Raw genomic sequence first — 72,089 nt, 5'->3', positions numbered from 1 at the left:
CTCTTGAATTGATTACATTAAGTTGTAAGGAACTAGAGTGATCAGTTGATCAGTATACTCTAGGAAGTCTTAGCAGTTAGCTGAGCAGGAAGTCTTGGCAGTTAGCTGAGCAGGAAGTCTTGGCAGTTGGCTGAGCAGAAAGTCTTAGGAGTGAACTAAGCCTAGAGTGATCGTGTTGATCAGTAGACTCTAGAAAAGTCTTAGGAGTGAACTAAGCAGTTGTTCCTGGAGTGATCAGGTTGTGATCAGAAGACTCTGGAAGACTTAGTTGCGGCTAAGTGGAAAACCATTGTAATCCGTGCGATTAGTGGATTAAATCCTCAGTTGAGGTAAATCATCTCTGCGGGGGTGGACTGGAGTAGCTTCGTTAACAGCGAACCAGGATAAAAATAATTGTGCATTTTATTTTTATCGCTCAAGATTTTAAGTCACACTTATTCAATCCCCCCCTTTCTAAGTGTTTTTCTATCCTTCAGTTGGATGGCTTATTTAAACTTTTGGTGGATTGTGGTCGTTGACTCTAGGTGTCACATTACATATAAAGTGTGAACTTGCATCTCATTCATACTTTTTGCATTCACTTCATTAATAGGTCTTCTTCAAAGAAAAATTATGTTTGATTCGCCTTTGTTGGTGGAGGCTTCCAAATCTAAGCTCTTTTGTTATTATATATTTCTTTCTACTTATCCCATAAGGGAAAATGACTTAAAGCTATTCACTAAACAAAACTTCAGCCTTTAATGGAGAAAAGTATAGTTTGTGGAAAGAAAAAATGAAGTTTTTTATAAAAGAGATGGATTGTGGTATTTGGATGACTTTGGAGGAAGGTTCATTTGTTCCTACACACGATGTCGATGGTGTTGTAGTAAACATGCGTGAAAAGGATTAGACCAAATATAATAATGAATATGTACAGCGTGATTTGAAAGCAAACACTTTCATCACTACCGCTATTTGTCTTGATGAATTTCTGCAACTTTCTCACTACGATAGTGCAAAGGGGCAAGTTTGGGGACATTAACCCGCAAGTATGAACTTTTCAAAATGAAACATGAAGAGAACATAACTTGAATGCAAACACGGTTTACCCATATTGTCAGTCATATGAGAACTCTGAGGAAAAAATCAATTGAGGAATTGGTTGTAAAAATATTGACATGTCTAAACCAAATTTGGAAACATAACGTCACTGGGATTTGTGAATCAAGGATTTAGCAACCATGGACACACACACTCTTTTTGGTAAATTACAGGAATATGAGATGGAGCTGAAGAGTCTTCGTGATGATGAAGAATGTGATAAGAACAAGAAGAAAAGTATTGCACTAAAAGCTAATAATGTCAAATATATATATATATATATATATATATATATATATATATTAAGAAGATGAAGAATGTCAAAGCAAGATTGATAAATACATGAAATTCATGTTTCATGCATTCAAGGAGTTCCTAAGCCAATAAAAACAAAGACTGTACTGCTCTCAAAACCAGAGAGGAAACTAGAATTAGAGAAAATCCAAGAAATAGAAGAAAAAAATTAGAGAGCCTACATATATTGGGATAATGATGATAAGGAATAAGCAAACATGTGTGTCATGGAAAATCATGAAGATAATATAACCTCTTACTTTTCTTATTAATATGTGTTTTGCATTTGTAAAAATCTAACCAAAGGAACAAGTAAATTTGAAAAAATTGTCTCTACCTCCAAAGACACTATTTCTTCCCTCAAATTAAAAAATAAAAACATATTGGAAGAAATAGAAAGTCTTAGAGAGAGACAAGCTGATATAATTCAATACTCTTCCTCATCTCACAAAATCTTAGATTAATCTATCAAGTGTGATCACTGTGACATTTTAAAAAATAAAATTGTTGATCTTCAAATCACATTTGAATCTTATTTTAAGTAACCAAAGGGTATCTTACAATAAGGTTGGTCTTGGTTATAAACCTAAGAACAATAGTAAAAGTTTTTGCGATATTTGAAATTCTCAATCAACATCTAAATGCATAACCCTAAAATGCAATTATTGAAATAAAGACGATCATATTTCCATGTACTGTTTAATCAAAAAGAGTCATGAAATCAAACAAGGATATCCTCCCTCGCATATGTATAAAGAGTATTGTGAATGTAAAATGAGAAAGATATATGCTCATAATATGTATTCCACTAACATTAAAGGACCCAAAAAGATTTTGGTATCAAAGGTCGAAAAGTCAAATTGTGATGTAGATGATGATTTCGAGACTTGCTCTTCAAGTCATATGATTGAAAAAATAAATATGTTCTCCTATTTCACACTTACTAGGAAAGAAATTTCTTCACATAATAACAATACAAAATCATTGAATCTTTGATTTTTGGTAAGATCCCTAATATTACCCTTTAGTTTTTCTAATTGATTAAACTTTTATTGCACAAGTTATTTAGTATTAAGTAAGTTGTGTAACTAATATAATAAAGTATATTTAATTCCTCCCAAAATGCTACAATTTAGTTGCAAAAGTACAATGTAGAACCAAAAGTACAATTTAGTTGCAAAAGTATAATTTAGAACCAAAAGTACAATTTAGTTGCAAAAAGTAAATTTTGGACACAAAATATCCCTAAAATGATAAGGTGGCGGACAAAGAGAAAATGTTAAAATGATATTTTCCAGAACATCTAATTTTTTGATATTATAGATAGCATTCATGAGCATTGTTACAGTACATTAACACAAATAGGCTCATGACCAAGATTCAATACAATGAGACTTTAGATTTTTACAGATTTGCATTCATAAAAGCTACAGAGATATCCAATTTGATTCAAGATGAATTCAAGTGACATTAAGTCCTTAAGCTACAAAGGAATCCAAATGGACATAGGTTGAATTCAAATGAGACATGAGTGCTCAAGCTACAAAAGATAAAGTGTACCACAAGCTTGTTGGTACAAGAATAATTTCCTAAGGTTGCTCATGAGAAAAAATTATAAAATACAAAGTTACATCCAAACTGAATTCGACTACAGCACAATATGATCTGCAGCAGCTCATGCACCATAAACCAAAGTATTGTACCGTACCAAGCTTGGCTCGATTCTCCGCCACCGGCTACAATTGAGACCTTAACAAGTAACTAATGTATTGCATTCAATTATCCACCATGTGGTTTCCCTTGTAAGCAACACAAATCTACTAAACCAGCAAGGCATTAAAGAAGCCAATTAAGCATTAATAGAGGACTTAAAACCATAGTCGTTCAAGTTGACAAATGTCAATATATAATTTGTTTTGTCATCTAACAACCATGCTTTAGTTTCTTGTTTGAATCAGGTGCTTTTTACGCCAGGTCTGTGTCTGCTATATAGGTCTTATTGTTGGAACAAGATTGGTTCTACATCTACAAACCATAAGTTTTGATGATAACAAAGTACAAAGAACAATTTTATACACTAACAGTGTGTGAGGTGTGCAAAATCTAAAAAGTCAGAAGTTGGATATAGCAAAGTCTCAGCAAAGTCAAATTTGAACAAAGATGACTCTAAAGATCAGGACTCTAGAGAAGTGAAGTATAGACAAACCAGACTCTGAACAAAGTGCATCTGAAGTTTGATCTATGCAAAATATAAAGCAAGCAGACTCTAAACTGTAAACGCACTGTGAACCATAGAAAGAAAAAAAGGCGTGTTTAAATAAAAGTTAAGCATCTAGATTACCAAGTCAATGCTTCTGAAGATATCCATTCAGATAAACTCTGATAATTACTCTATTAATCAATTATGAATTCTCAAGACTCTGAAGTCTCCAGCCTCTGAACTCAATAGACTCTGAAGTCTTATTTTCACTAGGATCTGAAGGCATGGAAGACAGACTCTGAACTCTACTCAAGCATCAACCAACTTATATGTGAAGCCTCTGACTAGAAGTGTATCTCTGAAGAAGAATATGTGGCAAGAGTACAACCATTACAAGATCAAATATTTCTTCCACTACTCTGAAAAATCTGGAAAAAGGACATTACTATTGTAGCAACGTGTTTTCTCTCGTTTCATTCCCTCATCCACTGCATGCTACAAGCATTATTCCTATGGTACTATCAAGCATCTCCAACAACTATATTTTTTTGGATTTTCCAACTTCACCCTACAACACATCTATTTCACTGTCTATATAAAGAGGATTTGGAAGCTTGGAAAAGTAGACGAATTGAAAGAGAAATCACAGCAAGTTGACACTTTATAAAAAGAAAAACAAAAAGAATATTAGAGCAAGAAGAAAATAGCAAAGTGTTGAGAAAATATTAAGAACAAAAAAAAAGAGAAACACTTAGAGCATTATATTTCAAATCATTTAAGTGTAATCTTTTTATCTTCATTTTGTGTAATTTGCTTATTGTAGAAGCAAATATGTAAAGACACAATCCTTGTATTTAACCTTTTGGTTAATTTCCTTGAGTGATTAAGTGTTAGTCATATTACTCGAGAAGTCATTGACAAGTAGTTTTTTAGTTGTAATTCCTTGAGAGTCTAGGGTATAAGGATTCTTAAGAAGATATTGATTGTTAGTCTTTGTGGTTGTAATCAAATCATTGATTAGTGGATTAAGTCCTTATTAAGAAGGCAAAATCACATTGGCGGTTGGACTGAACTAACCTAGTTAAAGGGAAACTATGATAAAAATATTTGTGCTCTCTTATCATTGTTACATCTCTATTGTTTGTGTCTTTGGATGACGAAAAAAGTTTCAATCTAGAAACTCAATTCAACTCCTACTTTCTTGTGTTTCTTCGCACCTTCACTTATAACCTTCTTCTTTAGCAACACATATTCAAATATGTATTTTACTTTCTGCTCCTCCTTATCTTGATGTTACTCGTGTAGTAAATATCTATGCCTTTTGGGTTTAAATAGCTAAATTGGACCCATCTTCAATGAATCGAGTTTGAAGTTAAGACCAATTTTATACATTTGTGATTTTGGCCTGTGACTCATTACACTAATGTGTCGGCTTCATTCCTACCTCGATCCTGATAGTAACATGAATAATCCCAAGTCTATAAATGCAAAAGGGGCGAAAGCACAAAATTTATTTATTTATTTTTGGGCTAGACGTAGTGTGTTGAATTCGATTCCTCTTTGTATTGAACATGTTTTATTGAATGAAATTCATTGAGTTTGTTGTGATAAAAAAAATTTATTTATTTTTTTGTAAATATGATATCTATGGAATCAAACTCAAAAAATTAAGATGAAATAAATCTTTACCATTTCATTTAAAGTATTGGATTTCTATGTAAAAATTCATTAATGTTTAAGAGCAACTTAGATAATTAAGTAGTTCTTTTACTAAAATTAAACATATTAGTTCAATTAACTTTTTTTTTATTATATGCATAATTCTAGAAAATTTCTTTACCCACCTCCTAACCTTCTTACCCACCTCTGGCGAAATTACCAAAATACCCCTTATTTCGAAAATACATTTCCGAAAACGTACTTTTATTGGAAAAAAAAGGTGTTTTCGGAAATTTCCTTCCGAAAACCCGAAAAAAATGTGTTTTCGGAGATGCATTTCCGAAAACACCCCTTTTTTGAGTTTTCGGAGATGCATTTCCGAAAACACCCCCTTTTGGGAGAGGGAGGTGTTTTCGGAGATGTATATCCGAAATATTCCAAGACTAAATTGGTCTTGGAATGTTTCGGATATACACTTCCGAAATAATTTAATAATTATTAAAAAATTAAAATCAAGGTGAATCAATACAATTAATAGGTATAAAATGAAAGTGAATCAATAAAATGAAGATAAATCAATAAAATTAAGGTGAATCAAAATTTCCTAAACAATTTTAAAGTTAAAAATTATTTTATTAAAATTATTTTAGTTATGAATCAGAATAGAAATATATAAATATATAATCATAATTATTAATTTTGTAAGTGAAATATATAAATATATAATATATAATTGTATTTTATTGTGAAAAAAATATATAATTTAACATTTATGTGCTTATTATTCATTATTTATGCACATTTTGAGCATTAGTTTTTATTCTATTTAAAATTGAAACAATTTTATTATTTACTTTAAGTAATTGTTCATTATTTATGCACGTATTTTTTATAAAAATAAAATTTATTTATGTGTTAGAAAAAGTTGGAGAGATTTATTTAATTTTATAAGAATTAATTATGATTTGATAAGATAAAAATTATATATTACCAAAAGTAGAAAAAACTATTTTAAGTAAGAATCATGAATCACTAACTTGTTGTTTCTAACCAGTGAATTAAAATAATATCAAAGGTTATAAATGAGTGTAATTATAAGTGTAATATATTTGGTGTAATTTGAGCCCTCCTCTATATAAATATATAAATATATAAATATATAATAATTATTATAAATTAAAACACTCATTTCTTTAATTTTTATAATTATTATATAAATATATAATGTATAATAAATTTTATAAATATATAATAATTATTATAATTATTATATAAATATATAAATTAAAACACTCATTTTTTTTAATTTTTTTATAAATATATAACAATTATTATAAATATATAAATAAAAAACTATAACTTATTTTGTAAGTGAAATTATTTTAATTTTTTTAATTAAAATTATTTTAAATTTTAAAATATAAATTAGGATAGAAATATATAATAACTATTATTCATAACTCATAAATTATATCAAAATATATAATTATTATTATTTATTATTCATAAATTATATCAAATTTATGATATGTGAATTAATTAATATCCTAAAATTAATTTTTGAGATTTTTTTAGATTTTTTTTTTGTTGTTTCGGAGATGCATCTCCGAATTAGTCAAAATCCCAATTTTTGAGATTTTTTCGGAAATGCACTTCCGAAGTCTGGAAAAATTTTGAAAAAAAAAAATTTCAGAAATGCATTTCCGAAGCGAGGTAAAATGGGTTTTTCGCTGGGAGTGGCCCCATAGGGGAGGTGGATAAAGAAAAATCTAATTCTATTTAATTTTGTTCCAAATACCGGAGTTACTTCTAGATGATATTAACGCCTTAACCAAACTTTGACATTTGCATCCACGACGTCTTCAAATTTAATAATATGTGTATCATCACATTTTACATTATTGGAATTGTTTTTCACCACATAAAAGAAATGTATGGAATTGGTTTTAAATTTACCGTTTCTCGTTTCGTTTCTTTTTAAAATTTAATCCATCTATTTAAGTTAATTTATAGGATAAGCTCATTCAAAGCAAGTATTTCCTTATGGCTGCTAATGACTTCACTAAGTAACAACTTCTTTTGTCATCTAGTTTAACAAAACCATACTTGTGACGACTTGATTCCTTAAATATTTAGTAATTTGGAGAAGATATATGTGGGGGTGAGGTGTTGTAAATCCATAGGATATGTTTGTTGCAACTTGCAAGGATTAAAATTATAATTTTAATTTTAGGAATTTTATTCTCGAAAATATTATTGTTGAGATTTTATTTTTGTTAGGTGAATAAATTAATTTTTTAAGAACATTTTTAAAATATATTTAATTTAAATTTTAAAATAAAAAATAAGAATTAAAATGTTTGAGAGTAAGAAATGTGGCTGGTTATTTCTTTTTTAAAATTCCCATGAAAATTTGTATGCACTTAAAAATGAAACGTAAACATACAAAGAGTTATTTGTATTATTTTTAAAAATTATAATAATTATCATTTTATCTTCTTTTATATTTCGTACATGATTGGAGATATGGTGAAAGGCTGATGACAACCACCGCAAAAAAGTTTTCAGCATAGTGGTGATAGTTCACTGATCAGAGAAGTACCTAAAAAATATTAAGACCCAAACGCTCATGTTAGTACGTGAGTGGGGTGAAATCCATCAAGTATGAGTATAAATGTATTTGGGTGTGACTCAAAGTCAATTGAAAACCAAAATTTAGTCAAAATCATAACTTTTTCAAAAAGTTGTATTTATGTCCAGTTTATTTGACATGGATTGTGGAGCTACCGATGGATGCATATCAACGTTCTTAGTAGAAAGAGGTGCATGCTTGTGTTTCGTGTTCGTAGATGAAAGTATTTGTATTTTAGTGATTAGCGTGCATGTACCTAGAATGGGCCTATGGATTTGCCAGTCTTTATGAGTCAATGGTTGATGTGCATGTACCTAGAATGGGCCTATGGATTTGGCCCGTCTTTATGGGTTATTGGTCAGCTCACAATTGTTGCCCCTTAAGTCCTTGTTATCATATTTGAAGCAACGATTGTTGAAGTAAGCACTACTGAGGCCGGCCAAGAATATGAACCATTGAAAAACATTCTCGTGAGGATGTGTGTAACACCCTTCTAAACCCCCGCGGCAATTAAAATAAAAATCAGAGTAAACATAAAGCAAGGGTGCCACAATTAATAAAATAATGAAAACCATAAGTCGTTCGTCATGCTTTATTAGGAACGATTCACAAAATTATCAAAATACATCATCGACACAGCAGAATTTCATTCAACGGTATCGTAAGACATCACCAAAACATAAACCAAACGATACATAATCCAAAACAATAAAATAGAGTATCATAAGTAACTCTTAAGTCTATCGTTCCCCAGTGTTACAAATCAGAGCATGACTCGACACGGACTACGGGCTAGCCTATGAGCTATCCTCACCTAAACAAGATGCCGCTACTCCTTAATCTGAAAATATCAACATGTAAGGGTGAGTCTCATTCGAAATTAATAAGTACTATATAGTCATAAGTAATAAAACATCATAGCATTATCATTCACCCAATCTCAACATGTATTCAGATTTTATAACAACGGACCACACACCAAAATCAAACACATCACCAAGTATAATACACAGCCATTTGATCATACTATATTATCATGCACATGAACGACTGACACTATGCATGTGGTACCATACATGGGCTAAACCCATCCAACTGATCTTTCATCATCTAGATACAGTCCAACCGACACAAATTCCACACAATGGGAATTATGCCCACCATTTGATCCACAAAATCACCGGGATCCATCGCCAAAATGCATATGAATGAATGTACACATATGTCATACTTATAACATCATTGATCCGATGCTTCGCATCGTCTCATTACAACTCACCATTTCATCACCAAATAAGCATGCACATGTATTAACAATCATTCAGTCATATCACATATAATCTTGTCAAAAAAACACCCAAATCAAAATGAAATCCAAGTGGCTACACCACCTCAACAACACATTGTTACATTCACATATATGTACACAATGCATTAGTCCATTCATTAAATTAAATCAACATTTAAAATAAAATAGGGCCACTGCCCATTTCATCAATTCATCAAAAAAAGCTTTAAAATAGCTTCGCAACGCTCAAAACGGCGCTCAAAACGGATCTACGGTTTGAAAGTTATGCCCCTCAGAAAATTTGTCAAAAATTGGATGTTATGCGTCGATGCAAACCCCCTTCAGGTCGACACATTGGATTTTCTGTCCCCCTCGGGTATGCGCACGTTGACCCTATAGGTCGACGCATGCTGTCACTCAGGTCGACGCAAACTGATACTTAGGTCGACACATCTGACGCTTAGGTCGACGCATTCTTCGCAGATGCAGAATTTTTCTACGATTTTAACATATTTCTTCTCCCAATCTCATCCAAATCGCACCAAAACATTCTCATACCAAAAACTCATCAATTAACATAACATAATATAAATATAACACGTTTTAGAAGTCATCTAACACCAAACCATTCATCAAATTCATCAATTGCATCAATCAACATTAACAACCTAAATCCCCAAAAACCAAAACGTGCAATCGAACCAAACAACAATCCTAATCAGTTCACTACCCCTGATTATATAATAATCACTAACCCGAAGAGTCCCCCCTTACCTCTTGAGTCGAAACTTCGAAGGTCTTCTTCTTCCTCTTCTTCTCCTTTTTACGTATCTTCTCTATTTCTCAGACTTGCTCTTTTGCTTCTAACTTCCTTCTTTTCCAATTTCCCTTATTTTATGAAAATAGAAAATGTCTCAATAAGGCTTACATAGTTAACACCTCCCTTTTGCTAACCACTACACTAAGCCCAATTGTTTATTTCTACCATATTTCTCAATAATTTACCAAAATACCAAATAATCCAATTAAATAATTTAAAATCTAATTAAATTAAATAATGGAAAATATGGGGTGTTACAACTCTCCCCCACTAAAAGAGTTTTCGTCCTCGAAAACATACCTCAAACGAAGAGTTCGGGATAGGAGTCTTTCATCTGACTCTCCAGCTCCTAAGTAACATTCCCACCTGCTGCTCCTCCCCAAGCCACTCGGACTAAAGCTATTTCCTAACCACGCAGTTGCTTTAACTTTCGATCCTCAATCCTCATAGGTGTTAGACGCTGGCCTGAGGATCTAGAGGGGGGTGAATAGATCTCACAGAGTTTTTCGGAATTATTTCGAACTAAAGCGAAAGCGGTTCTGAATCGACTTGCGTCTATTCCGGACCGTTATTGCAAGGGTCGTATATGTGACAAAACCACAAGATAATTGAGATTAACGATGAAGTGATATGTTATCGAATCAATACGTTTCACAGCTGAAAATCAATTACCTTCTAAATTGACAAACTTTGGTTTGCAATGCAGTAATAATGGAATAAGCAAAAAGACAAACACTTGGTGATAATGTTCAAATTGATGATGATTCAAGATGTGGTGAATTGTGATGTTTATGCAGAACTTTAATTCACAATTTTAACACTTGAATCGTTAATCAATTTTGCACTTATGACCAAATATGAACAGAACGTAAATGAAAAGATAAAAGCGACAAGAACACGATATTTGTTCAGGCAGTTCGTCGATCATCCTCGCTACGACTACGTATGCCCCCAATTCCAAATTGAAATTGGGAAATCTTCCATTAATGTTGAAAGCAGTTTATACAAAGAAGAAAACAAAGCGATAAACAATAAACCGAATTTGTCGATCCTTTGAATCTTCTTCCCCCTTAATCTTGAGTCAGATCAAGGTGATCCAAGAGCTTCACTTGATCCCTTTTCTGCAGTGTCTTGAATTGCCTTGAACCTTTGTTCTTCAATCTTCACACTCAGATGGATCCTCGATGAAACCTCTTGATAAAAACCCCCAAGAAACACCTATCTTGGAGGACAAAACCCTCGGATTTTATTCACCAAAAACCCCACAAATCTTCACCCACTAGGAATCTTCAATTCCGTTCCATGGACGTTATCGAACTCGATCACTAACCCTCAACGCAAGTATGATTATGTGTAATTGTGTTGGAGATGACGAAGAACGAAGATGAGAAGCCTTTGTGTATCTTTCAGTCGTTGGTGTTGATTTCAATAATTGAACCTTGGACAATATATATGAGAGCTTTTCAGTTGATGCAGAGAAAACCAGAAATTTTGGCAGTTTTGATCAGATAGGTCGACCTAATTTAGGGCTGGGTCGACCTAACAGAGCTGCATATTCTTTGGATGTCATTTGTTCCCAGTTAGGTCGACCTGTCAAAGAAGTAGGTCGACCAGAATCCACTTCAGATGCGTTTTGGGGACATTTTCTCAGATTAGGTCGACCTAGTTGTTGTGTAGGTCGACCTAGCAGAATGATATGTAAATTTCTTCATTTTAGGTCGACCTGTGTTGGGAGTAGGTCGACCTGACTGCTGATTTTCTGAGTTCCTCTTATTTTGCTTGTGATGAGTCGACATGTATGCATAGTAGGTCGACCTGCTCTGTTATGAGTGACCAGAGCTTGCTTTTCTTTGAGTTCTTCTGCTTGTACCCTGTTGCTTGTATGCTTGTTGAGTTTGCCATGAATCAAAAACATCTTTGTGAGTGTGTTCTTGTATTCACATACTCCCCCTTTTTGATGATGGCAAACCGGTAGTAGAAGCTTTGGCAATAAGTGGTAAAAGCTCCCACGTACACTCAGCATCTATTTACTCAGCTGAGCTCCCCCGTACACTCAGCATCTATCTCCCCCTTTGACAACATCAAAATAGATACAAGAAAAACAAAAGAGGAGAGTAACGAGAGAAACATAGATAAAACACTAGCATTCATAGTATAGTAGATAAAAGGTAAATAGTGATAGCATGAGAGCCAAATATGTTTAAAGGTATATTAAAGATGAAACACATATATGAGCAAGAGAGATATATGTATGAAGTCACTATAAGCATGTTAATTGATAGCATATTATAGTATCAATAATATTTTTGGAAGTGAACAACAATTACGTTACCGCTTTCTCAATATGTAGGTGTCAACTTTAGTGGCAGCCTTTAGTCAATGTGGAATGACGCCTGGCATTATAATGAACTACCTTTACGCGAAGAGAAATGTTAGCAGAAAAATATAGATATAAAGTAAAGGAATAATATTAAGAGAGAACAAACGTAATTAGCCCAAATTAGAGATATCGAGTATCCCTAATTCCCTACGAATGTTGAAGTATTGCTCCGTTGCTAGAGGTTTGGTGAAGATGTCGGCTAGTTGCTTCTTGCTTTCTACATGTTCAAATGTAACGTCTCCTTTCTCTACATGATCTCGTAGGAAGTGATGTCTTATTTCAATATGCTTGGTGCGTGAGTGTAAGACAGGATTTTTACTCAAGTTTATGGCACTTGTGTTGTCGCACATGATAGGTATACGATCAAGCTTAATACCAAAGTCAAGAAGTTGTTGCTTGAGCCATAATATTTGTGCACAGCAGCTTCCAGCAGCTACATATTCTGCCTCAGCAGTAGATAATGCAACCGATACTTGTTTCTTGCTATGCCAACTTATCAATGAATTTGAGAATAGGTGACATGTTCCACTGGTGCTTTTTCTATCGGATTTGCAGCCAGCAAAATTTGAATCGGAGAATCCTACCAAATGGCACTCATTTCCCTTTGGATACCATAGGCCATATGTAGTAGTTCCACGTAAGTATCGCAAAATTCTTTTGACAGCTTTTAAGTGAGATTCTTTTGGACAAGATTGATATCTTGCACACATACACACACTAAACATAATGTCTGGTCTTGAGGCAGTAAGATACAATAGTGAACCTATCATACCTCGGTACAATTTCACGTCAACCTCTTTACCTTTCTCATCTTTGTCTAGGTTAGTATTTGTTGCCATAGGTGTGTCAATTTCCTTCGCTTCACTCATTCCAAATCTTTTGAGCAGCTCCGTACAGTATTTAGTTTGATTCACAAACGTTCCATGACTGAGTTGCTTGATTTGTAGGCCAAGGAAGAAATTTAGCTCACCCATGAGACTCATCTCAAATTCACTCTGCATAAGTTTAGAAAAATCTTTGACAAGGTTTGCATTAGTCGACCCAAATATAATATCATCTACATAAACTTGGACTAAGAGAACATCTTTATCTTTTCTTTTAATAAAGAGAGTAGTGTCAACTTTACCCCTAGAGTACCCTTGACTAAGAAGAAATTTGCTCAAACGTTCGTACCAAGCGCGAGGGGCTTGTTTAAGACCGTATAGAGCACGTTTCAGCTTATAAACATGATTTGGGTACATGTAATTCTCAAAGCCGGGTGGCTGAGCAACATAGACTTCTTCATTTATATAGCCATTTAGAAAAGCACTTTTAACATCCATTTGGAATAGTTTGAAGTCTTTAGAACACGCATAAGCAAGTAAGAGACGAATAGCTTCGAGAAGTGCTACAGGAGCGTATGTCTCTTCATAATTAATACCTTCCTCTTGATTATAACCTTGGGCAACTAATCTAGCTTTGTTTCTAGTAATAACGCCGTTTTCATCAAGTTTGTTACGAAAAACCCATCTAGTGCCTATTACTTGATGATCTCCCGGATGAGGGACTAAGTCCCAAACATCATTCCGTTTAAATTGGTTTAATTCTTCTTACATGGCCATTAGCCAATGCTCATCAAGTAATGCATCCTTAGCGTTTTTCGGCTCAACTTGTGAAACAAAAGCAAAATGATGACAGAAGTTACTTATCTTTGAGCGTGTTGTAACGCCTCTTGAGATGTCTCCTATTATATTGTCAATTGGATGGTCTTTCACATTTGTCCAGGCCTTAGGAAGTTCTTCATTGTTTGAGATGCTTTCTTTTTCATTTTCATCATGAGACTCATCTTTCTCTCTCTCAGCATCTTTCTTTACAATACTTTCATTCTCGTCTTCCTTATCTTTGACAATGTCTTCAGTGGATGGACCTGCACCATTAAACGAAAGACCTTTCTCGACATATTTTGTATAAGATTCATCAAAAGACACGTGTACTGACTCTTCTACTATAAGTAATCTCTTATTATATACCCGATACGCTTTGCTAGATTGTGAGTAACCAAGGAATATGCCCTCATCAGCTTTAGCATCGAATTTACCAAGATTATCCTTACCATTGTTCAAGACAAAACACTTGCAACCGAATACATGGAGATGAGATACATTTGGTTTTCTACCTTTTAGTAATTCATAGGGAGTTTTGTTCAGTATAAGACGTATTATTATCCTATTCAAAACATAACATGCGGTACTAATCGCGTCAGCCTAGAAATACTTGGGTAGATTACCCTCATTCAGCATTGTTCTTGCCAGCTCCTCTAGAACCCGATTTTTACGTTCAACTACTCTGTTTTGTTGAGGTGTTCTAGGAGCTGAAAAGTTATGCTCAATTCCATGTTTATCACAGTATTTTTCAAAAAGATAGTTTTCAAACTCTCCACCGTGATCACTTCGAATTGCAACTATTTTGTTGTTCATTTTGTTTTGACATAATCTTGCAAATTGTGTGAAATCTGGAAAAGTTTGATCCTTACTAGGTAGAAAGATTGTCCAATAAAATCTAGAGTAATCATCGACAATGACAAAACCATAGGTGTTTCCACCTATGCTTTTAGTCCTTGAAGGGCCAAAGAGATCCATGTGAAGTAGTTCAAGAGGGCGTGATGTTGAAACCACGTTCTTTGATTTAAAAGAGATTTTTGTTTGCTTTCCCTTTTGACAAGCATCACATAGATGATCTTTTGAAAACTTCATTTTAGGTAAGCCGATTACTAAATCTTTTGTGACAACTTTATTAAGTAAGTCAAAATTTATGTGGGCGAGACGTCTATGCCAAAGCCATGAGTCTTCGCCTAGAGCAATTAGACACTTGGTACTAGACTCAGATACCTCATCCAAGTTTAGCATGTAGATGTTGTTTACTCTTAAGCCCTTAAACATAATGTCTCTTTTCTTAGTATGTTCTATTGTGCAGCCAGAATTTGTAAACATTACTTTAAAATCTTTGTCACACAATTGACTTATACTTAAAAGATTATGTTTAAGGCCTTCTACTAGCAGCACATCAGTTATAGTAGTGGTAGAAGGGTTACCTACACTTCCTTTACCAAGTATGGCTCCCCGATTGTTATCTCCATAGGTGACATACCCCTTTTTCTTTGCTTGAAATTCAACGAAAAGAGATAGGTCTCCCGTCATGTGTCTTGAACATCCGCTATCAAGGAACCACAACCTTTCGGCAATGTCAAGACACTTTTCCTGCAAGATTAATTTAGAGAGGGAGGTCCCCAATTTTCATTGGGTCCTTGGTAGTGAGTACACATTTTGTTGCACTTAGGCAACCATTGAAATACTCCTTTAGGAACTAAAAATCTCCTAAATTTGCATTTTTCAATGGTATGTCCCTTTTTGCAACAATAATGACAGGTAATATGATGAGAATATGCTGTTTTGCTAGTTGATACTTTTGGTACAAAAGTGTATTTACTATATAAGGAGTATACGATCTTTTGAACTTATTTGGATCAACAGCAAAGGTCACTTTTGGTTGTAGAGCCTTGTCTAACTTGGCTTTTAGATCTCTTACTTCTTTTTGCCAAATGTGACATGTCTCACAACCAAACCATGATGTAGGATCTATTTCAACTTTATCCTTTTGAATGTCTAGCATAGATTGTTTTAAAGCTTCCATATCCTTTTCGGTTTTCTCAACTTTTGATTCAAGATATGAAAAGATTTTCTTATTTGAGGCCAAAAGTTTGAAAGCTTCAATTGCATCTCTATGTAATTCTTCAAAAGCAAGTTTTAGTTGAGAATGAGATACCTTATCTATGAGTTCAGGTTTAAGATGACTTACAGCTTTCTTTTTCTTGTGTTGATGAGCCATAAGGCATAAGTTTGCTGATTCTTCTTCATCGCTTGATGAGCTTTCACTAGGTGAATCACTTTCCCATGCTATGTAGGCTCTCTTAGATTTGTTATGACCTTTGCTTTGGTTCTTCTCTTTTTCCTTCTTAAGGTATGGACAATCCGGTTTGTAGTGACCGGCTTTCCCACAATTAAAGCAAGGGCCTTTGATTTTTCCTTTGTTGTCGTCATCTTGTTTGAACTTGTTTGATTGCTTTCTATAGTTGATCAAGCCTTTGTCAGAATGTTTTGCTCCATTTTTCTTTAGATATTTGTTGTATCTTCGCACAAACAGTCCCATTTCCTCATCATCGGAGTCTTCGTCATCACTTGTATCACTATCCTCTAGCTCTTGTCTTGAGGTCTTGGAGCTTGAAGCTTTTAGAGCTATTGACTTCTTCTCTACCTCTTTCTCCATGTTCTTTTCTTTCTTTGCCCTTTTCTCATGCATGTCAAGGCATTTAAGGTGTTGTTCATGTTCCTCTAGTTTACCAAAGAGAGTGGTAATGTCTAAGGTGTTTGATCATTTGCTTCCTTTATTGCTGTAACCTTGGGTTGCCATTCCCTGTTCAAGCATCTTAAGATTTTGTTAGTAGCAACTGCATTGGAAACAGGTCTATCAAGAGAATTTAACCGATTTTTCAGGTGAACGAATCTCTTCTGCATGTTTTCGATGGATTCACCATCTTCCATGTGGAAGAGTTCGAACTCTTGAGTTAACGTATTGATCCTAGCTAGTTTGACATCATCCGTTCCCTCGTGGGCAACTTGCAATGTGTCCCACATAGCTTTAGCGGATCTACAATGGGAAACGCGATAGTATTCATCAACTCCTAGAGCTGAGATTAGAATGTTTCTCGCTTTCCAATCGTATGCATATCTCTTTTCATCTTCAGCATCCCAAGTATTTTCTGGTTTTGGAACAACTGCACCAGCTGCATTTTTCATGGTGATCTGAAAGGGACCATTGACAATAGCTGTCCAGATGTTCCTATCAATTGCATTGATGTGGACACACATACAATCCTTCCAATAGCCATAGTTTTCACCGTTGAAAACTGGAGCTCTATTGTGAGCCCCTTTAGGTCCGGAAGCCATCTTTCCAATAAGTGTTTCACGTAGCACGGAATAAACCAGAGCTCTTGATGCCACTTGTTAGACGCTGGCCTGAGGATCTAGAGGGGGGGTGAATAGATCTCACAGAGTTTTTCGGAATTATTTCGAACTAAAGTGAAAGCGGTTCTGAATCGACTTGCGTCTATTCCGGACCGTTATTGCAAGGGTCGTATATGTGACAAAACCACAAGATAATTGAGATTAACGATGAAGTGATATGTTATCGAATCAATACGTTTCACAGCTGAAAATCAATTACCTTCTAAATTGACAAACTTTGGTTTGCAATGCAGTAATAATGGAATAAGCAAAAAGACAAACACTTGGTGATAATGTTCAAATTGATGATGATTCAAGATGTGGTGAATTGTGATGTTTATGCAGAACTTTAATTCACAATTTTAACACTTGAATCGTTAATCAATTTTGCACTTATGAACAAATATGAACAGAACGTAAATGAAAAGATAAAAGCGACAAGAACACGATATTTGTTCAGGCAGTTCGTCGATCGTCCTCGCTACGACTACGTCTGCCCCCAATTCCAAATTGAAATTGGGAAATCTTCCATTAATGTTGAAAGCAGTTTATACAAAGAAGAAAACAAAGCGATAAACAATAAACCGAAACTGTCGATCCTTTGAATCTTCTTCCCCCTTAATCTTGAGTCAGATCAAGGTGATCCAAGAGCTTCACTTGATCCCTTTTCTGCAGTGTCTTGAATTGCCTTGAACCCTTGTTCTTCAATCTTCCACTCAGATGGATCCTCGATGAAACCTCTTGATAAAAACCCCCAAGAAACACCTATCTTGGAGGACAAAACCCTCGGATTTTATTCACCAAAAACCCCACAAATCTTCACCCACTAGGAATCTTCAATTCCGTTCCATGGACGTTATCGAACTCGATCACTAACCCTCAACGCAAGAATGATTATGTGTAATTGTGTTGGAGATGACGAAGAACGAAGATGAGAAGCCTTTGTGTATCTTTCAGTCGTTGGTGTTGATTTCAATAATTGAACCTTGGACAATATATATGAGAGCTTTTCAGTTGATGCAGAGAAAACCAGAAATTTTGGCAGTTTTGATCAGATAGGTCGACCTAATTTAGGGCTGGGTCGACCTAACAGAGCTGCATATTCTTTGGATGTCATTTGTTCCCAGTTAGGTCAACCTGTCAAAGAAGTAGGTCGACCAGAATCCACTTCAGATGTGTTTTGGGGACATTTTCGCAGATTAGGTCGACCTAGTTGTTGTGTAGGTCGACCTAGCAGAATGATATGTAAATTTCTTCATTTTAGGTCGACCTGTGTTGGGAGTAGGTCGACCTGACTGCTGATTTTCTGAGTTCCTCTTATTTTGCTTGTGTTGAGTCGACCTGTATGCATAGTAGGTCGACCTGCTCTGTTATGAGTGACCAGAGCTTGCTTTTCTTTGAGTTCTTCTGCTTGTACCTTGTTGCTTGTATGCTTGTTGAGTTTGCCATGAATCAAAAACATCTTTGTGAGTGTGTTCTTGTATTCACAATAGGCAAGGCTTCAACTGTCAAATTATCTTTCACTTGCACATCGTCCACTTGGATTACATGGGATGGGTCCGCAATGTATTTCCTTAATTGAGACACATGGAATACGTCATGTAAGTTCGCAAGTGTCGGTGGTAAAGCAATACGATAGGCCACCTCTCCTACTCTTTCCGTAATCTGAAACGGACCAATAAAACGCGGAGTCAACTTCCTTGACTTTAGTGCTCAACCAACACCCGTCGTAGGAGTCACTCTCAGAAACACATGATCTCCCTCTTGAAATTCAAGTGTCCTCCGCCTCTTATCATGATAGCTTTTCTGACAACTCTAAGAAGCTTTCATCTTTACCTGAATCATCCTAATGTTTTCTGTCGTCTCTTGAAAAATCTCTGGCCCAATCACTGCACTTTCACCAGATTCATACCAACACAATGGTGTCCTACACCTCCTACCATACAAAGCTTCAAACGGAGCCATACCAATACTCGAATGGTAACTATTGTTGTATGTAAATTCAATCAACGGCAAATAACTATCTCATGTACCACCTTTTTCCAATACACAGGCACGCAACAGATCTTCCAATGATTGAATCGTCCTTTCAGTTTGACCATCAGTCTGCGGATGATAAGCAGAACTCAACCTCAACTTAGTACCCAAGGCCTTATGCAAACCTTCCCAGAATCTAGATGTAAACCTCGGATCTCTATCTGACACGATACTCGAAGGAATACCATGTGGACTTACTATTTTCTCAATATACAACTGAGCCAACTTCTCCATAGGATAATCCATTCTCATCGGTATGAAGTGAGCAGACTTCGTCAGTCTATCTACAATAACCTAAATGGCTTCACAGTTCTTAGTTGTTCTCGGCAAACCAGAAACAAAGTCCATCGATATACTATCCCACTTCCATTCAGGAATAAACAAAGGTTGAATAGCTCCATACGGCTTTTGATGTTCGATCTTTGACTTCTGGCAAGTCAAACAAGAATAAACAAATTCAACTATTTCCTTTTTCATTCCAGGCCACCAGAATAATTTCTTCAAGTCATGATACATCTTGGTAGCACCAGGATGAATACTCAATCCACTCCGGTGTCCTTCTTCAAGAATATTCTTTCGAAGCTCGGCAACGTCAGGGACACAGACACGGTCTCCAAACCTCATTATGCCATTCTCGTCAATTCTAAATTCACCTCCTTTGCCCTGATTAATTAAAGTCAACTTGTCCACCATCTCAACATCAGTTTTCTGACCTTCTCGAATTTCTTCAAGAATCCCACTTGTCAACTTTAGCATACCCAATTTAATGCTATTAGGAGTACCTTCACATACTAAACTCAAATCTCGAAATTGCTCAATCAAATCCAATTCTTGCACCATCAGCATAGACATATGTAAGGACTTCCTACTCAAAGCATCAGCAACCACGTTTGTCTTACCAGGGTGGTAGTTCAAACCAAAATCATAGTCTTTAAGGAATTCTAGCCACCTTCTCCGCCTCATATTAAGTTCTTTCTAATCGAAGAGGTACTTCAAGCTCTTATGATCACTAAACACTTCAAACCTTGAACCGTACAGATAATGCCTCCACAATTTCAGCACAAATATCACAACTGCCAACTCTAAGTCGTGAGTCGGGTAATTCTTCTCATGCACTTTGAGTTGCCTCGACGCATAGGCGACTACCTGTTGATTTTGCATCAATACACCACCTAATCCCATTAACGACGCATCACAATACACTACAAAAGATTCTGTCGGATTCGGCAAAATCATAATGGGAGCACTAGTCAACCTCTTCTTCAACTCTTGAAATCCTTCTTCGCACTTCGAGTCCCAAATAAACGCTTGCCCCTTTCTAGTCAATTTCGTCAACGGTAAAGCTAACTTCGAAAATCCTTCTATAAACTTTTGATAGTAACCTGCAAGACCCAGAAAGCTACGAATTTCAGAAACAGACTTCGGAGCTTCCCACTGAGACACAGCTTCTATCTTCGTCGGATCTACGGCAATACCGTCCTTGGAAATCACATGACCAAGGAATCTTACTTCGCTTAACCAGAATTCACACTTCGATAGTTTGGCATAAAGCTTCTTCCCTTTCAATATCTCCAACACAACTCTGAGATGTTCCTTATGTTCTTCGCTTTTGGAATATATCAAAATATCGTCAATAAACACCACGACGAACTTATCAAGATAAGGATGAAAAATCCTATTCATATACTCCATAAAAACACCAGGTGCATTAGTAACTCCAAATGGCATCACAGTATATTCGTAATGACCATACCTTGTTCTGAATGCAGTCTTTTGAATATCGTCCATCCTCACTCGAATCTGATGATACCCAGACCTCAAATTAATCATACTAAACACACTTGCTCCGACCAGCTGATCCATCAAATCATCAATCCTTGGCAATGGATACCGATTCTTGATAGTAACTTTATTCAGTTGCCTGTAGTCTACGCACAACCCCATAGATCTTTCCTTCTTCTTCACCAATAACGCCGGTGCACCCCATGGTGACACACTCGGACGAATGAATTCCTTCTTCAGCAACTCTTCTAATTGACTCTTCAACTCAGTCAACTCAGATGCCGACATTCTATAAGGCGTCATCGACACAAGACTAGTTCCAGGAATCAACTCAATAGCAAATTCCACTTCTCTCTCAGGTGGCAACTCTCTAACATCTTCCGGAAAAACCTCTGGAAAATCACATACCACTGGCAATTCACTACTCACTGTCTTTCCTTTCGTATCCATCGATGCAAATAACATAAACACGGATGCTCCGTCCTTAACCGCCTCACCCACCTGTCTCGTAGTCATTGCTAAATCCTCGACACCAACCTCTTCAGGAAAGATAACCGTCTTTGTAAAACAATTGATATGAACTCGATTGAATTGCAACCAGTTCATCCCCAAAATAACGTCAAGTTGTTCCAGCGGAAGGCACACTAAGTCCATTCCAAATTTTCTACCAAATATATCAATAGGACAGTTGAAACATGCAGATGAAGTGGTCACTGAACCCGACGCAGGAGTGTTAATAACCATACTTCCATTTATGCAAGATATCTCTAAATTTAACCTGTTAGCACAATCCAATGAAATAAACGAGTGAGTCGCACCAGTATCAATAACCGCAATCAAAGGTGTGTCATGTATGAAACACGTACCTTTAATCAGTCTATCCTCTGGAGTAGTCTCTGATCCAGACAAAGCAAAAACCTTTCCTCCAGACTGATCCTTCTTTGGATTTGTGCACTGCGGACTGATATGGCTTTCTTCGCCACAGTTGTAGCAAGTCACAGTCCTCATTCTGCAGTCAGAAGCAATATGACCTGCCTTACCACACTTGAAGCACTTCTTCTCCCCACTCTTACACTCGTTCCTTCTATGCCCAGGTTCACCACAGTTGTAGCACCTAACGGGAGCACCAGAATCTCCCCCACTAGGCCTTTTCCAATTACCAGCTTTTAGGTTTCCTCTACCATATGGCTTACCTCTATCCATAGGCTTCTTACCTTTCTTTTCAACCAACTCACGAGAGTGAGATGACTTCAGCTTAAGGTTATCCTCTTCGAAGATCCTACTACAGTCCACCAAGTCGACAAAACGCCGAATTCTCTGGTACCTGATTCCTTGCTTAATCTCTTCACGAAGACCATTCTCAAACTTTATGCACTTTGATAATTCACTAGCTTCATCATTGTTATAGTGAACGTAGTACTTCGCCAACTCAACAAATTTTGAAGCATACTCTGGTACCGTCATGTTACCTTGAGTCAGCTCCAAAAATTCAATTTCTTTCCTGCCTCGGACGTCTTCAGGAAAATACCTCCTCAAAAACTCTCTCTTAAACACAGCCCAAGAAATGGCTACACCATCAGCATCCACTTCAGCTCTAGTAGCCATCCACCAGTCATCAGCCTCTTCGGACAACATGTGAGTACCGTACCTCACTTTCAGATTCTCAGCACAATCGATGACTCTGAAAATCCTCTCGATCTCCTTAAGCCACTTCTGAGCACTTTCAAGATCATGCGTGCCCTTGAACAATGGAGGATTGTTCCTCTGAAAGTTGTGAAGGATAGAAAAACACTTAGAAAGGGGGGGTTTGAATAAGTGTAGCTTTAAAAACTTGACAGATAAAAATAAATTGCACAGTTATTTTTATCCTGGTTCGTTGTTAACTAAACTACTCCAGTCCACCCCCGCAGAGATGATTTACCTCAACTGAGGATTTAATCCACTAATCGCACGGATTACAATGGTTCTCCACTTAGTCAGCAACTAAGTCTTCCAGAGTCTTCTGATCACACACTGATCACTCCAGGAACAACTGCTTAGATACCCTCTAAGACTTTTCTAGAGTCTACTGATCAACACGATCACTCTAGTTACAATTGCTTAGTTCACTCCTAAGACTTTCCTAGAGTATTCTGATCCACACGATCACTCTAGTTCCTTACAACTTAATGTAATCAATTCTAAGAGTTTACAAATGCTTCTTAAAAGCGATAATCACAACTGTGATATTTCTCTTAACGTTTAAGCTTAATCTCACTAATATATTACAACAGCAATGTAGTGAGTTTTGATGAAGATGAAGATTCTGAGCTTTGATTTGAACAGAGTTTAAGCAAGTTAATTTGAATTGTTTTGTTCAGGATCGTTAACCTTGCTTCTCATCAGAACTTCATATTTATAGGCGTTGGAGAAGATGACCGTTGAGTGCATTTAATGCTTTGCGTGTTCCGTACAGCATCGCATTTAATGTTATACGCTTTTGTCAACTACCTCGAGCCTTGTTCACGTTGTGTCTACTGACGTAGCCTAGAATAGCTTTTAACGTTCCTTTTGTCAGTCAGCGTAGCTTGCCACTTGTACTTTCTTCTGATCTGATGTTTGTGAATACAACGTTTGAATATCATCAGAGTCAAACAGCTTGGTGCATAGCATCTTCTGATCTTCTGACCTTGAAGTGCTTCTGAGCGTGATACCATCAGAACTTCAGTGCTTCTGTTCTCTTGTTCTTCTGATGCTTCCATAGACCCATGTTCTGATTCTGCTTCGACCATCTTCTGATGTCTTGCCAGACCATGTTCTGATGTTGCATGCTGAACCCTTTGAGACAAAGCTTCTGAGCGCTGAATTATGCGTACTCTTTATATATTTCCTGAAAAGGAAATTGCATTGGATTAGAGTACCATATTATCTTAAGCAAAATTCATATTATTGTTATCATCAAAACTAAGATAATTGATCAGAACAAATCTTGTTCTAACAATCTCCCCCTTTTTGATGATGACAAAAACATATATAAATGATATGAATTTGCGATCAGAAAGAATAAACGGCAAAAGACAAATTACACAGCTATAGCATAAGCATATGAATATGTCTCCCCCTGAGATAAATAATCTCCCCCTGAAATAAATACTCGAAGAACTTTAATAAAAGACTTCCCTGATTATTTCGGTAGAGACGATCATATAAGCTTCTTGTCTTCAGAGAATTCATAGCTTCTGACTTCTGCTTCCATAGGACAGCTTCAGAACTAGAATTTCTTTAGATTCCTAGAACACTCACAGCTTCTGATTCCTGCTTCCATCTAGGACAGCTTCAGAACTTGAATTTCTTTGATCTTCTGAACATTCACAGCTTCTGACTTCTGCTTCCATCTAGGACAGCTTCAGAACTTGAATTTCTTTGATCTTCTGAACATTCACAGCTTCTGATTTCTGCTTCCATTTAGGACAGCTTCAGAACTTGAGTTTTCTGGATCTTTAGAACATTTGCAGCTTCTGATTTCTGCTTCCCTCGGATAGCTTCAGAGCTTTGAATTTCTACTAACATCACTTCATGCTAGATTTGTATCAGAACATTGTTGAATGTACCAGAGCATCATCTGAGCATCTCTACATCCTGAAATGTTACAGAACAAAAAGCTAAACGACAAAAGTCAGCATGAACGAGTTAGAACATAAAATGTATATTAAAACACATTATATGTAACAGAGCCATATAGGCTAAAATGATGTATCAGAGCAAATAGAATTTTGTCATAGCAAATAGACAATTATAGATCAAATTCTATCTTCTTTCTTGCTTCTGATTTCTGAAGCTTGACAGCACTCAGCTTGCTTCAGTTTCCATGGTTTTGCTTCTTGTGTTTGCTTTGAAGATTTTCTTCACTTCTTTATACCTGCAAAACACTTAAACCATATAGAACTTGCAGTTCTTGTTAGTGAATGTGTGGGAGCTTTACCCAGCAACTGATAGATTTAATCAAATCATTTATCATTTATCTTCTCCCCCTTTTTGTCATAACATCAAAAAGAATATTTCAAAAGATTCAGATGCATAAAACGACAAATAAAAACACTGGAATGTAAAAACAAAGAAACTTTTCATTGATAATCAAAAGATATTACAAAAGGTTCTTATGTTTAACAAGATGAGAAACATTCCTAGCAAATACATAAAAAGTCATCCCAAGAGGAAATGACTACAAAAATTAAAAACAGCACCCTAGCAGGACACGCTCTGTGTCAACCCATCAAGAATCCCTGTGGACTCTTGTCTTCCAGACTAGAACCTCCACTGTAGAAGAGATCCAAGTGACCAAAGAGGAAGAGAGGGACAGTTCACAGACAGAGAGCTAATGTTGCAAACAGGGCTTTCCCTCAACATAGAAGTTAAGAATATCATTCTTAACCTCCTCCCATAACTCAAGAAAGTCTTCTGTCTTTGGGTGAAAGTTGATAACAACATCAAAGAAGAGGTCTGACTTGAGAGGTATTAGGAGAGCCATCCCGAGATATGCATAGATCTGTCGCCTTTGAGTCATAAATCCTCAACAGACTTAGGATGAACGCTAGGTGTGAGCTAGGATTTTTAAAAGAAGAAAAACTTGTTTGAGCAAGAGAAGAAAGCGGAAGAGAGAGAGAGAAATAACTTGAGGAGGAATGCAAAGTGAGAGAGATATAAGAGAGAAAAGAAACGTTTGAAGAATATAAAAAGAAAAAAAAACTGAAAGAGAGTTAATGATGAAAAGCATTTAATGTTACGTGACGTGAGGAGAGATAATAAAGACAAATGAGGTGACTAGCACAGTTACCTATGGTCGGCGTCCCTTCAACTGCACGCGCGCTTATCCATGAACAGTAACGACAGGTTTACCATCCCGAGATAAAACGTTACAGCTGTTTTGCTTTGAAAGAGGTTCTGAATCAACTTAGACAATGAAACGTCAGGAATAACCGAATCATAATTTCTAAAAGATTTCAATCAGAACTTCTGATAAAAAAATAGTCCATTTTCATTTCAGAAGATACTCATACATGAGAACTTCTCATCTTCTCATTCTGGGCATAAATCCATACTGATGTTCTTCAGAATGAACTTAAACCTATCTTCAGCCAGGGGTTTTGTAAAGATATCAGCCCATTGATGGTCTGTATCAACAAAGTTTAAAGATATAACACCCTTCTGAACATAGTCCCTTATGAAATGATGTTTAATCTCAATATGTTTAGCTTTTGAATGAAGAATAGGGTTCTTAGATAAACATATAGCAGAAGTATTATCACAGAATATAGGAATGTTACTCTCAAATATCTGATAATCTTCTAACTGACTCTTCATCCAGAGCATCTGTGTACTGCAACCAGCAGCAGCGACATATTCTGCTTCTGTTGTTGAAAGAGCAATAGTTGCTTGCTTCTTGCTGTACCAGGAGATCAAATGACTTCCAAGAAATTGGCAACTTCCTGAAGTACTCTTTCTTTCAATTCTGTCTCCAGCATAGTCAGCATCGCAGAATCCTACTAAGTTGTATTCTTTAGATTTTCTGTAAACTAAGCCAACATTAGTAGTACCTTTCAGATACCTTAGAATTCTCTTAACAGCAGTTAAATGAGATTCTCTAGGATCTGATTGGAATCTAGCACACAAACAAACACTGAACAGAATGTCAGGTCTAGAAGCAGTCAGATATAGAAGAGATCCAATCATACCTCTGTATAACTTCTGATCTACCTTCTTACTTACCTCATCCTTACCTAGGATGCATGTTGGATGCATAGGAGTTTTGGCTTCTTTGCAGTCCAGAAGATTAAACTTCTTCAGAAGTTCCTTCACATACTTGGTTTGGTGAACATACGTTCCTTCTGATGTTTGATTTATTTGTATTCCAAGGAAATACTTGAGTTCTCCCATCATGCTCATTTCAAACTCAGCCTGCATAGACTCAGCAAACTCCTTTCCAAGTGTAGCATTAGATGTTCCAAAAATAATATCATCTACATATATTTGACAAATTAAAATATCCCTTTTAAGAGTTTTACAAAAGAGAGTAGTGTCCACTTTTCCTCTAGTGAAACCATTATCCAGAAGGAAAGAACTTAAGCGTTCATACCAAGCTCTGGGAGCCTGTTTCAATCCATACAATGATTTCTTTAGTTTAAAAACATGATTAGGAGACATAGAGTCTTCAAAACCAGGAGGTTGATGGACATAAACTTCTTCATCTATATAACCATTTAAGAAGGCACTCTTAACATCCATCTGATAGAGAGTGATGTTATGTTGAGTGGCAAATGAAATTAATAGACGAATAGATTCTAACCTGGCCACTGGTGCAAAGGTTTCTGTATAGTCAATCCCTTCTTGCTGACTATAACCCTGAGCCACCAGTCTGGCTTTGTTCCTTACCACTTCACCTTTCTCACTGAGCTTGTTTCTGAAGACCCATTTTGTACCGATTATATTGAATCCATCTGGTCTAGGAACAAGATCCCAAACATCATTCCTTGTAAACTGATTCAGTTCTTCTTGCATAGCAATTATCCAGTCTGGATCTTCTAGAGCATGATCAACAGAAGTTGGCTCGATCAAAGATACAAGACCTAATTGACAATCTGCATTGTTCTTAAGGAATGCTCTTGTTCTGATTGGATCATCCTTCTTTCCAAGAATGACATCTTCTGAATGACCAGAGATGAGTCTGGATGATCTTCTGACAGATGGTTCTTCATAAATGCTTAGATTCTCCAGAGAAGCTGATACTTGATCTTCCGATTCTTTGCTTCTGAGAGGTTCTGCTTCTGATGCGTTGCTTCTTGGCTCAACAACTTCTGATATATCAATATCACAATCTGCAAAATTATCAAACTGCTTTGGTTTTTCAGAACCAAGCTTATCATCAAACCTGATATTGATTGATTCTTCTACAGTCAAGGTTTCAGTATTGTATACCCTGTAGCCTTTTGAGCGTTCAGAATATCCAAGAAGGAAACACTTTTGTGCTTTGGAATCAAACTTACCAAGATGATCTTTAGTGTTCAGAATAAAGCATACACATCCAAAAGGATGGAAATATGAAATGTTGGGCTTTCTATTCTTCCACAATTCATAGGGAGTCTTATTTAGAATAGGTCTGATAGAGATTCTATTCTGAATATAGCATGCAGTGTTTATTGCTTCTGCCCAGAAATGCTTAGCCATATTAGTTTCATTGATCATGGTTCTGGCCATTTCTTGTAGAGTCCTATTCTTTCGTTCTACAACCCCATTTTGCTGTGGAGTTCTAGGACAAGAGAAATCATGAGCAATACCATTTTCTTTGAAGAATTCTTCAAAGGATTTGTTCTCAAATTCACCACCATGATCACTTCTGACCTTTATGATTTTACACTCTTTTTCAGATTGAATCTGAATGCAGAAATCAAAGAACACTGAATGAGTCTCATCCTTGTGTTTCAAGAATTTTACCCATGTCCAGCGGCTATAATCATCTACGATGACTAATCCATATTTCTTCCCTCTGACAGATGCTGTTTTGACTGGGCCAAACAGATCAATGTGCAAGAGTTCTAATGGCCTTGAGGTAGAAACAACATTCTTAGACTTGAATGCAGGTTTGGAGAACTTGCCCTTCTGACATGCTTCACAAAGAGCATCTGATTTGAACTTCAGATTAGGGAGTCCTCTGACCAGATTCAGTTTGTTAATCTAAGAAATCTTTCTCAAACTAGCATGACCTAATCTTCTGTGCCAGACCCACTGCTCTTCAGAAACAGACATAAGACAAGTCACCTTCTGACTCATAAGATCTTGCAGATCTGTCTTATAAATGTTGTTCTTCCTCTTGCCTGTAAATAGGATTGAGCCATCCTTCTGATTTACAGCCTTGCAAGACTCTTGATTAAAGATTATATCATAACCATTGTCACTCAATTGACTGATAGATAAGAGGTTATGTGTTAATCCTTCTACAAGAAATACATTAGAAATGGAAGGAGAGTTACCAGACTTTATAGTTCCAGAGCCAATTATCTTGCCCTTCTGATCTCCTCCAAACTTGACTTCTCCTCCAGACTTAAGCACCAGGTCTTGGAACATAGACCTTCTTCCTGTCATGTGTCGCGAGCATCCAGAGTCCAGGTACCATGACATGTTGTGCTTTGTCCTTTTTGCAGTCAAGGATATCTGCAATAGGAATAATCTTATCCTTAGGTACCCACATCTTTTTGGGTCCTTTCTTGTTAGATTTTCTCAAGTTCTGGTTGAACTTGGGTTTAACATTGTAAGCAATAGGAGGAACAGCATGATAATTCTTAATGTGAGTTTCATGATATTTCCTAGGTTGTGTCACATGCTTTTTGGTGTGTGTTATGTGAAAACTTTGAGCATGTGAAGTGTGCCTAATATCATGAGAGTGGCCATACTTGAACTGATCATACAATGGCTTGTATGTTAGTTTCATTTCATCAACAGGTTCAAGTTTGTATGGGGTTTCACCCTCAAAACCAATGCCAACTCTTTTGTTTCCAGACACAGCATATATCATAGAAGCTAGCTGACTTCTGCCAATACTTCTAGATAAGAACTTCCTGAAACTTAAGTCATATTCTTTCAGAATATGGTTTAGACTAGGAGTGGATTTTTCTGAATCAGAAGGAGATCCAACATTATTGGATAATTTTAAAAGTTTTTCTTTTAATTCAGAATTCTCCAACTCAAGCTTCTTTGTTTCAAATTCAAATAGCTTTTTCAGCTTTTTGTATTTGAGACTCATCTGAGACTTGAGTTCCAGTAGTTCAGTTAGACCGGAAACTAACTCATCTCTAGTAAGTTCAGAAAATACCTCTTCAGAATCTGATTCTGATGTAGATTCTGATTCGTCATCTTCTGTCGCCATCAGCGCACAATTAGCCTGCTCATCTTCAGAGTCTGAATCATCTTCTGACTCATCCCAGGTTGCCATAAGACTTTTCTTCTTATGAAATTTCTTCTTGGGATTTTCCTTCTGAAGATTTGGACATTCATTCTTGTAGTGTCCAGGCTCGTTGCATTCATAGCACATGACCTTCTTCTTGTCAAATCTTCTTTCATCAGAAGATTCTCCACGTTCAAATTTCCTTGAACTTCTGAAGCCTCTGAACTTCCTTTGCTTGGTCTTCCAGAGTTGATTTAGCCTTCTGGAGATCAAGGACAGTTCATCTTCATCTTCAGATTCTGATTCTTCAGGATCTTCTTCTCTAGCCTGAAAAGCGTTAGTGCATTTCTTGATATTTGATTTTAATGCAATAGACTTACCTTTCTTTTGAGGCTCATTTGCGTCCAGCTCTATTTCATGACTCCTCAAGGCACTGATAAGCTCTTCCAGAGAAACTTCATTCAGATTCTTTGCAATCTTGAATGCAGTCACCATAGGACCCCATCTTCTGGGTAAGCTTCTGATGATCTTCTTTACGTGATCAGCCTTGGTGTATCCCTTGTCAAGAACTCTCAATCCAGCAGTAAGAGTTTGAAATCTTGAAAACATCTTTTCAATGTCTTCATCATCCTCCATCTTGAAGGCTTCATACTTCTGGATTAAAGCTAGAGCTTTAGTCTCCTTGACTTGAGCATTTCCTTCATGAGTCATTTTCAAGGACTCATATATGTCATAGGCCGTTTCCCTGTTAGATATTTTCTCATACTCAGCATGAGAGATAGCATTCAGCAAAACAGTTCTGCATTTATGATGATTCCTGAAAAGCTTCTTCTGATCATCATTCATTTCTTGCCTTGACAGCTTTACGCCACTGGCATTTACTGGATGTTTGTAACCATCCATCAGAAGATCCCATAGATCACCATCTAGACCAAGAAAGTAACTTTCCAGCTTATCTTTCCAGTATTCAAAGTTTTCACCATCAAATACCGGCGGTCTAGTATAACCATTGTTACCGTTGTATTGCTCAGCAGAGCCAGATGTGGATGCAGGTGTAGGTGTAGACTTTTCACTTTCATCAACCATCTTTTACTGAAGCGTTTTTCTCTTCCTGAATCTTTTCTAAACACGGTTAAGTGCTTGCACCTTAGAACCGGCGCTCTGATGCCAATTGAAGGATAGAAAAACACTTAGAAAGGGGGGTTTGAATAAGTGTAGCTTTAAAAACTTGACAGATAAAAATAAATTGCACAGTTATTTTTATCCTGGTTCGTTGTTAACTAAACTACTCCAGTCCACCCCCGCAGAGATGATTTACCTCAACTGAGGATTTAATCCACTAATCGCACGGATTACAATGGTTCTCCACTTAGTCAGCAACTAAGTCTTCCAGAGTCTTCTGATCACACACTGATCACTCCAGGAACAACTGCTTAGATACCCTCTAAGACTTTTCTAGAGTCTACTGATCAACACGGTCACTCTAGTTACAATTGCTTAGTTCACTCCTAAGACTTTCCTAGAGTATTCTGATCCACACGATCACTCTAGTTCCTTACAACTTAATGTAATCAATTCTAAGAGTTTACAAATGCTTCTTAAAAGCGATAATCACAACTGTGATATTTCTCTTAACGTTTAAGCTTAATCTCACTAATATATTACAACAGCAATGTAGTGAGTTTTGATGAAGATGAAGATTCTGAGCTTTGATTTGAACAGAGTTTAAGCAAGTTAATTTGAATTGTTTTGTTCAGGATCGTTAACCTTGCTTCTCATCAGAACTTCATATTTATAGGCGTTGGAGAAGATGACCGTTGAGTGCATTTAATGCTTTGCGTGTTCCGTACAGCATCGCATTTAATGTTATACGCTTTTGTCAACTACCTCGAGCCTTGTTCACGCTGTGTCTACTGACGTAGCCTAGAATAGCTTTTAACGTTCCTTTTGTCAGTCAGCGTAGCTTGCCACTTGTACTTTCTTCTGATCTGATGTTTGTGAATACAACGTTTGAATATCATCAGAGTCAAACAGCTTGGTGCATAGCATCTTCTGATCTTCTGACCTTGAAGTGCTTCTGAGCGTGATACCATCAGAACTTCAGTGCTTCTGTTCTCTTGTTCTTCTGATGCTTCCATAGACCCATGTTCTGATTCTGCTTCGACCATCTTCTGATGTCTTGCCAGACCATGTTCTGATGTTGCATGCTGAACCCTTTGAGACAAAGCTTCTGAGCGCTGAATTATGCGTACTCTTTATATATTTCCTGAAAAGGAAATTGCATTGGATTAGAGTACCATATTATCTTAAGCAAAATTCATATTATTGTTATCATCAAAACTAAGATAATTGATCAGAACAAATCTTGTTCTAACAAGTTGTTCAACTGCCTGTCAGCACCAATCCCAGCTCCATTGGCATTCCCTCCCAGCACACCAACAATCATGCCCAGAGCCTCTGCAATAGCATCATCATTCCTTCCACCTCTGCCAGCCATTGTTCTGCTTATTCACAAAACAATTCCGTTAGAACAAAAGTATCGACAGTGATACACACACTAGTCGCATACAGGAAATAGTAACAAGACTCTGGTCAAAACGACCAACTATGCTCTAATACCACTATTGTAACACCCTTCTAAACACCCGCGGAAATTAAAATAAAAATCAGAGTAAACATAAAGCAAGGGTGCCACAATTAATAAAATAATAAAAACCATAAGTCGTTCGTCATGCTTTATTAGGAACGATTCACAAAATTATCAAAATACATCATCGACACAGTAGAATTTCATTCAACGGTATCGTAAGACATCACCAAAACATAAACCAAACGATACATAATCCAAAACAATAAAATAGAGTATCATAAGTAACTCTTAAGTCTATCGTTCCCCAGTGTTACAAATCAGAGCATGACTCGACACGGACTACGGACTAGCCTATGAGCTATCCTCACCTAAACAAGATGCCGCTACTCCTTAATCTGAAAATATCAACATGTAAGGGTGAGTCTCATTCGAAATTAATAAGTACTATATAGTCATAAGTAATAAAACATTATAGCATTATCATTCACCCAATCTCAACATGTATTCATATTTTATAACAACGGACCACACACCAAAATCAAACACATCACCAAGTATAATACACAGCCATTTGATCATACTATATTAGCATGCACATGAACGACTGACACTATGCATGTGGTACCATACATGGGCTAAACCCATCCAACTGATCTTTCATCATCTAGATACAGTCCAACCGGCACAAATTCCACACAATGGGAATTATGCCCACCATTTGATCCACAACATCACCGGGATCCATCGCCAAAATGCATATGAATGAATGTACACATATGTCATACTTATAACATCACCGATCCGATGCTTCGCATCGTCTCATTACAACTCACCATTTCATCACCAAATAAGCATGCACATGTATTAATAATCATTCAGTTATATCACATATAATCTTGTCAAAACAACACCTAAATCAAAATGAAATCCAAGTGGCTACACCACCTCAACAACACATTGTTACATTCACACATATATGTACACAATGCATTAGTCCATTCATTAAATAAATCAACATTTAAAATAAAATAGGGCCACTGCCCATTTCATCAATTCATCATAAAAAGCTAAAATTAGCTTCGCAACGCTCAAAACGACGCTCAAAACGGATCTACGGTTTGAAAGTTATGCCCCTCAGAAAATTTGTCAAAAATTGGATGTTATGCGTCGACACGAACCCCCTTCAGGTCGACGCATTGGATTTTCTGTCCCACTCGGGTATGCGCACGCTGACCCTATAGGTCGACGCATGCTGTCACTCAGGTCGACGCAAACTGATACTTAGGTCGACACATCTGACGCTTAGGTTGACGCATTCTTCGCAGATGCAGAATTTTTCTACGATTTTAACATATTTCTTCTCCCAATCTCATCCAAATCGCACCAAAACATTCTCATACCAAAAACTCATCAATTAACATAACATAATATAAATATAACACGTTTTAGAAGTCATCTAACACCAAACCATTCATCAAATTCATCAATTGCATCAATCAACATTAACAACCTAAATCCCCAAAAACCAAAACGTGCAATCGAACCAAACAACAATCCTAATCAGTTCACTACCCCTGATTATATAATAATCACTAACCCGAAGAGTCCCCCCTTACCTCTTGAGTCGAAACTTCGAAGGTCCTCTTCTTCCTCTTTTTCTCCTTTTTACGTATCTTCTTTGTTTCTCAGACTTGCTCTTTTGCTTCTAACTTCCTTCTTTTCCAATTTCCCTTATTTTATGAAAATAGAAAATGTCTCAATAAGGCTTACATAGTTAACACCTCCCTTTTGCTAACCACTACACTAAGCCCAATTGTTTATTTCTACCATATTTCTCAATAATTTACCAAAATGCCAAATAATCCAATTAAATAATTTAAAATCTAATTAAATTAAATAATGGAAAATATGGGGTGTTACAATGTGCACCCTGGTGAAGGCACTTTGTGATGGCATTTAGTGGGAGCAGTTGGCATATGGAACAAGTGTATTAAATACACTTCGTCTAGATAAAAAATTTGCGGTGACGACTTCTATGTGCCTCCACGCACATAGAGGAAGGCAACGCTCATTTTCTTACTCGAGTATAATTATTGAGTCGAAATTTGATATGAGACATTTGCTAGAAGTTTTGATCTTCGGATGGATCGGGGCGATTGAACACAGTGCATATTGTGCCTATAATACGAGAACTTGAAATTCTTTTTCATTTTTCACAATATTTTTTTCAATATATTGGGAGATAGGGTTTCGCTAGGTACTTCTTTTTATTGCTAGAAGTTTTAGAAATTGAATTGCTTTGCTCAAACCTGCATTTTCATCTGGTTTCATCAGATAACTTGCATTAAAACACAAGGCATTACCTTTTTCTTCCTTTGTTCATTTATGAGTTTTTATTTGTGTTGGAATATGGAGAACCTAGGAAGCGTATAAGTAGGTATCCCTTTTGTAGAACTTTGCAATGATGATTATAGAATTGAATCGGTAATAGTTGATCCTTATGATATAGAGTTTTATCCCACATGCATAAATATGAAACATGTCAGGGTGGACTTTTGTTTATGGAAAATCAAGATGGTTAACCCCTATATTGTATGTAATCTCATGGATGATACCTAGGCGCTGAAGGTTGCTAGGAGTTTAGAGTGTCAATTCAATAGTAAAGTTACTATTGATGAAGTAATATAATGATTTGATGAATTATTTATATGTTAGACTTATGCTCATCATTTTTTTAAGCAACAAAGAAGACATGGTGGAGAAGATTTTTTTTTAATGGAAAGTAGAATATATTAAAAAGGCAAGAAGCATCAACATACAATAAGATATCTATAAAGCACAATAAACACTCAAAAACAACTAAAGATAAACAAGGAACAACAAAGAACAAACAAACCGATTTTTTTTAATAACCAATTTTAAAAAAAAATCAAAAATAACCAACATTTCAAATTAATTACACAAATGACCACTTTTTGCTAAAAACACACGTTGTCGCCAGGGGGTGGCGACAACACTTAAATTTCAAAGGTGTCGCCAATGGGCCTGGCGAAGATGTTTTGAAAACAGGTGTTGTCGCCACCCCCTGGCGACAACACCTCCCTTATATTTTTTTTTCAAATTTTTTTATATAATTTTTTTTACCTGCATGCGTGGGTCCCAGTCGCCTCGTTGGGTGGCAACAACACTAAATTGTGTGCATTTGTTTACCTATAAATAGCATCCCATTCCTCCATAAAGATTCATTATTTTCTCCTCTAATTTTTCCATTTTCACTACACATTATTGTTCATGTCTCGCATAAGGCCGCCGCCATGGCTCCGAACATCATCCAGTCGTCCTGTGCCAGCACCAGAATACAAAAGATGTTATGGCATGTTGTTTATTCTCCGGTCAAACCCCTTATGTCGGTTACGTTTTGGAACATCCGCGACTTCAACAACCTGAAGCGGACTATGATGTCACAGTTAGAAGGGGAGTATAGTCCCGGGGAAGAAATCAAAAGGATCCAGAGGCTTAGAACAAGGGTGTCGCTTATGACCGGAGAGACGATACGTTGGTGGATTGATGTGAAAACCGACCTTGATACTAAACAAATAATGGATGAAACAGATGACATTATTTTAACCGTTGTAATATTGTAGATTTTAATTGTTTGTTGTGTTGTTGTTTTAGTCATTGTGTTGTCTTTTCAATTGTTGCTTTTAGTTAAAATTTTATTTCTAGTCCTGGTTTATGTTATTTGTCATGTCTGTTGTAACTCAACTAAGTAATGAAAAAAAATTCCATTGCATTGATAAAATAAATTACAAATAGCATTTAACCTAAAAGCTATGTTGTGGAACTAAATCCACGATTAGGACACTTGTTCTTATTATGTCCTACCTCACGACATATACTACACTTCCTCTGCATTTTTCAGTGGCGTCCATTTCGGTTCTAATACGCTTGCTGTTTGGTCGACCGCTTTTATTCCGGCGCATTAAATCGTTGTGCCAAATTGTTTCCCCCTCGTACACAGGCCAATATGCCTCCATCGCTGCCACCGGAAAGTAATTGTCGTATACGTTGAGCAACGTTGATACCTTGTAAATTTCTGATATCAATGATAATGCATCAAAGTGAGTATGTGAACATGCTGCAATGACATGGGAGCAAAGCATGCGATAGGCTTGAAATTGGCCACAGTCGCACCAACGATATGGGATTGAGACCCTATATTGTTGTCGTGGCAGCCCCTGGTTGTGTTCAATTGTTTCTTTGACACTGAAGGTGTGGCCATGACGGTCGAACTCTGTAACTCGATAAGTGTTCCCCTTGGCAGATTCTTGTTGTACATATTTCATGCAGACATCGCTGTATATCTGTTGTGTTTGTAACACTGAATTCCACCGCTTACCTCTTGTGGCGAACAAAGTTGCCATCCGAAAATATGTTGCACTAACTAAAACAGTTACAGGTAGGTTTCGTATGCCCTTGAAAACTCCGTTCAATGATTCCACAAGATTTGTAGTCATGTGGCCCCACCTAGCCCCATCGTCGTATGACCTAGTCCATCTCGCTCTGTCAATGTTGTCAATCCACCTCCCCGCATCTGGATTTGACAACGCTATTTCACGACGGTAGTATTGAAATCCAGGTTGGTTTAAGGCATACCCCGCGTTCACCAAATGGTTCTTCAAAAATTTATCTTTGATCTCTCACATTAAATTTTGTGCGATATGCCTAATACAGTAGACATGCTTAGACGGGGGGTCGTGTCAACCATTTGCCGGATTGTTGTATGCGCTGTCAATAGAAGCGTGCCTCCGAAATCAAACAAAGATCAGATTGTGGAGCAACTCTATCTCGGAGATTCTTCAGAAAGAAACTCTAAGCAGCAGCTGTTTCTCCTTCTACCAGAGCAAAGGCTATTGGAAAAATATTGTTGTTTCCATCTTGCGCGACCGCCATCAGCAATGTTCCTTTGTATTTTCCATACAACCAAGTTCCATTAATTTGAATAATCGGCTTGCAAAAATCAAATCCGATGATGCATGGTCGAAACGCCCAGAAAAGTCTATGGAAGATTCCATTACCTTCGAGAGGGGTTCCGTCTTGGGATTGTGCCGGCAGTGTCTCCAATATAGTAACAGTCCTAAGTGAATATAATTGAAGTGCAGCCAAGTAGCGAGGAAGTTGTTTGTAGGATTCCTCCCAGTTGCCGTAGACTATTTCCATTGCCTTTTGCTTCGCTAACCAAACCTTTCTGTACGACGGTCTATATTTGAACACAGAAACACAATGGAAAACCTCCCAAGACTAGACCGCAACTAAATATCACCTCACCTCGCTACTCGCAGATTATTCCTAAAATCAACCAGATCTCACATATTAAATTTCTCACAATTAAATAATTGAATTTTGAATTTGAATAACTAATAAATAATTTTGAATTTCTCTCAAAACAATATTCAAACGGACTCGGCATAAACTCAAACTAATTGACCCGGAAATAGAAAAGGCCCAAAACAAACGACCCGAAAAGAAACGGGTACCCCATATCCATACAATCAAATTCACATTCAAAAATTGAAAAAGTTGAAACAAATCAAAAGCTCTTTCCTTTCTCAGAATCACTTCTCATTGTCTCGCTGGTTCAACTTGAAGAACCAAAGTCACCAACGATGGATGTTGAAAACCAAAATCCAGATTCAAGCTTTCCGTTCTGGAAACCCGTTCCTCGCAGGTTCCAACCCGATTCACCTTTCTTCGCTATCGGTAACCTCGAACGGGAACTTCTTGTCAAACAGGTTCTATTCTAATTGTTTCGTGTTGTATGCTTTTTTTTTTTTGTTTTTTGAGGTTTTGTTTTTGAAATGTGAATTGTTAATTAGTATCTTTGTATTTCAAAAGGTTGCGTTGGAATTTACAGAAGAGAAGGAACAGATTGAGAGTTTTATACAAGAAGATGATAGGTATTGATTCTACTATTACTCTTAGTTCTTTTTCTTTGATATTCTTAACTTTATTTGAGCTCCTATTCTTATCTTGATTAAATTATGAATTAAAGTATATGATTTTCAATTATGAGTCACGACACCACAAATATGACACTGACACAAAAAATGATTAAACTAAACATAATCACAAGTGTCTCTGTATGTGTTCGTGTGTCTGAGACGGACACGGACACACATTTTTTAGAGGGGTTGGAGCTACCGTGTTTTTAAATGTTGGGCTAAGGTTAATATGAAAAAAGTAAATAGATAACTTGGTTTTTAAATATATTGGAGTTGTTGCATTGATATAAACGCTGGGTGGCCCATGGTTCGATCGATAGATTCTCATACCATATTATAATCAAAGTTTGACTTAATCCATCCTTACGAAAACGGCTAGCCTTAGGCTATGTTTGGGATTTTGGAGGGAAAGGGAGGGGAGGGCTTTGGAAAATATGAAGAATTGAGTGAAAAGAATAAAAAGATTTTGGGTAGAAGGGTTTTGGAGGATTTGATTTTATTCATAACACCAAAAACCCCATAAAATTGGGGAACTCAAAAATTGTATTGAAGGAGGGTTTTGGAGGGCTTCCATAAATTTTGCACATATCGTTTAGGTTGTTATACTATTTTGAAAATTAAAAATTTTGTAATGATAATGAGTCTTTTATCATTCTAAACAAAATCATTTTTTCAAAAAATGTCAAATATTTTTCTATATTATTTTAAAAATTCAATTTCGGAAGCCTTCCCTTCCCCTCCCCTCCAAACTCCCAAACATAGCCTTAAGGTTTTGGATGAATATGTGTGTCTCTCACTTGTGTGGTTACTCTATACTACTAATGGGTCTCGTTGAAAAGAATATGGTCTCAATATATGTTTATAAATAGGGGGAAATCCTTATCCATTTAGTCGGTTTTGTAGGGATGAGTTATAACAAATTTCAATACTAATAAAAATCCTTATCATGTCACGAATATTAATCTGAGATCACAATCAAATGTGCCCTATACGACCTCATTTGCAGTTGCTGCTGTGCTGCTGACATTAAAATAACTGAAATTTTGTATCCATTTTTTGAGTTCTGCCGATCTTTTATTTTTAAAACTCTTAACATAGATATATGATACATAATATATTAATATTCAATAGGCATTGGAGTAAGGCATGCTTATCTAATGCACCGTTATTAGATCTTACTCAACACTCGGCTGATGTCTGATAGAAGTTGTTGCTATTATTAGCTTATGAAATGGATTGTCGTTTATAGTTATAGTTTTAAGTTATTCTACTTTATTCTGAGTAAAAGACCTTTCTTCTAGTTCTCTATTGATTTCATCTACATCTAATCATTTATATGGAAAAACATAATTTGATTTGTATTACACTCGAAGCTTTACCTTTTGTTGAAGATTCTGCTTTGTCAAAGAAGGTAACCTCTAGTGTGTGCGCCTCATTTCGTAGTATATCCCTTTGTGCAGGGAAGTCTTCTGTCCTATTGTTGGGTGTGGAGCGCGTTTGGCTTCAATGGATGACTTCGAAAATCACTATAATGCAAGACATACTGCATCCTGTTCTGTGTGTTCTAGAGTCTATCCAACGTCACGTTTGCTCAGCATACATGTATCCGAAGCTCATGATTCTTTCTTTCAGGCAAAAGTTGCACGCGGCTATGACATGGTAGTATATGTCTAAACTCGAAATATATGATTCAATTTGATATCATGAAACAGTTTTATATAGTACTGCCTTTAACATGGTTCTTATTTCTTTGTAATATAGTATGAATGCTTAGTGGAAGGGTGTGGTTTGAAATTCAAAAGCTACAAAAGTAGGCAGCAGCATCTGGTCGACAAGCATAAATTCCCGACATCGTTTGAGTTTTTCAAGAAGGCTCTGCCGTCAAGAAAACAGAGGATGAAGTCTCAGCGCAAAAAACCTTCTCATAAGGAGGATACTTCAGGAATGATGGAAGTGGAAAATGCAGCCATGGATGACCTTGTCTCAGCAGTCTCTAGATTGAATACAACGGACTCCACTCCTTCCTCTATCAGCTTTGGTCGTCGTAATACCAAAGGCTTGTCATTTGTCCCTCGGGCTGTTCAGCATGGGAAGGGGTCAAACTCGGGTTCATCCGTAACTAAGAGATCATAAGCTTCCACTTTAACCAAATTACTTTTTTGATTGCCGATTGATTGATCGATCTTCGGATGCTGTCCCATTACAAAATCTCTGCGTGTCTTCTTTCCCAAGGCTGAAGAAGCTGATAAACTTGAGGATTGGAAAATAGAATCATGCTGGAAGATATAGTATAAATCTTTTTGTGCTCTCGTATGCTGTATTTATCGAACTGTCAGATCTTGCTCAACCAGTTATTAACACTCGCGTGAATGCGTGATTTTTTCAAATGCTGGGAATCTAATTGCAGGGAAGACATCCCAAGCCATCATGGGTAGTTTTTTTCCTCTTTATCTTAGTTCCTTTTAAGGGTCAATGTTAGGGGTGGGATCAAATGAAAATATGATGGAGAGGATTTCAAATGAAAAGGAAATGTATTATAAATCCTACATCAACAATTCATTTGACTTTTGGATTGAAAAGTTGCATATTTTGTTAGTTCAATTTCTTTCTTTTGGCTTTAATCATCAATATCAACTATGATGCACTAAGCATGACTACTTTTTTAATGGCAAAATTATATAATTAAAAAAAAAGTTTATGTCCCGCAGTCGCGTAATATAATTTAAAGTTTTAATTTGGTTTCTTATTTAATAAACGTTATGTTTTAGTCTTCAAAAACTATTCTGAATTAATACAACAACTATCGTTACAAAAAATATTTATCCCAAGAACAACTAACAGATGGTAGAATATGTAGGCGAATCCTCCAGAAGAAGAAATCAATGTGGATATAATAAGAGAGTTCTATGAAAATTCTAAATCCTGGGAGGATGACTTCATGCTATCAAGAACGTTTTAGGCAAGAGGTCGACAAATTCCATATAATAGAGAAGTCATCCATGTATACTTGGAAGATACTTTTGTGGAAACTCCCGATGAGATATACTCTTTCTCTAAGAAAGTCGCAAGAAATGATTGGGATTATGATATAATCGCGACTGATATTTGCATTAGAAATGAGGCCTATGAGCTAGGCAGAGCTGGCAGACCTATCCAATTCAAGTAATCCAACCTCACCACTGAAGCTCAAATGTGGCTAACCTTTACCACACATAATATCACACCCAAAATTATTTAAATTAATACCTCTTCAGCAAATTGTCTACTCAACTTATCAGGTATATCTTGACCAAACAAGAAATAGACATATCCATAATCATATCTGACAAGATTTTGGTGATTGTACATTCAATTTTTTAACCTCCTCTAGCATTTCTGGGATTGATCACTGGACTTTGTAGAACATATGAAGTTGATCTCTCATATTACTACAATTGTTGCATCGATTCAAAGATGGATGGAGATTTTGTTTACCGCTGTTGTACGGCAAGAAACAATAGAGCACGAAATTGTCTAAGCATTCCACCTGCAGCACCCCAACAACGTAGTTTCAATGCTCTTAATTACAACATGCACACCTACTTCACTCATAATTGGGTATTAGTGACGCATGCCTTTGAGTAGGGGTGGCAAAACGGGCCTGGGCCCGCCGGGCCGCCCGCGCACCCGCCAAAAATTGGCGGGTTGGGTTGGGATTTTAGGCTCGCCGCTCGACAAAGCTCGCCCCGCCAAAACCCGCCGCCCGCCATACCCGCCCCGCCAAAGCCCGCTGCTCGCCAAAACCCGCTCCTCCTTCGAAACTCACTCTTTTTTAAGTTAATTCTAGTAATTGCAATTCTTGATGGTTTATTTTATACATTTATTTATAAATATATGTATTATTTTTTAGAGTAAATTTGTTAAAAAGTTACTTTTATAAAAAATTGTTTTAAAAAATAAGTGAAAAGTTTAATTAAAAGGTAAAAAAAGCATATTAATTTATTACAAAAAATATAAATAAAAATAGGCGGGTAAGCCCGCCGCCCGCCAACCCGCCATCTTGGCGGGGCGGGCATGACTTTGATGCCCATTTTACTTGGCGGACATGCCCGCCCCGCTCGTTTTTTGGCGGGCATAAGGCGGGGCGGGCGGCGGGGCGGGGCGGGGCGGGCGGCCCGTTTTGCCACCCCTACCTTTGAGGTTTGTTTTTCCTACATGATTCTGTGAGTAGACTAGAGCTACGGAATCAAGAACCACATTCTCCTTATGATCATCTACATGCTTAAGAAGATTTCATCAATGATCTTCAATGGCATGTGGACAAATCATTATATAAAAAAATAGGGGTGAGGCAAGTGGAAGTGGAGGAGGAAAAGTTGAAGCTAAAGAAACAAAATATGAGGATGAGGAGGAAAGTGGAGAAGAAGAGGAAGAATGGGAAGAAGGTGAATAAGAAGATGATGATGATTGAGCTACTGCCACATCTCGTCTCTATCACTATGAACTTTTATTTTCTTTCTTTGACTATTTTCTTAATTTCATTTTACTCTTTGTTAAACAATTTATGTGTGTTTTATGTATTTTAGTAACAATGCCATGAACATGAGGAATTTGGACATGTTGGGCATTTTTGTACTAAATACATGAGCATGTCTAAATTCTCAAACATATGAGTATCTGTTAGAACATCATTTATGTTGGATGTATGTGTGTTGAATATGAGCAAGTACAACGGATAATTATGGCAGTTATAGGAAACTCGCTAACAAATTGTGATATGCGCTAAGCGAATTTTACTTCCATAAACTCACCTAGTGAGAAATTTTTGGCTTAGCGAGAACCTCTGCAAAACCAACAACAGTGGATCGATAAAGCATCTTTAAAAATAAGGGAAACTAAGATAGAATGATCTCACACCAAAAGTATTCTGAATTTAAAAAAAGGATGATAATAAATTTATAACAAAGCAATATTAAAAAATTGTTGCTAAATCGAATGAGAGTAGTAGGTTAATAAAGTCTGAGACAGCAAGACCATTTTAAATTTTTTAAAGCTCTATATAAGTTAGTAACAATTCAACCATGACAAAACAACTACATACCATATTAAGAACTATAGTTTAACGGTGACAAATTTATTAAGAACTATGTAACACCGACACTTTAGAAAAAAGGAGTGTATGTGTCGTGTCAGTATCAAACATTTGCACTGACACTTATAATTATGTTTAATTTATTTATTTTTTAAAATTATCATCAATATCACCATCGGAGTCAAATTCAAAATTTCCGTGTTTAGAATAAGAGGCAAATTTGTGATGTTTGTTGTTGTACTTCATCTTACATAAAGATGATTCTAGCAGTATGAAAATTATTAATTATTCAAAATATAAGTTATTTTAAAAAATTTACCACACAAATTAAGGTGACAATGTCTAAATGAAACTAATTTTAGAAAAGTCAGCACCACCATCACAAAACAAGTGCCACTTCAAACTCTAACTAAATCATTTTTCACCCATGCATCTTTTCTCCATCATCACACAAGTCACTCATTCAAACCTCATCACACTCAAATTGACAAACATCATTAACACAACACAACACACACATCACCATGCAATCTTTGATCTCAAAACAATCCAACAAAAAGAAACATCCAAACACACCAAACCCCAACAACTCATATTTTCTCTTCGTCATAGCAATCATAGCCGCAGCCTTCATCCTCTTCGTCTTCTATTCCCGACAAACAGATCCCCGACACATATGCTCCACCGTTGGCCCCCTCACGCCCGCACAAACCATCATCGCCGAAGAATTCGCAACATCCTCCATCCCCTTAGTCACAATCTTCCACTACGCCACGGCGCGTGACGTTCCTCAACAGACCAAAAACGAGATCAGAAGACCATTCGACGTACTACAATCCTTAGGACCATGCAACTTCCTCGTATTCGGAATAGGTCACGACGCGCTCATGTGGGATGCGTTTAATCCACGCGGCATCACGCTATTCCTCGAAGAAGATCCTAAGTGGACAATCTCTTCCCTCAGACGCTTTCCTATTCTACGCGCCTACACAGTGCGTTACAACACGCGCCTCTTAGAAGCCACCACGCTATTATCATCCTACAAGAAGAACTGTGGGGCGGTCGGCGGAGACGACCACCCTCTCAAGGATGATCGTCGATGTAGACTCGCGCTAGGCGAGTTTCCAAATGAGGTGTATGATCGGGATTGGGATGTGATCATGATTGATGCGCCGAGGGGATATATCCCGGCGGCTCCAGGGAGGATGGCGGTGATATATTCTGCGGCGGTGATGGCGCGTGGGAGGAAAAAAGCGGGTGTGACGCACGTGTTTCTTCATGACGTGGATAGGGCTGTTGAGAAGTTGTATGCTAAGGAGTTTTTGTGCATGAAATATAGAGTTGGTGGTGTTAAGAAACTTTGGCACTTTGTTATTCCACCTGCTAATAATGTTACTGATACTGCACATGGATTTTGCTAAAATGGTTTTAGTATTTTCTTCTTTGTTGAGTGATTTTCAATTTCATTAGTTAAGATGATTCATACATGTAGTATTTATAAATTTTCGTTACAAGGATTGAAGCTTGACAGTTTAAGGCTAGCTTGCAACACAAGTAAGTAGTTACTTCACAAACAAGTAACTAACCAACTTTAATCCTAACCAATTAATTTTTCCCTAATTGAACATTACTATACATCCTTTCTTAGATTCATCCTTTCTTGTATAGTAATTTACTATACAAGAAAGGATGAATCTAAGAATTTTACCTTCATCTTTTTGTTTCACAAACAAAGTGTGTTTATGAGGATATTTCTTAAATAGTTCCTGACAAAAGTATGACTCAATTTTAATATACAAAACTCTTGGTACTTGTTTGAATGCATACAATTTCTTTTTCAACTTGTCCGCTTTTTTTCCTCTTGTTTTAGATATCCAAGTGGTTGATCTACATAGACATCTTCACCAAATTCTAGATGAATGAAGGTATAATTCACATCAAGTCGATATACACTCCAATAATTGCAAGTTGTCAGGGCCAGGATAGCTTTGATTGGTGGTGTCCCACCTAGCAATTGGAGGAGCAAATTCATTATAGATTATTCCATTTTGTTGAGAGTGGACTAGTCATGCTTTGTGCTTTTAAATTTCTCCAGTTTTCAGTGTACTAGGTTTTGTATATCCACTTTACACCAATCTTCTTGCGTTATGCTGGCAAAAAATTTAACTCCTGTGTGTTGTTATTTTCAATGGATTTTATCTCTTGATCCGTTACTTCATTTCAAACGAAAATATTAGCAGGTTCTTCATATGTATTTGGATCAACCCTTGTGTTAAAAGATGGCTAGATTGTATAATGGCCTATACCTTAGACTACTTCTTGACTTGTGACAAAGACACATAGTGCTTGAGGCAAGTATGTTCTTTTATTTCTCTGAGAGGTAGCTCATAAGCATCAATTTTTTATTTCCCCATCATTGTAATCAAGTGCAATGATGTCACGGTTTCCTTCAATTGTTATCTCTTTATGAACTTCAAGTCTTTGATATTCCTTTCAGCGTCAAGTTTCATTTGCTCGTCTGTGGCATTCTTAAGTGCTACTGTGACATATTCAATCAAACTTCAATACTCCTTTGAACACAATAGATTCTCCATTAACTATGCCTAATGATCATAAAACCAATTATACTTTGGAATTGATGGTGGTGAAAACTTGAACACAACAGATTCTCTATTAACTATGCCTAATGATCATAAAAGCAATTATACTTTGGAATTGATGGTGGTGAAAATTTTGAATATGTGCCTATTGGTGAGTTATGAGTTATAAAAGTATTATAATCAACTCTAACAATTTGCAACCAATCAAACTAACAAAACTGCGTATGTTACCAAAAAAAACGGGTAAGACTCTAGATATCAATTGTTGAGTAATTGATCAATTTCATTAGTTAGGATTATACATACATTATTTATAAGTTAAGTAAGGCTATGACCACAGGAACAAGTAACAAATAATATCGGAGATTTAACGTCATATAACGAGTAGCATCCTTTTGGTTCTATCTCTCCACCTTGCTGAATTTTTTTAATGATAAAATTAGTAAGATAGATGATTCCATCACATTTATAATGAAGTTGAGTTGTGGTTGATCGGTTGAACCATCACTCACACCCCATGTGTTTCTTAAAACATATGAATGATGTGTCTTTTAATTAGTGTGTTCACCTACTGTTATAAATAGATTGATTTTGTTCCAATAGTTTATGAATCATATATGCTTAGTTTATGAAACATATATGTGGCATCCATACGGTGCATCGCTCGGGTATTTTTAGCTCCCCGTTCAAGAAGAAAATGCACAAAAAAATTCAGGGATGCAAGAACAGCAAGTGTTAAATGATGCGAAGTAAACAATACAACACATCATATTTTGGCAAATAAACAGAGTAAATGTACATATCACGGATTATGGAATAGGCCGATACAAAATAGTTGACAGGTTCTGGCTCCATGATAAGTGCAGATTCTGTGTCTAACTTGGCATAAACAGAGGGGTCACCTTCCTTTGAATTATCTCTTCCACCTGCTTAGCTGACAAAATGGATGTCTCGCTTTCATAATTGCCATTCTCCATCTGCTGGTGTAACTGGAAAATCAATATAATTAATTTGTTTTCATGGAAAGCTTATGTAATAAGCTGCTTTTATAGCAAAACATAAAAATAAATTCAAAATTTTATGTCCCAAGTTGAAAACCGCTTACGAACATGTCATATAAGCTATAAAAAAAACTAGTATTCACCTTCTCAAGGATTGCAGATTGATCATCCAAGTTAAACTTGCGCATGTGCTGCAGCATCTCTAGTTGCTGTGAAGATTCACTCTCTCAATATAAGCAGTGTACACGTACAAGTACCGACAAAGTTCAACATAAGTTGAAAATATTACCTGTTGCTGTAAGTTTTGTTGATAGCTCTTTTTTTCTGCAAATTCTTCTTCTCCAAGCTCTGCTTCATCGCAGGCCATCTCTTCTCTAACAATTCACAATTCATAGTTAAAAGGCCATTTTTGCAGTAAAGAATTGAAGAGAAAATGTTGACAAATAGAAATGAGTTAATGCTACACATAATGATAGAGGTGACTTACTTGGCAAGGAATTTATAAAATTCAATCATCAAATCTTGGTCATTCTCATATTCAGTACTGATTTTTCCCAGGCATGAAATACCAAATCGTGGGTCTGTTGTATGAATAAAAAAATAAATAATGGCAAAATGTACATATAATAGATGTATCAAACAGAAGATAACCTCAAGAAAATTATAAGTATTGAAAAAATTGACTTATTGCATTGGTCACCAGAATAAATATCTATCAAGATTGGCAAGGAAAACGCAGATCTGCACATATCATCAATCAGAGTATCAAAATGCCCCAAGTTACCCCGCAGCTACCCTAAACTAAAATAAAGAGAGGAAAATTAAAACAGTGCATAACTGCATATATCAATGTCAACCTTCCCCCCACAGATAAGAAAACACCTTAAGTTTTCTGGCCCAAAAATATAATTCCACTCTTCTATGCTTTGCTTCCTTGTTATATGAACTCCAGTTTCCTGGTTTTTTATAGCAACAATGGGCTGTGACATGGAATGAGAACTAAGGAGTGGAAGAAATTTTGATCAGACTGGAAACCCATCAAGGCTGTGAAGGAACTGTAAATTCTTGGGATTACTCGAATGAAGAATTGCAGCCAACGATTGTGGTTGTTCCTTCTTAGTCTGTTTCACATGCTGAGAAAAGGTCTCTTCCAGTAGACCTTCAAACTCGCAATCGCTCGCTTTCTTCTCTCCCAAGAACTTGAGTGCTGATCTTCCCTCCTCCCAATAACATATTGCTGGAAGACGAGTGACCATCATCACCAGAATCCTCGACACACCCCCTCAAAGGCTTGCCACCTCTGGCTGTAACAATTGATGAAACTCTGCAATAAACGATTTGGTGAGTTCCTCCAATCTTCCCGTTCTTGCTTCCAACACGTCAAATTCTTTCTTTCATCTTGAATGTCACAAATGCTGGCTCTCCCTTGACAATCCAGCTGGTCGGATCAATGATAGAACTCAGAATTTTAAGGTGACAAACTAAACTTTATTGACTGAAAGTGAAGATGGTGAGCCTCAAGCTCTTACAGTGGTGGGAAACAGAAAATAGAATGTGTAAACAAGAGTTCTATGAACTCTTAAACCAGAGCTAAGCTCTTAAACCAGAATATAACTTTCCTAACAAACTTTCTAACAATATTTCCCCTTCCCTCCCTTTTATAACAGAAAGTCCCCTAAAACCAGGGAAGTTGCTAACTAACTCTTATTCCTTCTCTTTCTACAAACTTCTAGAAACTGTGCTTGTGAACTGGGCCTAGTGATTGGTTCATGTTGGACCTTGGTGTTCTATCAGTTAGTGAAAGTAAGGTGTTTGTTACATGCATAGTGGAAATAAGTTAACAACAGTAAACAGGTATTGGACTTGAGATTGTGGAATTACACCTACCTTTCCAGTAATAGAAACCAATCTCTTTTATTATCTAGAAACCATTTCTATCCCTAATACCAGAAGTACATAATCTGGTATTGCAATTGGCAGTAAACTAGATCTGTTGCAGTCGCTGCAACATGGAACTTATCAAACTTTGCTGTCCCTATCACCTTTACAGGCATCCTGATAACAGGATAAAAGAATTTTAACTCATCTTTTACCAATCGTCCAAGCTTATGGTGTTTGGTCATAAATATGAAATAAAATGACAGAAAAATCAAAAAACCATAAATAGCATAAGTAGTGACTGCACTTTTCTTGTTTTTCCTCATAATAATCTTTAAATGTTATACTTATTCAAAATTAAGTTATTTAAATTTCTAAACTCAAGCCAGCTCAACTCACCTCTCAACAATAGCTTTTGATTAATGCCCCATTCAACTCTACTAAAACTACCAAAATCACAGGTTCAGATCAAAGCTGTAAATAACTGAAAGTGAAATCAACCTTTTCCTTCAAATGTTGTAGCAGGTGATTTGCACAGAACCAAAAATCTCAGATGCTAAATTTCATGTAAGAACACAAACCAATGCTGGAGTTACAATAAAGATTCATATAAACAAATTTGAGCTTGTACACAAATTAGGGTACCCCAATACAACAAATTCAAACTTAGGCTATGCTTAGAAGAAATTTTTTAAGCAAAGAAATACAGGGAAAACAAAAGGTTCCGTTGAGAGAACCTCATTCGGGGTTTGGACTTTCAATAATGCAGGCTAAGACAAAAAAGGGAGGTTTGTGAAACTTGAATAGTCTGGTTGCTATTAACTCAGTTTGTGGACTCAAAATTCTAAAACTACATCTTTAGGACCAGCACGAAGCCGGTTATCACATCGACTACCAAGAGTTTAGAATGCTATCATTCCGTCTCTCTCTTCAACAGCTAAAAGGCAAATATCCCGTAAAGAATCTGAAATGCACACATATATACAACATCTCTATATAGATATACTGATATACACATAAACACTTGTATAGATGAACTGTGACACAAGCACAGCAGGCAGCTGAGTTGAATTTAAGCACATAATGCCATGACTACGCAGATTAATGACATGAAAAAAAGACGTCAAGACTCGAAATTCAAAATACAACTTAAATAACAAATATATTTCAATACAAAAAAACATACCAACACCCATCTCCAAAAATATTTCTTCCTGTATACTAGTGGTCACAGCAACAGCCTCCTGCTCATAGGTTATGAATTCCATAAAAATGGCAGCATAACATTTTACAAATCAACTTTCATAACATAAAAAAAAACTAAAGTATAATGTGAAACTGACTTGGAGTGTTTATTTGATATTAAAGCATTCAAATAGACATGTCAAAATAAGCATTCAGAGATTGTTCATTCATAATCTAAAATCCAACCCCACAAAGAAGATTCTAGCCAATTCCTATGCTTGCTTCAAGTTTTCATTTTCACTGGAACAAATAAACATAAACATAATTCTCATTCAATACTTCCTTCAGCACATTCTTTTGCAACTTTTGAAAACAGCTTCAACATTTTAAGAAACTTTGAAAGTGCATTATCTTTTGACATTGAAGATGAAATGCCCAATTAAATTTAAACCCATTTGAGACACCAACAGCAAAAACATGAAAACGAAGAGCAAAGATAAACCCCTTAAACAAATGCCAAGATAATCTATCACCTGCTTATCCAGAACAGCATCTACAATCCTTTTCTTTACATCTTCAGAAAACAAAACACACAACACAACCATATTGCAATAAAATCAAAATAGGGTTGAAAAAATAACATTCAAAACACATAAACCAAAACAAAATTAGGATACCAGGCTGGGCAGTAAGGATAATAAAACGCTCGAAAAGATGAAAAAGTTGTTCTCTGGACAACATTCCACTGCTCTGCATTCCAGAAGCCATTAAAGATCCACAAAACAATACTCTACTCACCGCAAAAGTGGCCCAAACGAATCTTATCTGTGTCAAACGTTTTTAAGCTCGTGCATAACTTAAGTTTTAAGCACTTATTTCGCTTATTTAAATTCCCAAATTTAACTTTATCAAAATTAATCGATAAACAACAATAAGGGGCATTTTAGTCAATAAGGAAAAAATTGCAATCAAGTAGAATTATGAAAGAAATAGTACATTCATTAAATTTGTAAACTGCTTTTTTACATTGAAATTGAAACAATATCATAAATATAAGAAATCGCTTAAAACCCAACCATAAAATGGTGAGAGAAACAAGAACAATTATTAAAAACTAAATATAAATATTAGTAGATAACCCTAATTTCCAGATCTAAAAATCCTCATCAAGTTTAAAAACATGATCAGTCCCATTCGCAGTCAAACTATTCATCACAGAAGCCTTCTGATACTCCCCAACGCGCTTCTCAAAAAAGTTGGTTTTCCCCTGAAGCGAAATCAGATCCATCCAATCAAACGGATTCGTCACATTATAAATCTTCCCACACCCAAGCTCCCCCAACAACCTATCAGCAACATACTCAATATACGTACTCATCAAATCACCGTTCATCCCAACCAACGCGCAAGGAAGCGCGTCGCACACAAACTCCCTCTCGATCTCAACCGCATCGCGAACAATCATCTGCACGCGCTCTTCTGGAAGTTTCTTTTTTAATAGCGAGTAAAGCAAACAAGCGAAATCGCAATGGAGACCTTCATCGCGTGAAATAAGCTCGTTTGAAAAAGTTAATCCAGGCATTAAACCGCGTTTTTTAAGCCAGAAAATCGCACAGAAACTACCGGAGAAAAATATACCTTCAACGCAAGCGAAAGCAACGATTCTCTCAGCGAAAGTATCAGACGAATCGATCCACTTCATCGCCCATTCAGCTTTCTTGGTAATACAAGGAATCGTCTCGATAGCATGAAACAAACGGTTCTTCTCAGCGGAATCTTTGATATAGGCCTCCAGGAGAAGAGAATACATCTCGGAATGGATATTCTCAATTGCGATCTGGAATCCGTAGAAGGCACGCGCTTCAGAGACTTGGACTTCTTTCATGAATCTTCCGGCAAGATTCTCCAAGACGATGCCGTCGGAAGCGGCAAAGAAGGCGAGGACATGCGAAACGAAGTGGCGTTCGCCGTCGGTGAGGGAGATCCAGTGCTGATTATCTTGGGAGAGATCGACTTCTTCGGCGGTCCAGAATGAGGCTTCGGCTTTTTTGTACATTTCCCAGATTTTAGGGTATTGGATTGGGAACATGCAGAAACGGTCTGGGTTAGGGGCGAGAAGGGGTTCTTCTGGAAAAGCAGGCATTGTTTGGTTTGAGAATTGAAATTGGAAGAAAAAAAGTGATTATTTGAGAAGAGAGAAAGGGTTTATTTAGGATTTGTGTTTAGGGTTTGAGTTTTGAGTGAAGAGGTATGAAGGAGTGAAGGGTTTATATAAAGATTGAGTGAAAATTGGAGCGGGGGAATTTGAAAAAATTTGGAGGGTTTGTTTGGGAAATAAATGTGCGGAAAAGAGGGAAACCACGCGGGTTTTTTGAATTATTCAAAGAAAGTTTGGCGCTAGCTATTTATTATTTAATCTATTTTTTTATGGATTCCTTTCACCTTTTTCTTTAAAAAACATTTAATATATAAAAAAAAAAAGTTTTTTCATATTTACTTTTTTTGTGTAATAACCTTGTGCTTTTCATATTTATATATTAACTGAATTAATTTATTAAAGAATTTAAAGGTAGTGTACTGTCGGTATAAAATATTTTATATATTTAGTGTATCACAATCCTTAAAAAAAATACTTTATATGTAATTTAACGAAAAAGTTAAACTTCTATAAAAATTAACGATTATAATTTCAATGACACTATAAAACTATTTTACACTGTCTGTATATTAAATCTTTTATCAAAACCATATTAAATAGTTTTATTATTGAGACCCTTTATTTTTCTTAGCAATATTTAATGTTTTATATAAATATCATAGTAGTAATAAAAAAATTATGCGATTATTATTTTTTCTTCTGTTTTAATTAATTATTATTTTAATAAATTGGAAAAGCTTTCATAAGAAGATTGGAAGGGGGTAGTTTGGGGTTTTTGAACAAGGGAGGCGTAGTTTAGGTATTTGATGGGAATTTAAGATGGTTTTGTTGTTTACATTGGCGTGTAGCCGTGTAGGGATAACGATGAAATGGTTTGTTGGGATTTGAAATGAATGGATGAGAATTGTGTGGAGTAAGCTCTTTTGAGTTTATTTGTAAGTCTTTTTATTTTTTTTTGCTTAAATGCACTTTTGACCCCCTTATTTTCATTTTAATGAACTTTTGATCCCCCATTTTCAAAATTCCTTATTTTGATCCCAAAACATTTAGTTTTTTGCCAATTTTAGAGCCCCTCTCCAAAAATGCATATGTGGCAGTGAGAATTGCTGAGTTGGCTAAAATTACATATGCCACGTAATTTAATTAATTTAATTTAGGGATAATAGCTATTTTGCCCCCTGCCATATGGGCGAGGTTTGAAAAACGCCCCTGTAAAAAAAAAAATTTGGATTTGCCCCCTAACATATGAAGATTCCCCTGTTTTACCCCTTCAAGAAATTTAATATTCAAAATTATTGACGTGGCAACCATTTTTTTATTTTTTTAAATTATTTATAATGACGTGGCATGCTTAGTTGGAATTTTTTATTATTTTTAATGACGTGGCAGGCTTAGTTGGAGTTTTTATTTATTTTTTATTTATTTTAATTCCATGTGGCATGTTTTATTATTATTTAATTATTTGTTTGTTAAAATGTCAAATATTAAAGCCAAAATTTTGTCTTCCATGGGTATTGAACCCATGACCTAGTAATTACAAGGGGGCACCACCAACCACTAGACTACTTTACTTTTGTTGTTCTATTCTTACTTTAAGTACTTATATTATAGTAATTTCTGAAAATATGTTTATTAAATATTTATTTAGGTTCTTATATTTTGATATATGTTTTAATATTATTGTTAATCAATGATAATGTTTTATTAACCAGTATATTAGTGTTAATATATTTATTTAGGTTATGATTTTTTATTATATGTTTTATTAACTAATATATTAACATTAATATATTACATGAATTGCATATTTACCGTTAATATTTAAAATATTGTAACATAGATATTTAAAAATTATTAAATATCATTGATATTTAAAAATGTTAATATTTAAATAACTTTAATTATTTAAATAACTTTAATTATTTAAATTATTAATTGAAAATAACGTTAATAAATTAGTTTAAACTAGTTTATTACATTAGTTTAAAAGGTACATTATTTTTTTAAAACATAGCCTATGAAACATGATTAACAGTATATTTTAAAACATAGCTTATAAAATATGACTAAATTAATTTGGTTCAGTATTTTTTAAATTAGTTTATAAAACATAGCCTATAAAATATGACTAAATTAAATTAGTTTATGTAATTAAAACTAAATTAAACAAATTTAAATTAAAACTAAATTAATTTATATTTTAGAATTTAATTAATTTTAACAGTAAAATAAATATTAATTATAATAGTATTAATTAATAACAATGTTAACTAATAACTATAATATAACTATTATATTTTAACTGATATATTTTATAATTTAATTAAAATAAATATTTAATTAGATAAATATATTAACGTTAATATTTGACAAAAGTAAAATAGAACAACAAAAGTAACTGATAATATTTGATAAAAGTAGATAAATATAACTAGTTTATTATAATATAAGTACTTAAAGTAAGAATAGAACAACAAAAGTAAAGTAGCCTAGTGGTTGGTGGTGCTCCCTTGTGATTAATAGGTCATGGGTTCAATACCCATGGGAGACAAAATTTTGGCTAATTCCAACTAAGCTTGCCACGTCATTATAAATAATTTAAAAATAATAAAAAATTCCAACTAAGCATGCCACGTCATTATAAATAATTTTAAAAAATAAAAAAAATGGTTGCCACGTCAATAATTTTGAATATTAAATTTCTTGAAGGGGCAAAACAGAGGAATCTTCATATGTTAGGGGGCGAATCCAATTTTTTTTTTTTACAGGGGCGTTTTTCAAACTTCGCCCATATGGCAGGGGGCAAAATAGCTATTATCCCTTTAATTTATAATTTTAAATACAAAACATAATCATTTATTTAATTTATAGGTTTAAATACAAAACAATTTCTGAACAAACTAAATAATATTAATTCTTTTTTTATAAATCAGAAACTTGTCCACCTTTCTTCATCTTGTTCGTGAAATCCTTGACCTAAGATCTTCATTTTCCAGCATACCATATCTTGTACCCCTAAACGTATTCCTTTTCGTTTTCGTTTTTATAAAACCCAAACGTATTCCTTTTCGTTTTCCAGCCATGTCCATGTCTCATTTTTCTGAAGCAAGTAGTCGAACAAAATCCCCTTCCGTCCATGGCGAATGTAGGTGTGGTCTTGATGCACCTTTAATGACTTCTTGGACTGATTCTAACCCAGGACGTCGTTTTTACGGGTGTGGGATGTACAAGGTAAGCATCTCCTATTCTGTAATTTTTAGTTGTGAGGATAACCCTAAATTCCATCCTAAATTGCATCTGTAAATTTCTGTAGATTCAGGGGTACAAGAGATGTAATCATTTTGTTTGGTATGATGAAGAGCTGGGCCCTAGAGCAAAAGAGATGATTTCAACATTGAAACAGAAACTGAAAATTGCAAATCTCAAAATTGATGCAGCCAAGATCCAAGAAGATGAAATGAGCAAGAAGATCCGGAATTTGAACATGAGGATAATGTATTTGAAGCTTTCGATTGCGTCCATTGTCGTGTTAGTAGTGGGACTAGTGTTAGGATTTGTAATGAACTAGTTTGATGTTAAATGAGACAAGTTTGATGTATCAGTCTCAATTTCCAATTGTAACACTTTTGATTAATTATGAGACAAGTTGTACTATTATGGTTATCAATGAGATCAGTTTGTTGCACAATTTGTATCACTGTTTTTAGGGCAATTTATTTTACAAGAGAGCCTATTTGATAATGTGCTCATAGTTTAATACTGCAGGCTCTTTGTATCAACTGTTTTTACTGCAGGCTCATAGTTTAACAATGCAGGTAATCCTGGATTAATACTGCAGGCTCAGAGCTCAATTGTTTTTACTTGTAAGTTTGTTCAGCTCTGAAATAACCTTGAAGGCCCAGTAGAAGCATACAATATGGTTCTAAGTTTTTTCAAGGAGGCTAGAAGTTTTGGTAGGGACTTAAGTTTCCTGCATTCATTTAATTCAAGAGTTTGCAAGGAGGCTGGAAGCTTTGGTAGGGACTTAAGTTTTGAACAGCTATTTAATTTAAGAATTTCCAACATTGAATTATTTTGGAGCCATCAAGGATGAACCAAAGACTTGATGTATTGGGGCAGTCCTGAACCAAAGACCGTGTGCCATCAATTATGTGAACATTCTGTAAGGGGCAGTCCTGAAGAAAATCCTTGTACAACAGCGCCCGATAAAGACAACTCCATTTTTCAGGCTTTCAATCTTTTTGCAGCCATCTAAATGTAGTTCAAATAATTGGATTGTTGGAGGATAATATTATCGTTACACTTGCATATATAGACATTCAAATATAGACATGCAAAACATGCAAAACAGAAGCAACTTAACTAGACATACTTCAAGTGGCTGAACCTGGCTATTAGACAATCAATGCCATAACAGAATACACAATGCCATAACAGAATACACAATGCCATTACAGAACACATCAATGCCATAACAGAATAGACAATGCTTGTTCATTAAAGAACACACCAATTGTTTCCCAACAGAAATGAAATTAGACAACCAACCAATGCCATAACAGAATAGACAATCAATAATACCATAACAGAACACCTTGTTCATTAAACATACTTGTTCATTACAACCAAACTAGATAACCAAAATATACTTGTTCATTACAATAGATAACCAAACTAGATAACCAAAATATACTTCTTCATTACAATAGATAACCAAACTAGATAACCAAAATATACTTGTTCATTACAATAGATAACCAAACTAGATAACCAAAATATACTTGTTCATTACAATAGATGACCACACTAATTACATAACACTACTCCTGAGATGGTTGTGTAGATGGAGGTGCTTGTGATGAGTTTCCAATCTCAACTTGGTTTGTTTTACTCTTCTTCCCTTGTCCACCTTTGCTATTTCCTCCTTTTGGAATGGCTCTTTCAGCAGCCCTCTTTCCCTTACAGCTTCTTTTATTGTGCCCCATTGCGCCACACTTATGACAAGTAACAGTTGCCAATTTTCTAGGTAGGACATGTGGATTCTTTGGTTCATCGTTAGACTTGTTTCTCATTTTCTTGGGACGACTTATGGCCCTTCTCATAGCTGGAGGATTCATAGTGGACTCCTCATCCAAAGGCCACAACTGTGGACCATTAGTAGGGTAAATTATATGGGAGTAGCTGTTGTTGAAATTAATCTTCCTGTAAATCACAACAGATCCAATGAAAATCATAATAGTAGTTCAGAGAACATTAATACACAGATAGTAGATCATAATACCTGTAATATTGAGAAACATAGTCTTCAGGTTTTTTCTTGATTTGTCACATACATGTGATCGAATGACTGCAAGGGATTCCAGTTAAATCCCATCTCCTACATGAACATGTCTCTTTCTTCAGATTAGCAACATATGTATCCCTTCCATTAGTCACACCATATATCGCCATATCATCGTCACCATGCCATGTGGGTGTCCAATGTTGTGCAATCTTCTTCTTCTTTTCAAGACTCACCTGTATCTTAGGGCATATGTCACCGTTGTAGCTACTCATGAGTTCCTTTTGCTTAGTTAGCCTCTTTGTAAGGTAGCGTTTAATGCCTTCCAATAAAGTGATGATTGGCTTATCCCTATATTCCAGAATTGCCCTATTGAAAACCTCACACATGTTGTTTACCTGAAGATCACATTTGGAATATGTTTTGAAGTGAGATCGACTCCAATAATGTGCAGGGATATCCATCATCTCCTTCCATGCTGATTGTTTCATGTTCTTCATCCTTGCCATTGCCCTTTCCCACTATGGCACAGTTGTTGCTCTTGCTGCACTCCACATAACCTCTTTGAATTCAAGCCCTGGATTTTTCTTCTTCCAATTCCCATATAAGTGCTTTGCACAAAGGCGTTGTTCTACATGATCACTCACAGCTTGAATTGCTGGTACCAAACCCTATTATAAAAACAAGACAATTATTAGATGAGAATCAATATATAGCACGTCACCATGAAACAATCAAGATCCATACCTTTTGTTGGTCGGAAATAAAAGCATAAGCTCTTTTGTTTATGGCTTCCAAATCTTCCAATAGAAGTTTGATGAACCAATCCCACGCATCTTTTGTTTATGCTTCCACAACAGCATAAGCAATAGGAAAAATCCTATTGTTTCCATCCCTCCCAACAGCAGCCATCAATTGCCCTCCAAAATCACCTTTCAAGAAACACGCATCCAACCCTATCAATGGCCTACAGTACATTGCAAAACCATACTTGCAAGCCTCCAGACATACATAAATCCTTTCAAAAACAGGGCCTTCAGTTGAAGGAGAACATCTAATCACACAAGTGCTACGAGGGTTAGATTTTAGTAACTCTTGTGCATAACTTCTCAGATGGTTGAATTGGTCCATAGAAGCACCTTGTAACAAATCCATAGCCTTTCTCTTAGCCCTGTATGCCTGATCATGTGACAATTTCACACCCCATCTATCAATAGCTTGAGCTATCAATCCTGCTGGCTTCATATCAGGGTTGTGTCTAAGAATATGGCCAAACTGCTTAGCCAGATATGTAGTCTTTGCTTGCCTGTTATTTGGAGTTCTTGAACAGTTGTGTTCATCAACCAAACTTACAACTTGCCAAAATTGGTTGCCAACCCTTTTACTAATCCTCATGTGAAAAGTGCATCCTTCCATACATTTCATCACCATCTTCTTTCCATCATTTTTCTTGACATGAACATTTTTGTTCATCTTCAAAGCATATTCTGCCAAAGCCTCATGAATCTTTTCTTTGTTACTAAACACCATACCTAGCTCAAACTTTGAGGAATCACTCTTAAAAGAAGGAAACTTTTCTATTTCATCATCATTGTCACTCTCATTAGGTGTGTGCAATACATCAGAATCATAATCCTCCTCAGAATATATATCCTTGGCATTATCCTCATCACCTTGAATGATAGTTGTCCAGTCCAATTCCACATCTTGTCCTTCATCCTCACTTTCAGGAACACACTCATTCAAGTCATGACTATAACTACTCATCTCACTCTCAGTTGCAACATACTCTTCATCATCATCCTCAACTTCAGCATCAACATGTTCCTTTTCAACTTAAGTATCAACATGCTCCTTTTCAACTTCAGTATCAACATTCTCCTTTTCAACTTCATCATCAACATACTCCTTTTCAACTTCAACATCAGATTCAGCTTTATCATCAGCATAGTTTGGACAGCCATCAACATAATCCTCGACAACAGGAGTCACTTCTATTGTGTGCTCAACATATACATCCACCAATTGAAAACCCTTAATATCATCAACAAACTTAAGCACATCTTTATCGCAGTTTAAGGGTCTAAGGCCACGACTAAAGCTAAACTTAGGGTTCCAGTACCACATACATTTGATATTACAATATCCCTCAGCCTTAATCAAATTTTCAAAATCCATGTACGACATGTAGTCCGCATCCCATGTCCAATCCAATTCAGTACTAAACCATCAACATACCATTTACATGGACTCTCTACAAACTTCCCCCTATGATGAAACCTTATCTTAATGTAGTTGTTTTGAGATGGTCTGAACAAAAAAGAATTTACATTCAGCATACTTAGACAACTGAACAGTGTGATGAAAAATAACGAGTTAAGAGAACATACCTCATACAATACCGAACATCCTCTTTGCATACCGATGATGGGCGAATGGGTGGAATCTTGCTCATGTTGCTCGTTCTGGAAGAGGGCGATGAAAGATGAAACGATGAAATTAGGTCACGAATTTGTGAAGCGGAAGAGGAAGAGAACGATGCTCGTATGAAGCTATGCTGGAGAACGATGAAAATTAGGTCACGAACAAGAGGAAGAGAATTGATATGTCGTTAATTCTTTGTGTTTTATAAAAAGAGATGAAATTAGGTCACGAAATTAGGTTCTGTTTTATAAATCTTTGTCTTTTATAAAAAGAGATTTAGCATTTTCAGAATATGTTTTGTATTTAAAATTATAAATTAAATTAATGAAATTACGTGGCATATGTAATTTTACCCAACTCAGCAATTCCCACTGCCACATATGCATTTTTGGAGATGGGCTCTAAAATTGCCAAAAAACTGAATGTTTGGGGATCAAAATAAGGAATTTTGAAAATGGGGGATCAAAAGTTCATTAAAATGAAAATAGGGGGGTCAAAAGTGCATTTAAGCCTATCTTTTTTATTTATTTGTCTATCATTTAGACAATTTTTCAAAGCACCTCATAGATCAATTATACATCGCGCGAAATTTTATTTTTACTCTCTGTTTTGGTATATGTACGTCCAGAAGCATCTCATTTTTTCAAAAAATTTAGTTTTTTTTTGTATAGTGAAATTTGCGATTTTTCTAATTAATTAGGAAAATCCGAATGTTCCATAGATACATCTATGGAATATTCCGTAGATACATCTATAGAACGATTTGAAAAGAGAGTGTTCCGTAGATGTATCGACGTAATATTTTGATTTTCTTAATTAATTGAGAAAATCTCAAATTTCATTATGTTTTAACACTTATGTAAATGCATCTACGAAAAAATATTTTTTTTAAAAAAAAAATGCTTCCGAAAACATCTTCAAAAGCCTATGGCGTGTAGTGAGAAATCATCATAATTTATTATTTGGGTTATGATATGAGATTCATTGTGATTGATTAAATTTGGGGAATTTCATCTCGTCTTTAATTTACATGTCAATTCTTTCTTTTGTAAGTTAATTCATGAATTTACATTACCTCCATCTTACATGTTATTCAGCACTTATCATAATGTCTAATCTAATTGAACATTTTATTATTTTTCATAAAGAAATGTTTGACCCCAATTAAAAATATTGATTTCTACTATGTGATATTACTTGCACACCACTTGATAGCAGGCCCAAAAGAATTAAGAAAAAAAAATTTATGAAAGTTTGTGTTGCAAAATAGTTTTAGTTTTATTTATTATTATGTTTAATTTTAGAGAATTTTTTATTACATTTTGTGGTGGTGAAAAATGAAAATCATGATTTAAAATTTCAAAATATCTTTCAAAGATATATTTCCAAATGCACCTCATAATGAAGGTTCGGATATACTTTTCCGAAATATTCCAATACTTAGTCTTGGGATATTCAGAGATGCATTTTTAAAATAATTCAATATTTATTAAAAAATTAAAATTAATGTATATCAATTGTATTAATAATATTATTAATTGTATTAATCAAATATATAATTAAATATATATACCATTTAAAATTCAATAGTTTTTTAATTCAATAATTTTCTTTTTAATTCTATAGTTATATGTTTTTTTTAACCAACTAAAATTCTTTTATAGTAAAATCATGTCAAATATTTGAGAAAGAAAAATAATATAAAACTTTTAATACTGAGATAAAAATATCATATTTAATTTAGTAAGAATATTCTCATAGATCATCATGGTTAAATCAAGTTTTGTTATCTCATAAATATCATAAAAAAGTTCAATTTTTTCTTTAAAAATATAAATTCTTTTTTTAAAAAATTGTTGATTTAGAAATATCAATAATTTATTTTAAAAAATTTTATTTAGAAATATCAATAATTTATTATATTTTTTAAAATATATTATCTTTTCATCAAAGAAAGCATTAAACTATTTATTACACTAAATAATTGATTATAATAAATGTTGATTATAATAAATAATTTCATTTTACTAAAATATTAATAATAATATTCAGTATAATAAATAATTTCACTATACTATATAATTTATAATAATAGAAAATATTCATTGTACTAAAAAGAAAAAGAAGGCTTAATACATTTTTTGTCCCTTAATTTAATTTCAAGTTTCACTTTCATCCCTTATTTAATAAACATTCATTTTAAGTCCTTGAAAGTTATTCCGTTAGTCACATTGGTCCAATATGTTAAATTTTATCAAATTCGGTTAACTTATGTATATGTGGCATGCCAGCTGGTAGTAAGTTAAATGACATGGAATTGTTTTATTTTATATTGATTTAAAAATTAAAATTTTAAAAAATTAAAACCTATTTATTATTATTATTTATTATTAAACACCTGAAACATCCACTTAACCCTAATTTTATCTTTAAAGCTATGTTTGGATTGAACGGAATAAAAGATCTCACTCCATTGTTTGGTTATTTTATTTAAAATTTCACATTCCATCACATACACCTTGAATTGGATGGAACAAAAAATGGAGAATTGGATGTAATGGAATGTATTCCATCATGTTTCATTCCATCCATTATTTGTAAATCCAAACGATGAAATCTCATTAAATACCATACCATTCCTTTCCATCTCATACCACCAATCCAAACATAGCCTAAATCAATTTGGTTCATCGTAACACTTTTTTGTTCTTCTTCATCTTCTTCTCATTTGTTTCTCCAACAGAAAATAATTAAACCAACCAACTGAATCATCATTTGAGAACGCCAGAGTGGAAGAAGATGGAATCACCCTCAAAGAAGGAAGATACAAAGAAAGTAGCATGTAAGTCGTCGATCTCTATTAGAGTTGTTTGGATCCTCTCCTGCGAGTATGATTTAAACCGAGTATGGTGTGAAGTGCTGCGATATTAATCGAATTTATGGTCTGAAAAGGGAAATTGGAGGGGGCGTACCATAGATTTGAGTGGTGGTGCAGTCGGCGATCTGCTTCGGTAAGGGAGACAAGTTACGTTTTGTTTTGTTCACAAAATGTCAAAATCTTCTAAAAAATACTACTGGCATGGGAGAGACTTTCGGTAAATAAAGTAGCACGTAAGTCGTCGATCTCTTTATGATTTTGTTTTGCAAATAAGTTTCTGCAGCAAAGGATTGTCTTTCTTTTGAGGCATACATCTTAAATTTGGAAGCAAGTCTTTTTGAATTTGGGATCCTGGATTGATGGTTTTCCAGTGTTGGTTTATTTTAATACCCTAATTTTAAAGATAATACTTTAGATTCGTTGTTCTATATTTTTGTTAATTATTATTGGAATTTGTAGATCTTTGAGACCATGGTGTATGAAAATTGTTGCAACTTTTGATATATAAAGTACAAAAGTTTTGCTTTTTAAAAAAATTATATTTTGGGGAAGGAGAAGATGAGTTAGGTTATTTACTTGTTATGTTGTTACTAGATTGATAAATGTGTTAATTTTGTTTCACAAAAATGCAAACTTTGTTTAAAGTTAGGTGTTAACATTATAAAAATTGGAGTTTGATCGTAAGTTAAGTTTGTTTTCTAATTTTCAGAGTGAAGAATGATTTTGGATTTGTTTTAGTTTTTGTAGATTTTGTGGTGGAAGTAAAATTGATATGATGAGAAAAATGTCGTTGAAAAGCATAGAAAGGGAACTCAAAGAAATGTCGTTGGCCTGCATGTGATGTTGTCACTTCTTTTATTTACTTCATCAGACATGTTCTTAGCATTCATGTTTATCTATTGTTATGATAATATGTAAAAAATGCAGTGACATAGTGAAGAAAACTCGTAGAATAATTATTTATGTGTTTATGTTCATGGAAGGAAAACAGAAAAAATATTTTTTTTTTTTACAAATTATTAACATATTGCAGGGGTTTTTAACCTCCGAAAATCAAACTCCTCTAGTTTAACTCTGACATCATTTTTTTAATCCATACTGTTCTGCCACATGGGCCAAGTTAATGTTTTTTCATAAAATTTAACGGAAAGGACCAACAAAACTAACAGAACAGTTTTTAAGAGACTGATATGTAACATTTATTAGATAAGGGACTAAAGTGAAACCTTAAATTAAGTTAAAGGATTTCGTCACTAATTAAGCCTAAAAAGAATTATTACTAACAATGAATTTTACCAACCAAATATTTATTATAATTAAATTATTGATTATGGTTATTATACAATTAATATAATTGATTCACTTTGATTTTAATTTTTTTAACAAATATTGGATTATTTCAGAAATGCATATTCAAAAAATCTCAAGCAAATATTGGGATATTTCGAAAATGTATCTCCGAAAACACTATTTTTCGCAAAAAAATAAAATAAAATTGAATTTGATGAATTCTGAGATGCATCTCCGAAAACACCTCTAAAAAAATGAAATGTGGTGCGTTCAGAGATGCATCTTTGAATTGTGAGGGTAAAAAATGAAATGCACCAAAGGTGCTTGAGAAGGTATAGAGGTGAAATGAGAAATTCCCTTAATTTTATTTCCTTCAAGGGTTCAGTAGTTGATCCATTATGATCTTGTTTGTATTTTAGCAACTTTTGGTGTTGGAATTAAGTAGATAATTAATTCATAATTTTATGTTCTTATTAGTTTGTGTTTATATTTTGGTACCTTCTTTTTCAATTGGTGTTTTCATCTCTTGACCTCGTGCCCCCCAACCCCCTAACCCTTCTTCTAGAGAAATTGTAGAAGAAGTTGTTCAAACTGCACATATACATCTTGATAATACCATCAATCAAACTCAACAGCAAATGGATGAGAGATTTGACAAAACAAATGCAGATCCAGAGCAGACTCAAACCAAAATGGACAATGAAAAACATGTTTCTGATTCTAGATATGAAAACTTAATGGGACTGCTTATAAAGCTTGAAACTCAAAAGGAAAAAACAACCTTCTGTTACTATTCACACAACAAGCTCATCAGGTATAACTTGAAAGTGTAAAAAACACTAGAAAGAGGGGTTTGAATAAGGTTTTAACACCAAAAACTTTTCCCTTTAAAATGAAGTTGATTCTTGACAGTAAAGATAGATTTGCAAGAAGGAAAGAACAAGGTATGTTTATATTAGTTCACTTGAAAAATATCAAGCTAATCTAGTCCACCTGCTAAGGTGATTTCGCCTTATCAACAAGGTCTTAATCTAATAATCTCAAGATTATTACAATGCACAAGCTAACTGCAAGTGACTAACGTACAACCTCTAAAACACATTAATCTTAGACTTCTTAAGAAATCTGACCAACTGGTCTCTTAAGGAAAAGATCAAACTACAGTTTGAAAGAAAGTTTATTTACAATAAATGCTTCTACACAAGCTGGAGTAAACAGTAAATTCATATTATAGACTTAAAGAGAATGAGAAGCTTATGAACAGTCTTTAGAGGGCGTATGAATGAGCGTGAATTAACAGTATTCTCTTTTAGTCTTCAAGCCTTTATATAGCCAAATAAAATAATATATTCGTTGAAGGGCATTTCTGGAACTTCTAGATAGTTGGCAACTTGAACGTAGTGAGGGACAAGATCGTATGATGTGTCCGTATTTCATGGTAGTGGAGCGAAACATTCGATTTTTACCACGTACTATGTACTACGTAAACGTTATATTCTATTCTTCTTGGACTTCAGAGGCTCTGCTGAGCATGAGTTAGAAGACAGAAAATAAGTCTGGGGTCTTCAGAGCTTCAAGTCTTCAGAGTCTTCAGACTCTTCAGCACTTGGGCTTCAGTACCCTTTATATATAAACACATGACTTTTATTTAAGAATGAGTAAAATGGAGTATATGAAATGTAAGTTTACTAAAAAGAGAAGTGTTTCTAACCTAGAGATGGGAGATGGAGATTGTGTCACCTCATAAGTCACACGATTTAAATAGCTTGAGTCTATAATATAGAACGATGCAGAAATAAAAGGGGATATAAATAATTGAATTCAAGCGGGTGGCTGAAATGGAATAGGGCTTCAGGGATTTTATGTGACACAAAGGTACCACTCGAGATGAAGAATTATTTTTATCAAATTGTAAATTGATATGCGATTTTGTACGGGACAAAATATTTGGCGGTTAAGAATCAACATGAAAATAAATTAGGTGTAGCAGAGATAAGAATGTTGCGTTAGATGTGTGGTAAGTGATCCTCTGTCGTGCGCGAGTCAAAACGAGTGATTTTAAAAACTGTAGATAGCGACAATGACTTGAGTATCGTATTGCAAAGATTCTTGCTTTGTTATTAACTAATAAAAATCGAATTGGGAGTTTATGGTTTTAGAATCAATTTATAAAACAGAGTAAATAAGTGATTATCAAATAAGCTAAAACAACTAATCCTAATGATTCGGGTTCTAACTTATCATCGACTATAATAACACCAATCCCTAAACGGCTTTGATCCTATTCGATTATGAGATCAATCAGACAAGCGCTTATCAAAATCATACGAGTTATGTTCCTGTTTATCAAATTAAGCAAATTGTTAAGAATATGACGAGTTAACGAATTAAGCAAACGATAACACACGATTAAATTTAGGAACATGCATGCAATCAAATTTAATCAATTATATCCTATGAGCAACAATCAAATTAAGAAAACAATTGTAATAAAATTAATCAAATGATTTCATAGAAAAGAATTGAACAGAAATTGAATTTAAATTAGTATTAGAATAACCTCAAAGCAATGGAACCCATAAGCAGCAGGATTTGTGTAACGCCCCAATTTTCGATATTTATTTATTACGTAATTGTTGGGTGTATTTGGTGTCTTAAACTGATATTTAATTCTTATTATATTAGTTTAATAATTATTTAGTAAATAGTAAAATGATTAATTAGTTATTTGGGCCAAGTAGTGATTAGTAATTGGGAGGGTGTGTAGTAAGCCCATTAGCAAATTAAGGATTAAGGAGAGATTAATAAAAATAAAGGAAAATTAGAAGGAATAGTTTCTTTTGGCAAAATTTAGAGGAACGTGAAAACAGAGAAAAAGGCTAGGGCAAGAGGTAGAAGAACTCCACCATTGTTGAAGGATCAAAGCTCAATTCTAAGGTAAGGGGGGAGAATAGGTTCTCTAAATGGTGATTACAACATGAGAGGGTAGTGAGGGTTCCTTTCCCTCTTTAGGTTTCATAATTGACATGTTGATTCCTTCTTTGATGTGTGAATTGATTTGAATTGTATGTTGTCCTTCATGATTAATGAGTATTGTATGATTGTGGACGAAATTCTATTCTGGATTGATGAATTTTGGTGTGGTTTTGGGTGTTGGTTGAGTTGTTGTTGTGTTCATAAGAGGAACTGAATCGGAATGTGAAACTGTCCAATTTGATGAGTAGGAATTTAGTTGTTATCATGTTAAAACTGATGTAGCATAATAGGTTAATGAATCTAGATGAAAGGTGTGAGTTAATAGGTGAAATTATGATGTTTTAGACCTGAAATCGCAGATCGGAAGTGATGAAAACGAGTGAGAACGGACTGGTGCGAATGCAGACTTGGAAAGACAATTTTCCTGTCAGTTTACGTATGATACGCGTATGGGTTGAGGCCATACGCGTATGAGGGACACACCCAGGGGGCTATACGCGTATGATACGCAGCCCTGTCCCAACATAGTACAACCTACTGGTGGAATGCGTATGGTACGCGTATGAGAGAGAGGTCATATGCGTATGAGAATGTGATACGCGTATGGAGGAGTTTTTAGTGCAAATCTGATTCTGGCAAAACGCGTATGATACGTGTATGGGCAAGGGGGTATACGCGTATGGCTTAGCTGTACGCATATGGTTACGCTAGTGTGCAGAATTTTCCATTTTTGTGATTTTCTCCTGATCCTTGAGTGAAATAAATACCTTTCTGAGTTACTTAAACTGTAGGACTTAGGTAAACATAGAGAGACTGTAAGAGTTATGCTTTGGACATAAAATATTGTGATAAGTTTGTGTTGACTGTTGTGAATGTAACTACAAAATAATAAAATTATAGTTGCATGTTGTTGAGCTGGTTGATAGCCTAAATGGCAACGAGTTGAAGGCTGAAGCCTTGTGTTGTTGAATTGTGTTGATTGGATGTCCATATTGCATACATATGTCGTTGAGGGCTTATGCTCTGTTGTTGACCTGTATTGGCATTGTTGAAGGCTTATGCCTTGTTATTGCCTCTAATATAATGGCATCTGTTGAGGGCTTACGCTCTGTTGGTACCACATGCATGTAGAGTCGATGGTTACATTTTCATTCATCTGACTGTTTGTAAATGTCATGTAATGATGTTGTTGTGTGATTGATGGTGTGAGAATCTGTTTATGATTGTGTTTTGTGTGTGGTGTAGATACTACTCCTTAACCATGTGATATTTCACCGTATATTTATTGAATGTAATTCTCACCCCTTTTCTGTTGTTGTGTCTGTGCTTCTTCGGGAGTACAGATAACCAGGTACCAGAGTAGTGCTTGGATTTCTCGAGTGTTACCTGATCGAGTCTTAGGAGTCGCTCTGATACGTAACACGGGGATGTTGGGATACGCTGTGTTTTGTTTTCCTTTCAGTTAAATGTTAAATTGTTACGTATCTTGATTTTGACATTATGGTTGGACCACCTGTTTAGTGGATATGATTTATTTGTTGGGGCCGTGGTGCCATGAGAATTAATAAGCTGTTTTGAATTCCGCTGCAGTATAGGATATTCTATTTTAATGAATATTAAATAAAGTGATGTTATTGTGAATTGTTTAGAAGATGTGACATCCTACTCGTATTACTCTGATTATTTATGTATTTATAATTCGTTTATTTTCGATATGGGAAAGTGGGGTGTTACAATTGGTATCAGAGCAGGCCGGTCTGTCCGACCAAGTAGTTGAGTCACTAACAAATCGAGTATTGTTAATCTCGTTATCTAAACTATGTTGCTGTTGTAGTGTTTAGTTGAAATGGCTGGAAGAAACGATGCTGCGATTGCTGCTGCTTTGGAGGCTATGGCTCAAGCTCTGGAACATCAACCTAATGCTGGTGAGAATGCTGGGTCTCGCAGTTTGGCTACTTTCCAGAGGGAGAACCCGCCGGTCTTCAAAGGCAAGCACGACCCCAATGGAGCCCTAGAGTGGTTGAAAGAGATCGAGAGTGTAACACCCGTATATTTTAATTTTTAATTTAAATGGAAATTTAATTTATAATTAGAATTATTGGTGGTTGGTGGGGTTTAATTGGAAGAAAGATGGTTTATAGTGTTGGGCCAAGTGTGGTATTAGTAAAGAGGGGGTGCTATGTTAATAAAGCCCTTTACTAAATTAAAATCTATTTTTCATAAAAATAAGGAATTGAGGAAAAAAGGAAAATAGATGTGGAAGAGGAGCAGAAGAGTAGAAGTGCTGATACGTGAAAGAGGAACAGAAGAGGAAGAGGGCTAATCAAGATCTTTGGCTAAGGTAAGGGGGGACTCTTCCGGTTAATATCTTTTATCGTATTATAGATAATAGGACTGATTTAGATGCATTGTTTGTGTCAATTGGTTATATGATGGATTGGGGTTTTGGGATGATTTTGAGGGGAATTGTATGATTTGATGAATTGTATGATTATATGATTGTTATGAGGATTAAATGATCCTCTTTGTGTGTTATATTTGTGTTATAACATGTATGTGGCTGATATGGTGGTATTTGAGGTTCATAACATAACTTGGTTTGGTTTTGGGGATTTTGGGGTAAATCCCGTAATGCTGTCAAATGCGATGAAAGCTATGACTTTTGCCAGTTCGCGCCGCGAAGGTAGGTGCGCGCCGTGAAGGCGTACTTGTTTTCTCGCATCGCGCCGCGTGCATAGGTTGGCGCCGCGAACGTGTTTGTGTGCTTCAGGTCGCGCCGCGAACTTTGGTTGCGCCGCGTGCTGTAGCGATAAATGTTTTCTTGTAAAAAGTTAAAGATGTGTAACTTTCAAACCGTAAGTCCGTTTTAGACGCCGTTTTGGACGTTGTTCCTTAAATTGAATGCTCTACCATATGAAATCAATAAAACAACAATAACTTGATTTTATTTTGAAAAGTATCATTTTCTTCAAATGTGGTTTATTCTGGTTTTGCATAGTTGATAAGGTGCAATGATTGTTGTATGCATAATTGAATATGTGCAATGATGTATGCTGTGATAATGTGGTTGCTTCTGTTAATTGTGCAAATGGGTGTTGTTCATGGTAAATATGGTTATCATGTGTTTTGATGAATGATGATGTAAATGCTCTGTTGTTGTTGGGTTGATTTGTTGTACTTGGTACACGATTGCGAGAGGCGCTATTATTATTGTATTATGTGGTGGTTTATGCATACAGGCACATTAATGAATGATTTACCTGTCATGATGTTGTGGTTGTAATTGGTGTTTATTATACATATATTGTTGGTGTAAAATATGTATTTTATTATGGTTGAGAAATAGCATAACTGTGTGTGGCTATTTATTTTGTGGTGGTTGATGATTATGATATTTGGTTGTTTAATATTGATGATGAGCATGTTATGGTTGATACATGCATTTCATAATCATTATGTGGCTGATCCTTGACGATGGTGGATCAGTGGTAGCTAATTCCCATTGTGTGGAATTAGTGAGTGGGTGTTGCCGTATCCTTGACGATGGTGGATCGGTGAGATGGGTTATCCCAGATTTTGGTACCACATGCATATAGTTGCATTTGCATTAGGCTACTTGTGTTATTATAACATGAATGGAAGATTGTCCAATGTTATAATATGTGATGATTGTGTAATGGTTATGATTTGTTTGGATGAATTATGGTGTTGTCTCTTGGTAATGTATTCTAATTGTTGTTGTGTGTTGATGAGTACTTCCTGACAATCTGAATATAATGAAATTGGATGAATAATGTGACTATGATGTGTTATTGTTTATGATTCGATAACATTTGTTAATTGTGAATGAGACTCACCCTTATTTTGATGATTTCAGATTGGCGAGTAGCGGCTTTTGGCTTTGGTGAGGATAGCTCATAGGCCAGTTTGTTTAAGTATAGTGTCGGTGTCATGCTTTGATATTGTAACACTGGGGGAACGCTAGTTTAGGGATGATGATGATACTCTATTTTGTTGTTATTGGAGTACTTTTGTGGGATATTGCATAGATGATGTTATGCTTATCCGTATGGTGAATTTCCGCTGTGTTAATATGAGATGTTTATGTATTGTGATGAATTGTTCCTTAGTGAAAGCATGACAATTGATTTATGATAATTTGTTTTAATTGGAATTGTGGCACCCTTGTTTTCATGTTTTACTCTGAATTATTTTATAAATTTCCGCGGGGTTTAGAAGGGTGTTACAATAGTGGTATCAGAGCAGGTCGGTCCGTCCGGCCAATTATCGAGTCAATTGAGTTGCACGACGGTTGAATACTGTCGGCATATTATCCCTTGGTACGCGACATGTGAGTGAACCACTGTCGGTACTTTGTTGGTTGTTGTGGAAGTTGGTTTGAAACCAGTGGGGGAGAAGTTCTTGGAATTAAGACTTGGCTGGTAATTAAGTTGGAGCATCTTGAAGGAGGATGATTATATGCAATTGATGATTATTTGTAGGAGAGGAAAATTAGAAAGTTGCAATGTATCAGCTCTGCTGGTGTGCTGCGAAGTTGTCAGTTGTGTAGCCTTACACCTCGGAAGAGAGTCAGCTGCAAGTCGCAAAGAGGATTGATGTTGTAATGTTT

At 35.5% G+C, this 72,089-nt stretch overlaps 6 protein-coding genes and 1 pseudogene across 6 annotated transcripts; 4 read left to right on the top strand and 3 right to left on the bottom strand.

Moving 5' to 3' along the window:
- Positions 1 to 38,280: 38,280 nt before the first annotated feature.
- LOC131611377 (uncharacterized) lies at positions 38,281 to 41,318 on the top strand. Its single transcript, XM_058883416.1, has 4 exons — positions 38,281 to 38,507; positions 38,611 to 38,672; positions 40,178 to 40,376; positions 40,479 to 41,318. Exons 1-4 carry the CDS (start codon positions 38,382 to 38,384, stop codon positions 40,848 to 40,850), a joined length of 759 nt encoding a protein of 252 aa, XP_058739399.1. The 5' UTR covers positions 38,281 to 38,381; the 3' UTR covers positions 40,851 to 41,318.
- A 2,797-nt stretch (positions 41,319 to 44,115) lies between these two features.
- On the top strand, positions 44,116 to 45,328 carry LOC131611376 (arabinogalactan O-methyltransferase 1-like). Its single transcript, XM_058883415.1, has one exon. It carries the CDS (start codon positions 44,313 to 44,315, stop codon positions 45,207 to 45,209), a length of 897 nt encoding a protein of 298 aa, XP_058739398.1. The 5' UTR covers positions 44,116 to 44,312; the 3' UTR covers positions 45,210 to 45,328.
- A 1,649-nt stretch (positions 45,329 to 46,977) lies between these two features.
- Positions 46,978 to 51,262, bottom strand: LOC131609056 (uncharacterized). Its single transcript, XM_058880687.1, has 7 exons — positions 51,130 to 51,262; positions 50,986 to 51,026; positions 50,454 to 50,511; positions 47,877 to 47,970; positions 47,679 to 47,763; positions 47,533 to 47,598; positions 46,978 to 47,377 (listed from the first exon to the last, which is right to left on the bottom strand). The coding sequence occupies exons 1-7, from the start codon at positions 51,218 to 51,220 to the stop codon at positions 47,264 to 47,266; spliced, it is 549 nt and encodes a 182-aa protein (XP_058736670.1). The 5' UTR covers positions 51,221 to 51,262; the 3' UTR covers positions 46,978 to 47,263.
- Positions 51,125 to 52,711, bottom strand: LOC131609055 (ribonucleoside-diphosphate reductase small chain). The gene has a single exon (XM_058880686.1). It carries the CDS (start codon positions 52,593 to 52,595, stop codon positions 51,606 to 51,608), a length of 990 nt encoding a protein of 329 aa, XP_058736669.1. The 5' UTR covers positions 52,596 to 52,711; the 3' UTR covers positions 51,125 to 51,605.
- A 2,980-nt stretch (positions 52,712 to 55,691) lies between these two features.
- On the top strand, positions 55,692 to 56,412 carry LOC131613443 (uncharacterized protein At4g04775-like). The gene is made up of 3 exons (XM_058885111.1): positions 55,692 to 55,841; positions 55,924 to 56,105; positions 56,376 to 56,412. Exons 1-3 carry the CDS (start codon positions 55,692 to 55,694, stop codon positions 56,410 to 56,412), a joined length of 369 nt encoding a protein of 122 aa, XP_058741094.1.
- A 2,322-nt stretch (positions 56,413 to 58,734) lies between these two features.
- Positions 58,735 to 59,658, bottom strand: LOC131613441 (uncharacterized). The gene has a single exon (XM_058885110.1). The coding sequence runs from the start codon at positions 59,656 to 59,658 to the stop codon at positions 58,735 to 58,737; it is 924 nt and encodes a 307-aa protein (XP_058741093.1).
- Positions 59,659 to 68,542: 8,884 nt separating this feature from the next.
- LOC131613440 (uncharacterized) overlaps positions 68,543 to 72,089 on the top strand; it is a 9,779-nt pseudogene continuing 6,232 nt past the window's right edge.

Source organism: Vicia villosa, linkage group LG6 (assembly GCF_029867415.1).
Source record: "Vicia villosa cultivar HV-30 ecotype Madison, WI linkage group LG6, Vvil1.0, whole genome shotgun sequence".
Taxonomy (NCBI): Eukaryota; Viridiplantae; Streptophyta; class Magnoliopsida; order Fabales; family Fabaceae; genus Vicia; species Vicia villosa.
This window is presented reverse-complemented; position numbering and strand designations above follow the sequence as displayed.

What these genes read in the sequence shown, in the direction of transcription:
- LOC131611377 (XM_058883416.1), top strand. Translation starts at nt 38,382, where the DNA reads ATGGATGTTGAAAACCAAAATCCAGATTCAAGCTTTCCGTTCTGGAAA. An exon ending in GGGAACTTCTTGTCAAACAG is followed by an intron (nt 38,508 to 38,610) that starts GTTCTATTCTAA and finishes GTATTTCAAAAG; the next exon opens with GTTGCGTTGGAATTTACAGA. An exon ending in TTTATACAAGAAGATGATAG is followed by an intron (nt 38,673 to 40,177) that starts GTATTGATTCTA and finishes CCCTTTGTGCAG; the next exon opens with GGAAGTCTTCTGTCCTATTG.
- LOC131611376 (XM_058883415.1), top strand. Translation starts at nt 44,313, where the DNA reads ATGCAATCTTTGATCTCAAAACAATCCAACAAAAAGAAACATCCAAAC.
- LOC131609056 (XM_058880687.1), bottom strand. Translation starts at nt 51,220, where the DNA reads ATGGCTTCTGGAATGCAGAGCAGTGGAATGTTGTCCAGAGAACAACTT. An exon ending in ATTTTTGGAGATGGGTGTTG is followed by an intron (nt 47,971 to 50,453) that starts GTATGTTTTTTT and finishes TTCATACAACAG; the next exon opens with ACCCACGATTTGGTATTTCA. An exon ending in AACAAAACTTACAGCAACAG is followed by an intron (nt 47,599 to 47,678) that starts GTAATATTTTCA and finishes GAATCTTCACAG; the next exon opens with CAACTAGAGATGCTGCAGCA.
- LOC131609055 (XM_058880686.1), bottom strand. Translation starts at nt 52,595, where the DNA reads ATGCCTGCTTTTCCAGAAGAACCCCTTCTCGCCCCTAACCCAGACCGT.
- LOC131613443 (XM_058885111.1), top strand. Translation starts at nt 55,692, where the DNA reads ATGTCCATGTCTCATTTTTCTGAAGCAAGTAGTCGAACAAAATCCCCT. An exon ending in ACGGGTGTGGGATGTACAAG is followed by an intron (nt 55,842 to 55,923) that starts GTAAGCATCTCC and finishes AAATTTCTGTAG; the next exon opens with ATTCAGGGGTACAAGAGATG. An exon ending in AATTTGAACATGAGGATAAT is followed by an intron (nt 56,106 to 56,375) that starts GTATTTGAAGCT and finishes TTAATACTGCAG; the next exon opens with GCTCTTTGTATCAACTGTTT.
- LOC131613441 (XM_058885110.1), bottom strand. Translation starts at nt 59,658, where the DNA reads ATGAGTAGTTATAGTCATGACTTGAATGAGTGTGTTCCTGAAAGTGAG.